This window comes from Diadema antillarum, unplaced genomic scaffold, assembly GCF_040938485.1.
Source record: "Diadema antillarum isolate AM-2024a unplaced genomic scaffold, OU_Dant_1.0 seq00000783_RagTag, whole genome shotgun sequence".
Classification (NCBI taxonomy): Eukaryota; Metazoa; Echinodermata; class Echinoidea; order Diadematoida; family Diadematidae; genus Diadema; species Diadema antillarum.
In genome coordinates this window covers 308934-381022 of record NW_027271671.1, presented here as the reverse complement: position 1 = coordinate 381022, position 72089 = coordinate 308934, and the positions used below count along the sequence as shown (strand labels likewise).

At 39.9% G+C, this 72089-nt stretch overlaps 1 protein-coding gene across 1 annotated transcript; it reads left to right on the top strand.

Annotated features, from left to right (window-relative positions):
* The first annotated feature begins 26875 nt into the window (after window positions 1–26875).
* Window positions 26876–41419, top strand: LOC139739109 (bifunctional peptidase and arginyl-hydroxylase JMJD5-like). Its single transcript, XM_071649727.1, has 7 exons — window positions 26876–26978; window positions 28111–28241; window positions 29544–29675; window positions 30358–30436; window positions 31809–32031; window positions 34139–34250; window positions 35581–41419. The coding sequence occupies exons 1-7, from the start codon at window positions 26900–26902 to the stop codon at window positions 35857–35859; spliced, it is 1035 nt and encodes a 344-aa protein (XP_071505828.1). The 5' UTR covers window positions 26876–26899; the 3' UTR covers window positions 35860–41419.
* Window positions 41420–72089: the final 30670 nt, after the last annotated feature.

The window sequence follows — 72089 nt, the reverse complement described above, 5'->3', positions numbered from 1 at the left end:
ACCTTGTGGTGACCTTCAACACCTCAAGGGACATTTACCATCCAAGTTGGTCACAAACGGACAAAGGGATCAAAAGTAATGAGCCATAATCGAAACGCGCCATAAAAACTTAACATTGGGCCCTAAAAATGTGTTGACCCCTTTCTGTGACCTTTGACCTTGTGATGACCTTTAACTCCCCAAGGGACATCTACCGTCCAAGTTTGGTCACAAACGGACATAAGGGCTTTTTACACTTGTAAATTTTTGCTTAGCCCCGGACCAACGGTGGGGCTAAGGGGGGGGGGGGGGGGGGGGGGGGGGTGCCTTAGCCCCACCGTTGGTACGGGACTATCCTTAGCCGACTTTCTGTTTACACTCGTTTTTGCCAAAGTGGGCTAGCCCCACCGATAGTACGGTACTATCTGGCCCTGCAAAATAGCAGGGATGCTATAGCACCGCAATTGCGGTGCCAAGCAAGTGAGTGTAAACAGAACGAACAAATAATCCTGGGCTAAGCGACGGAGACGAAGTCCGACCCTCACTGACCAATCAGAAACGAGGTAATCAAGTGCTGCCGGTGCGTGCATGTACACAGCGTAATTATGAATATTCATGTGGTTTGGAAAGTCCGGGGCTAAGAAATACGAGTGTAAAAAGGTCAGTTTTCTCCTTAGCCCCGGACAAGAGATAGTACGGGACTAATTGGCGAGTGTAAAAAGTTGAAAAAAATTGGTACGGGACTAACGATAGTCCTGGGTCAGAGAAAGTCCGGGGTTAAGAAACAGTGTAAAAAGCCCTATAGGGATCAAAAGTTATGAGCCACAATCAAAGCGCGCCCTAAAAACATAACATCGGGCCCTAAAATTTTGTTGACCCCTGTCTGTGACCTTTGACCTTGTGACAACCTTCACCTCCTCAAGGGACATCTTTCATCTAAGTTTGGTCACAAACGGACAAAGGGATCAAACGTTATGAGCCATAAACGAAATGCGCCCTAAAAACTTAACATTGGGCCCTAAAAGTTCGTCGACCCCTGTCTGTGACCTTTGACCTAGTGGTTACTTTCGACTTCCCAAGAGACATCTACCATCACCCAAGTTTGATTGCCATTGAAGCAACATGTGCTGAGTTACGTGTGATAAGAGAGTCTTGCAAGTAAACTTTAACGTATGACCTCAAATGACCTTTGACTTTATCATGTGACCTCTTACGGCACCATAACATGAAGGTACCCCCAGTGCATCCATCACCCAAGTTTGATTGCCATTGTAGCAACATGTGTTGAGTTACGTGTGATACTCAAGAGTCTTACAAGTAAACTTTAACGTATGACCTCAAATGACCTTTGACCTTATCCTGTGACATCCAACGGCACCATAACATGAAGGTACCCCCAGTGCATCTATGACCCAAGTTAGGTTGTAATCCAAGCAACTTATGTGAAATTATTTGTCAAAAGAGAGTCTTGCAGGTAAACTTTAACATAGAAAAGAGTCTTCCACATACTCTTTAATATATATGACCTCAAATGACCTTTGACATCATCACATGACCTCCGACAACACCATAACATGAAGATACCCCTAGTGCTTCTATCACCCAAGTGTGGCTGCCATTGCTGGAACAGTTGCAAAGTTATGCATCATGAGAGAGTCTTGCAGGTAAACATTAACATTTTGTGACGGACGACGGACGACGGACGACGGACGATGGACGGACGATGGACGGACGACGGACGGATGACGGACGGACGCCATTTAGATCCCTTAGTCTCGCCTTCACCTCAGGTCGACGAGACAATAGTAATGAAATAAATGAAATGAATGAATGAATGAATATTCAAATTACTTCCAACTAAATTGTACACTCATCAGCTATTACTCACACCAATGACAGTGTTATCTGATATAGTGTTCGAACTATAAAGGATCAAAAGTGGGAAATGTTTTTTTGTAACACCTAGTTGTAAGGCGAAACACGCTGTCCCTCGGATAGGACATAAAATGGAGATCCCGTGTGTGAGAGAGTCACAACTCATGCACGTAAAAGATCCCGCTTCTATCGCAAAACACCTGTAATAATAAGAGTAACAATAATGATTATCTTTGAATGCGCCTTGTCTGTCACACAACATGGTATACCTCGCGCAGCAAAGTGGATGGGTCCTCTATTTGACATTGCTTCATTTGGAAAGAGCCATAACTGAAAGAAAACGCAAGACTTATACTGGACCAAAAATGCTCTGAGTTGTTTCTTGAAAAGAGGGGTTGAGGTCTCCATTCTCAGTTTCACAGGCAATGAGTTCCAGCTAGAAGGACCGGACTGGACTTGGAGAAAGCTCTGCTGCTTCATGAAAAATGTGTGCAAGGAACTCGAAGGGTATTCAGAGTGGATGAGGGAAGAAATCTTCTTGTTTAGGGGGTTCCTGAAGGCAGATTGGTGTTTTGCTGTGTGAAGAACTGACAGAAAAAACCCAGGATCAAGATCTTGCAGAGAATTCGCCTGTGAACAGGCGGCCAGTGTTTTTTTTATGAAGGGCTTGAAAGAAGAGTGAGGTTAATTTTTTCGTGACAGTTACTAATCTTGAGAGTTACTAATCTAGCTGCGGATTTCTTGACCAGCTGATGGAGACGGTGTATTTGGTTATCTGGTGATACTTGTGGATGTGCAATTCATTAGTATATACGCAACTGAAATCTCACTCCTGTGCTTAAATCAAGGAAAATGCATGTGCAGTTGTGGTATGTATCAGTGGGCGACGGCACAGATATCTTCATTGGCTAAATGTAGATACTTCTGGAGAAATAGCTTACTATTTAACTACTTGAATATGATTTGTAATCTCATTTTCCATCGTTTCCGCACAGTTTTCCATTAAGTAAAAAGAGACAGCAAGGGAAGTGGACGTGTATGTCTCACTATTAGGCAAGGTCGTATGAGCGATAGCGAGCGAGTCTGTAATTTCTAAGCAAAATACACGAAATAAGTCATGTTCAGACGTTTGCTGCTTCTCATCATTGACGTTTATTCGAAGACTTTTCCGCCTGAAAAGGTGCATCAGCCAAATAAGACCGGAATAAGGGAAACAGTTCCTTTGTCATTGACGATGCATGCATGATTATGCAATCATCATTTGTTTTTTTCGGCACCTGTATAATGTACTCATAAGGCGTTTTTACATCAGCCCGATATTTCGAAATAGCGCGCTATTTTCTGACTTGGGAAATTAACCCCATCACGAAGGAGCGCGCTATTTGATAATGTGAACACTAAGGGGACGCTGTGGCACAGTGGATAAGACTCCCGACTCCCGATCGGAGGACCCGAGTTCAAATCCCGCCCAGTGCTTACGTCCTTGGACAAGATGTTTTAATATACAAATGATGCACAGAATAGAGCGTGTTAGTGAAGGTGCGGCGCGCTCGAGAGTATTGACAATGGTGCGACATGCACGAGGCGCAGCCGAGTGCATGTTTGCAACCGTTGTCAATACTCGAGACTTCACTAACGCCACGAAATAATCCTGTGCATCATTTGTTTTATAAAATGGGTCGAAAACTAACAGCATTATTCACGTACCTTTGTGGGTCAATACCAGTCAGCTACATGTAGCACTCGCTCAAAAGTCAAGGTTCGTCCCAAACATTTACGCACGTCGCACTCGGAAATCCCGCACATAAGTACTGTACGTACGTATAAGAGTATACGTACGCCACGTGTTATGCACAAGAAAGGCCGCCGGCTGTTGTGGCAGCCCGAACTAGAAGTTGTTTACAGGATTGATAGCGCGTATAGTAGCGTGTGACGCACTTGTAACAACTGATTGAGTGCGCACTGCTAGTGTAAACATTGTGACGTACGTCAGGCCGTGCATTTACTAAGAAATTAATGCACGCACACGTGACTCATTTCAGCGCTTCCAATTGGCTACATTCTTGAACCCATTTTATAACCCACTATGTCCCTCTCGACCCAGGTGTATAAATGGGTACCTGGCAATGCTAGGGTAATAATAATAGCAGGGCCCTCTGGTAGAGCAGTGGCAACACTGAAGAGGCTACCCTGGGTAAATCAGACTTTATTATTATTGCTATTATTATCAATTAGCGCGCTAATTGTATCGCTCTGATCGAGAAATTTCTCGAGTCCTACTCGGGAAATTTCTGAAATAGCGGGATAACATAGCGAACTAGCGCGCTATTTGATAATGTGAAATCGCCTCAAGAAATTAGCGCGATGCATCCCTTCATGCCTAGCGTGTGTCACCCGAAAGCGTGCGCTCTACTAGTATACCCAACACTGTTTGCGCATGCTCAGCTGTCGAATTAGCTCGAAAGAAATTTTGGGCTAATTCTCTTCGGGCTGATGTGAATAGGAAATGAAATAGTGCGCTAATTTGCGATCGCGAAAATATCTCGAGCTTGGATTTTTATCGGGCTGATGTGAAAACGCCTAAAGTGGTTGGATTCGTTGAAAGTCCGTACGTTAGTAAGTCCATGGTAACACATACCACGGCATCATGTGACAACATTGATCAAATTCCTATTTTGTTGATTGCAACGGAATTCATTCATAATACAGCGTGAGGTTTATTGCAATTATAGATATTCTAAATCTTTCCCCCTCTTATTACTTTTCTCATATCGTCATTATAATATAATCTAGAACTATCATTTCTTTTTATTCCTGGGCCAAGTTACAAGTGCCTCTCATTAAAACAAATAATGAGTCTATGCAGGTTCGTCTATCCCCTTGCACGTGTGAGTACGTGATTAGTACAGTATCTTATGAAATTGATTTAGTAAATTTGTAATTTGTTTGTGTGTGTTTTTTTTTATAGAAACCAAAGAACAATAGGGCCTAGAACGAAAGCAGCTATACTATCTATAGTTTAAAATATCCGTGAAAGTTTGAGGAAAATCGGACAATCGATTTAAAAGTTATGAATTTTTAAGTTTCGATGCCGTCTTTGTTGGACAAGGAGACTATACTACACTTCGTGACATCAGTATGGACAACAATGTATAAGATATAACGCAAATTCGATATATTTTCCCTTTACTAGCATCATGAAAGAGCACTTGACTTACCTCTTATACGGAAAGCAGGAAGAATCAGCAACGATTCGATGGAATGTGTACTTTTCATGAAAATTAAATTTTGTGGAATTCTTATTACATTTTCCTTATGATATTGTTGTCTATAATGACGTAATGAAAATCCACAGTCCCCTTATCCAGCAATGGCGCCACCAAAACTTTCAATATTTGAACGGATTGTCTGATTTTTCTCAAACTTTCACTGATGTGTTCTACTAATATTGCTGCATTTGCTCAATCCACATGTATATTTGGGCTTTGGTTCCTTTCGAGGCGGAGGGGGGGGGGGGGGGGACTGCGTGTGTTTATCAGAGACACTGTGCATTGCTCATCCTCAAGAGCTCTGCAAACTAAACCTCAGTATTTTGTACAAACAAACACAACAAACAATTTCTAATCGTTATTTCAGGCATCAAATTAGATGTCTGCCAGGAGTGTATAGCTTCATCATTATAGGTCAAATGCCCTCTGTTCATACCACTTATAAGTGGTATGAACAGAGGGCATTTGACCTATAATGATGAAGCTACACTCCATATAGTCTATTATTTTGGTGGATAACAACAATGATGACAGATGCAGTAATGTATCATAATTATTGTCCTAACTTGAATTTATACCTTATAACTACCGTATAATTCTTGATAGCTTCCCTGTAATTTTACAATGTGTAAGTTGGTGGCCGACCGGAGAAAATGACTCCTGTCGCATTCACTCTCCTATACCCGTGACAGATTCTTCATACTCAGAAATATAAAAGAAATATCACAGATCTATAATATCAGAAATAGGCGTTGCAATCCAGGTTTCATTTTGCAGTGCTCACTGTGTAGGATATGTTAGCGCTTACCGTTACATCCATATACTCTGTGCCGGATTGTATAATAATCTTACCTTCGTGATGTACCGGGCCAATGCATGAAACCGCTCAATGACAAAAATTGGTTATCTTGCTGGTATAATTATATTCGCGTTTCTCGTCTTTGTACCATAGCATTGTACGTTGCAGATGAGAGAAAAAAAGTGATTCATCACTTCACGAGAGACTAATCACACGGCATCCTTTTCGAACACATTCATGTTCTCACACTGAATGCTGTACTGCACGTTTGTTGAGTACACCTGTTTGTTGCGCTCTCCCTTTATTCCCGCAACCCGCTTTCCCTCTGCGCAATATAGTATGCGGAATCAATGGTTATGCCACGCTCCACACGAGAGCACACGCACATAACGAACTTCTCTAAGCTGCATCATTGACAATCCAATCTCAAAGAATGTAAAACCATTTTCTGTATCAGGAAATTCGGACAACGTGTTCACATTTCTGTGCGAATCTGCACTCAAAAACACACCAAAAGGTTAAAGAGAAAGTAGAATGCTTGGTTGATACCTAAGCAGGCCTATACACCTTCGTACATAATGTTAGATAAACAAGCCTTGATTAAGTTTAAGAAATAGATTTTCTCGCAGTATCAGATTAAAATTTGCTAAGCTTGTTGAAGGATTTCGACACCATGGCAATGATGAAATCAAGAAATTTATTAATATTAGGCAAATTACATATTCCATCGCGTGGTACAATGATGATGTGTTTCACATTATCCATGATTGAATTTTGTTTTAAAGCCATGTATCACACTTTATTGAGCTGTGTTGTTCAGAAACGCAGATCTCAATCAAAGCGAAGTGAAAGTCCAAATATTGAAATATTGAAGAGGTCCACGGCAAAACAGTGCCAGTGACAAGGTTTGACTGTTACTGAAACATATTCTCATATAAAGCTATATTATATATATATATATATATATATATATATATATATATGAATATCATGTTGATATCGTTCTCAAACTTCATTGACTTCATTCGTATGGAACACACAGCAAAATATTACCTTGGCTATGATTTATTTATTCATTTTTTTAAAAAGATAATGATGGAGCAGCTGTCTCCTTCCGTCACCACACAAATTAAAAGACTGTAATCATTAACACGCACATTGTTTCTTTTTCACCTTCGTACTTTGGACCGTCCTTTTGTTCTATATAATTAGCAGAGTGTATAATGTCTTCGTATTTGTCATAATGAATTATGATCATAAGTTAGTGTTCCATGAAGCCTGTTAACCCTTTCTCTTCCAATGACTCACAATGTGCAAAAGTTTCACACACAGACCGATGAGCAGGTATATATGCGGCACGCAGAGGGTATTAACAGCAAGAACAACAACAACATCAAACATATAAACAAACAAATAAACAAACACATTAACAAAAAATTATCGCACAATAAAATTCTCACTTTGTTTAAAGTACAACGTAATGACTTTTGACATAACTATACGGCTTAAACAATTTGTTAAACGTTAAACCTTTTTGTCGTTTGTCACCATGTACCTTCTTCTCGGAATTGATTGGTGATAGAATGGTATGGAATGGTTCATTGATCAAACTTCGCAGCCGAACGGCTGAATTGTGTCTGATTTACATCGATAAAAATACAGTGAGACAAAATAACTTATATACATTTGTATACAACACAGGAACAAAATACAACCATTATGACAACAACAAAACAAATCATCGGTACATCAGTAGTGGAAGTACCTTCAGTATATAAATTACATGTATATTGGAACAAAAACAGAGTTGAGTGAAAAAAAAAACCCGTTTTACATACATGTATCTTATATCCTCCATTAGTGACGTATCACAACCCTTTAAGCTAATAAAAAGGGTATAGAAGGATAAGGGAGGAGGCGTGGAATGAGGAATGTTGAGAGATAGAAGATGCTACATGTAGTGTGAGGCTGAGACAGGAACAGAGTGAAGGGGAGACAGGAGAACAAAGAAAACAAAGGCTAGGGGAGAAGAAAAGGGAGGCACAAAGAGAGAGCAGGAGGAATGTAAGGATAAATGAGAAGGTCCACTAGGAATGGTATGGGCTTTTCTTGTACCTATTCGTTCTGCATCTGACACCAGTGAATGGGACGGCTCTCCTCAGGGAGCTAGTGTATGGGTTTTGTCTAGGAGCGGGCAGCCATTCTCGAAAATGGGGTGATTTTAACAATGATTTTGCGAACTGACTGCATAAATCCGTTCTTCTTTCATAGAGGGGTTGGAGATTGGTTATTTGCAGGGCATTATCATATGCATAGGCGTACCCAGGATTTTTTAAAGGGGGGTGCTCAGTGGCGTACCGTGGGTCAAAACATTGGGGGGGGGGGGCACCTCATGGAAGCAACATCAGAATTGCATAACTGTACAATTAAATGCGAGCGAGCGGAGCGAGCGAGCTTGAAAATGTTGACATTTTACAGTCCCCAAACTGCCGTTTGTAGCTATATATGATAATATATATATATATATATATATATGTATATATATATATATATATATATTTGCTTTGGAAATTAAGGGGGTTGCACCGGGTGCAACTGCTGGCAGTTGCTGGCAGTAACATCAGGAGAGTTGCATAACGATTAAATGCGAGCGAGCGAAGCGAGCGAGCTTGATAATTTTGACATTTTACAGTCCCCAAACTGCCGTTTATAGCTATATTTTTTCGCTTTGGAAATTAAGGGGAGGGGGCGCACCGGGCGCAACTGCTGGCAATTACTGACAGCAACATCAGGAGAATTGCATAACGATTAAATGCGAGCGAGCGAAGCGAGCGAGCTTGAAAATTTTGACATTTTACAGTCCCCAAACTGCCGTTTGTAGCTATATTTTTTCGCTTTGGAAATTAAGGGGAGGGGCGCACCGGGCGCAACTGCTGGCAATTATTGACAGCAACATCAGCAGAATTGCATAACGATTAAATGCGAGCGAGCGAAGCGAGCGAGCTGAAAATTTTGACATTTTACAGTCCCAAAACTGCCGTTTGTAGCTATATTTTTTCGCTTTGGAAATTAAGCGGAGGGGGCGCACCGGGCGCAACTGCTGGCAATTATTGACAGCAACATCAGGAGAATTGCATAACGATTAAATGCGAGCGAGCGAAGCGAGCGAGCTTGATAGTTTTGACATTTTACAGTCCCAAAACTGCCGTTTGTAGCTATATTTTTTCGCTTTGGAAATTAAGGGGAGGGGGCGCACCGGGCACAACTGCTGGTAATTACTGACAGCAACATCAGGAGAATTGCATAACGATTAAATGCGAGCGAGCGAAGCGAGCGAGCTTGAAAATTTTGACATTTTACAGTCCCCAAACTGCCGTTTGTAGCTATATTTTTTCGCTTTGGAAATTAAGGGGAGGGGGTGCACCGGGCGCAACTGCTGGCAATTATTGACAGGAAACATCAGAAGAATTGCATTACGATTAAATGCGAGCGAGCGAAGCGAGCGAGCTTGATAATTTTGACATTTTACAGTCCCCAAACTGCCGTTTGTAGCTATATTTTTTCGCTTTGGAAATTAAGGGGAGGGGGCGCACCGGGCGTAATTACTGCTGGCAATTACTGACAGCAACATCAGGAGAATTGCATAACGATTAAATGCGAGCGAGCGAAGCGAGCGAGCTTGAAAATTTTGACATTTTACAGTCCCCAAACTGCCGTTTGTAGCTATATTTTTTCGCTTTGGAAATTCGGGGGGGGGGGGGCGCACCGGGCGCAACTGCTGGCAATCACTGGCTGTAACATCAGGAGAATGGCATATAACGGTTAAATGCGAGCGAGCGAGGCGAGCGAGCTTAAAAATTTTGACATTTTACCGTCCAAAAACTGTCGTTTGTAGCTACATGTATATTTTTTTCGCATTGGAGGGAGGGGGCGCCCGGTGCGCCCCCTGGATCCGCCACTAGTAGTCAAGGGTGTCGGTTTATGTTCATGATTGGGGGAGGTATGACCAGCGAGGGGGCGTCGAAGTGACCAAGCGGGAGAAAGATGTCCAAAATCTGTACTTTATACGGTATAGAGCATCCCCTAATTTGTTTGTGTTTGTGAGTGTGTGTGTTTCATATAGATGGAAAAGTTGGGAAATAGCCAAGGTCAAGTCTTATTATTGGCAATGCAAGGCATTTTAATAGAGACTAGTATGTATAGCAACACTGCATAATCAATGATCAAGCTTTGATAGCAAATGTGTACAACCTATCAAACATCACATTGCGCAACATTGCAGCGACTCTTTTTGCCATTCCGATATTCTGAGTCACTGCGCACATCCTGCTTGTATTCAAAATGCCAACCAGGAATCACGCTGAATCACAATCTTTTGTCGACTCCGGGCTTTTTGAACAATGTTATACCTCTTTATTATGGTTAAAAGAAATCTTAGAAAAATATCTTTTTTTCTTGATCATTCTTTCATGTCGATTTCAAAAGCAGTTTACTAACCCTTGAATTATCATTTTCGTAGGTTTTTCCTTTTTATCCCTTGTTTTTTCTTTTTTTTCTTTTTTTTCTTTTTTTTTTTAACCAGCGGATTGGGGGGGGGGGGGGGGCACGTGCCCCCCATGCCCCCCGTAGTTACGCCACTGTTCCTAGACCTAGATATCTAGTGAATTTTAGGCGCAATAAAGTCATCCAACCACAATTTGTAGACTCACACTCAGTTATCTTTCAGTTTTAACTTTCAGTCATTGAAAAATTCATATCTACTATTACTAAAGATTACCAAGTCCATGTGCTATTACTAATTACCTTGAGTAGCAAGTAACTTGCTACTCCCAGAGCTTCCAGAGCTTGCTGCTTCCAGTAGGCTACTATACTGACTGTACTTGGTAGTCAGTGGCGTATCTAGGGAAAACGGCGCCCGGGGCAAGCGCGAAAATTGCTCCCCTAATTTCTGAAAAAGTGTTCAACCCCATCCCCATCCCGGTAGGGACTTAAAAAAAAGTATTCATGATATGCTTTTTGAAGCACTTAAGAGGGGTCTTTTGAGGGTGATTTAAATGTAATAGGCAACCCTAAATTTTGATATATTTTGGCGAGCGAGCGCAGCAAGCTAGCCGAAAATTTTTATATTTCAGCTTTATACATAACATGGAATTCTTGTCATTTTTGGTTATTAAATCTTCGAATTACAATTCTAACTATAGTGACGGCCTTATAGATAACGATTTATACCAACAGTGTCCAACCCCATCCCGGTAGGGACTTAACAAAAGTCCACATGATATGCTTTTTCAAGCACTTAGAAGGGGTCTTTTGAGGGTGATTTAAATGTAATAGATATCGAAGAATTTTGGCGAGCGAGTGCAGCGAGCGAGTGCAGCGAGCGAGCTGACAATTTTTGTATTTCAGCTTACAAAACATGGACTTCTTGTCATTTTTGGTTATTAAATCTTCGAATGACAATTCTAATCAAGATGTAGTGACGGTCTTATAGATAACGATTTATACCAGCAGTGTTCAACCCCAATACCATCCCGGTAGGGACTTTAAAAAAGTCCACTTGATATGCTTTTCGAGCACTTAAAAGGGTTTTTTGAGGGTGATATAAAATCTGATAAATTTTGATAAATTTTGGCGAGCGAGCGCAGCGAGCGAGCCGACAATTTTTGTATTTCACCTTGCAAAACATGGAATTCTTGTCATTTTCTGGTTATTAAATCTTACAATTCTAATCAAGATATAGTGACGGCTTCATAGATAACGATTTATGCCAACAAACTAAGGACTTAGAAAAATACTCTAAATTACTACGAGTGAGTGAGCCGAAATTTTTATATTTCCACGTCATCATTACGTTTTGTTCTTCTTATTTTTTTTTTTTGATAAATTTTGGCGAGCGGGCGCAGCGAGCGAGCCGAAAATTTTTATATTTCAGCGTTACAAAACATGGAATTAATGTCTTGTTTTCATCTTGTTTGATTTGGTTTTCTGCCCCCCCCCCCCCCCCCCCCAATTCTCCTTCCCCCCGTCCGGGCGAGGGTTTTTTTTTTTTTTTCTTCTTCTTCTTCTTCTTCTTTTTCTTCGTCGTTTTTTTTTTTCTTCTTCTTTTTCTCGGTTTTTTTTTCACGTGCCCCCCTTGCCCCCCCCCCCCCCCACTAGATACGCCACCATGGCCACTGTTGGTAGTTGATGCTACTATGTAAACTTAGCATGCAATGTACCTATAATAGGCTGCAGCGCAGCATGCATTGTACACACATAATATTATGCATCATATACAATTTACGGTACCGCGTACGGTATAATACCGGTAAACGCTGAACATTATGCGCAATGTACGTGTATCTCCGCGATTCGGTCAGAAAGCAAAGCAGGGATCGGGAATGTCTACTGTTTGCGCGTCAGCTTCGCGCGCGGTGCGGTAACGTAGTATTAACACGTACTGTACACGAGTTCTTTAGCGCGTATATTATGTAACTCCATAATGTGTCATCGTCCACACAAACATTAAGATAAAACAAGGAAGAGAGAGAGAAAAAAAAAATGAACGCAAAAGAAAGGAAAGGCGGAATTCAAAACGGAAATAAAAGCGGTAAAGACAGCTTTTGTTTCATTTGTCAACATCTAAACATTGCTGAAGAGGGGTGTTGAACAGCTCAAACACCTCCCTTTTGCCCAAGGGAGGTGTTTGAACACCTCAAACACCCCCTTTTGGCAAAGGGGGGTGTTTGAACACCCAAAACACCCCCCCTCGGTACGCCCTTGATCATATGTCTCATATAAATGTCCAAGCACGACTCTGAGGGCTCTTTTTTGAATCCTTTCTAGCTGGTTTCGTTGTTTGGTAGTGAGGCCGGGATGCCAAACTGGACAGGCATACTCAACCACTGGTCTAACGTACCCCTTGTAAACTGTGAGGAGGTCTTTCCATCTAAGTTTGAATTGTTTGAGTGACCTGAGCATGTACAATCTTCTGTTGGCCTGGGCAAGCATATTATTCACCTGGTCATCCCATTTTAGATCTGACCGCAATAGTATACCAAGAACCTTCACTGCTTGAACCTCACGAAGAGTTTCTACGCCTAGTTGTATCGTACACAAAGGCAGCTGAGTTCGGCCAAAATCAATCCTCATCACGTTGCATTTACTTACATTTAACTTCATATTGTTAGCCATACACCATATTTGGAGATCGTCTAGTGAACCTTGGATTGTGCATTGTGCACCTCTTAAAGTTGTTTCTGCTATACTCATATCATCTACATACTTCCAGTGTTGCAGATCGGAAGAAGTCAGGGCATCATTTATCAAGACCAAAAACAGAACGGGACCCAACCGTGTTCCCTGCGGCACACCTGCTGTAACAGGTTGCCACTCAGAGCAGACACCCTGATAACGAACACACTGTGAACGGTCTGTCAAGAAGCTAGCAATCCAGGGTACAAAGGACCGATTTGAAATGAGATTGATCAGTTTGGTAATGACAACCCCATGGTCCACTCGATCGAATGCTTTGGAAAAGTCCGTTGTCACCAAGGTTGAAGTTGTTCCTAGTTTGTCAGCGCCCTTAGCAAGAAAATTTACCATGTCAACAAGGCAATGTGTGGTGGACCTTCCGGACCTACAACCAAATTGTTTAGGGTCTAATTTCGTTGATATATCTGACATCAGCCATTTGGTGATGAATAACTCGGCTACCTTAACAAAGTGGTCTGTGAGGGCAATCGGCCTTAATTTGTCTATTCTCGCTGGCTTTTCCTTAGGGATAGGGACCACTATTGCCTTTTTCCACCTTTCAGGTACTTCACCACTTTCAAAGGAACTGTTAAGGATGGTTGTTAATGGGTATGCTAACTCATATGAAAACATCTTTGACCCGCTCCAACTGACGCATCACCTCCCATGGTTGGACTGATGGGGGAGGTCCTCGTGCTGGTAGGTAGGCAGGAAGGTTGTTGCGATTTAGTGGTGGTATGTCACTAGCAACCTGCACAAATTGCTTATTGATAGCTTGAGCTATGTTAAGCGTCTCTGATTGGTCGATATTGGGGACATCGATATTGGGACTTTGCCGAGATCCAGTGGTCATGATTCGAATATTCCTGTACCAAGACTTTGGGTCTTCATGCTTAAGATTATGAACACGGTCATGATAGAAACGCTGCTTCTCCCTAGCAATGGTTCTGATCACTTTGTTGCTGCAGGCTTTCCACTGATATTTGGATCCACTCTTGAACAGGCTTTGTCGTTGTTTTATCAGTGCTTTGAGGACAGGTGTCACCCAGGGCTTATCATTTTGATGAGTTTTCACTTGTTTCGTTGGGAAAAATCGATCGATGGCTGAATGCAGAGCTGCGTAGAAAGCATCACATTTTCCTGCTGTCTCACTGGCGTCGCTGACCTCACTCCAGGTTTGGCTTGATATCCATTGACCAAATGCTCGGATGTCGGAGTCTCGCATGGGCCGAACTACTCGTGTGTGAACAACATTCCTATGTAGAAGGGAGCTCAGTTGTGGGTACCACAAGACAACATTGTGATCACTGAGTCCAAGAGGGGATGTAATCTCTGCATTTCTGTAAAATCGCATCAGGTTTGTCATTATCTTGTCCAAGAGCGCATTGTTACGTGTAGGGGCCTTGATAATTTGCTGGAGTGATATATTTTGGCAGATGATATCAGTGTCCAGTTGGTTGAAGTCCCCCAGCATTACGAAGCCAGCATCGGGGTGTTGCGTGCGGATTGTGTCGACACTGGTAATGAGATGGTCAGTCAAGTCTGGCTCGATACCACAGTTGGGTGGACAGTACACCGAGGCAATGTAGATACTGGATACCTCACGTGGAAGGCGCTTAGGTCGGATATGACACCAGACCACCTCTATGTCTCTCGGGACTGAAATTTCAGGTACATGCTTAGGGGATAGGTTGTCTCTCACATAGATTGATACACCTCCTCCTCTCCTCTCTGCGCGATATTTGTTAAAATGGGTGAAGCCATTTATGTCGAAGAAGTCTACTGATTCACTGGTCATCCATGTTTCACTGAGGACACATATATCTATCTCATTATTCATCATGACTACATGAAGTTCATCAGCTTTGTTTTTAAGAGATCTCACATTGCTCATAAGGAAACGAGGAAAGTTGTACCTTGGTGACTTTTTCTTTACAGCAGTCGCGGCTGTCATGTGGACCAGGTTAGAAGGATTGACTGATCGAATCATGTTATTGGTTCTTATCCTGTGCAAATATCCTGTAATCAATACACTTATTGGGTGCTGAGTGTGATCTGTACTGCAAGGGGGCTCACCGTTAGTTGCAGGTGGTATGGCATCGTTCATGTCCGCAGACTCTGGATGCAGATTTGGCGGTTGATCAGCAACTACTCGTTTGGCTCCACCTCTGGTCCCACGCCGTGTTTTGCGTTTCCTTCCTATGCCGAGGGATGAGATTGTGCGCCAAAGCTGGTGGGGAAGCCTTTGCAGTGTGTCATCTGATGTGAGGGGGTTCAATTTATACAGCAAATTTGTATCATACCTGGTCACTGATTGATGGGAAGGACCTGTCGGGAAATCACTGATTCTTGAAGAGTTATTTTCTGGTCCAGGATTTGGGTTAATATCTCCAGCCTGTAGTAGTAGGCCTAGTAGTTGGAAAGTAGCCACGGTGTTGCTGTAATATGGTATTGGTTTCCTGCTATAATGCACAGGGTGCCTGACATGTACATTGGCAACAGTTGAATACATGCATTGTCCTAGTCCACGGTCAGGGCAGAGCAGCACAATGATCACAAAGAGTGTCCACTGGAGTGTTCCCATTGTTGTCCCTGGTCTTCAGACTCCGCTATGAAAAGCAGGATTAGGGCAGTGAAGTCTGTACAGGCAAAGGTAAGTATAGTAGAGTGCCTGGCTATGATGGCTGCACATTACTGGAAATGAAGACAGGCTGTAAAAAAGTAATTTGCTGATACTCATCACCAATAACACCAAATGTCCAGATCACAAGTCCGACGTAATCCACGGGTTATATGATTTGCCCTGTTGCCAAAGTAGAAAGTCAGATTTCACTAAGACACTCAAAATCACAGATTTTGACGCACAGGTGACAGAGGAGCTGCTAAAGCGCTTCACTCACTTCACTTCACGTCAAGTGAATGGCTTAGCGCTCATTATTAAATTTTGATCACTATTTACTTCTCGATTCTTTAAAAACACAAAAGTGATTAAGAAAATAATCTTTCAGTAATTAATTATCAATTAAGATAGCATAAGATTTAAGTGAAACAATTTGCGCAAAACTATACAGCGAGAAGAAAAAAATTATAGATTATCATGAACATTATAAGATAGCTCGTCTGGATGTGGATACTGTGCCGTATATTCCCATCTGAACAGCAGTAACCACGTACCTTTGACAACAAGGACGTAGTCATCTTAGATCGCGAGACACGGTGGTTCGAGGGAGGAGCCATACCTAAACCGAGGAGGGGGCCTGAGACACAACCTAGCCGGAGCCTACAACCCGGCGGTTCGGAAGATTCCTCGGCGCTTCCAGAAATTCCCCTACCCTGTTACGGGCCAACAACCAATTGCCGCCAAAGTTGAATAGGTTTACCGATATTGTTCATGTGATACTTTACCTGGATAACTGAGAACATTCACAGACATATTATAAGAATGCTTACAAAGTACGAGTGATACAGCGAGAAAATTGAAATTTTTGGAGAAAAAAATATTATGCCTCCCTCCCTCGTTCCCCTCCGCCAGAAGAAATTATATTTCTTTTATTTCCCAACGCTCTCTCCTCCTCTCAAATCCCATTTTCATATCATACCTGCCACCTGTTCGCCTCTCCCATGAAGACAGATATAGGCCTAATACGTTATGATAAACAATGTATTATAGAATGGTTGTACACCTATGGATGGTCTACATTCAATCTCGATCAAAGTCAACACCAATCTCGAAGAGGGTGAAACAAAGTCCATGAATTAGATAATCAATCGCTCAATCCCGGATCTTCTTTCACCACAAGCAAAAAGAATTGAAAATAGAAATCCCATTAATTATCTTAATGAATACTGAGTAGAGTATTTCTCATTGAAGCCATAAGATATTTATGTTAAGGACACACAATCTCGTCACAGCACACCCCCTGTGTCTGGCACATACCCTATATCAAGGATGGTTTTGCCCCCCCCCCCCCCCCCCAAAAAAAAAAAGTCTCACCACACCTCCGTGGGTCTGGCACACTAGCTCTCGAACCCATATCAAAAGATGTATTGTTATTGCCCACACCCCACCCTCCCCCCCCCAAAAAAAAAAAAAAAAAAAAATTCACGCCACATCCCCTGGGTTAACTGGCACACTCATGTCACACCGCGCCCTAGTGGCTCTGGCACCCCCCCCCCCCCCAATAAAAAAAAAGAAAAAAAAAAGAAAAAAAGTTCACACCACACCCATTGGGTCTGGTAACCCCCCCTCCCCCATATTAACAATAACAATAATTATTCTTACCCCACCGCCACCCCCGAAAAAAAAAAGGTTCACATCACACCCCCTGGGTCTGGCACGCTCTTGTCACACCACACCCCCTATAGGCTGGCACACTCCCACAAACTTGAAGCATGTTTGCAAGACCTGAAAAATCTGGCTTACATCCAATGACCTTAAACTGATGATTAATCTGAGTTTTTGTTAGGTTCAAAGTATATGTATATATATATATATATATATATATATTTTTTTTTTTTTTTTAATAGATTTTTAGACTTTAATGTAAAGTGACGAGAAAGCAAGCGCGGAAATTTCATTACAGTCGGGTATTCATTGAAATATGAGAAAGTTGTAGAATTGAATACATTCTGACATGCTTCCATGAAGTACTAATATTGGTAACAAGTACGGAAAGTGAATGAGATAAAAATGTCACCACGTCACAACTTTCTTTAAGATTTATTTGAAAAAAAAAACCCATGATATCCAAAATCATCATTTTGTTTGTAGGCTACATAAGCCATTACAATCTTCTTTTGTTTCAAACAATATCTTATTTCGGTTCCATCATCCATCGTTGATTACAATTCAACATTTAGTTGTGTTGCTTGCTGCGTGACATTTCAAACATATATCAAAATATTACAAAATAATTCTCAGGACTGTCATTGTGTCAATTTCTGATTATTCTACTACACAATACACAGTAACTGCTTCACAAATATAATCATCCCCACAATAATTATAAGATCAATTTTTGATAATGGGTCAGCAAAATCAATATGTATGTACAATGCATAATACAAAATATACCCATTAACTGCATCCGTATACTCGTCACAGCAGTAATTATTAGATAATGAAATCAAATATTGTTAAGGGGTCAACAAAAAGCCTACATACCTATGTATCAGGGGTCAACAAAGCCTACATGCCTATGTACACACATACATACAAAAGCTTTACAAATCTACATGATCAATGTCTGTACATAATCCATACCTATAAAACATTACCCCTTCATCGCTCACCCGTATAACCCAAGGTGGTATAACCTCATCAACACTTCCCCTCTAGGCATACTCCAGGGGGGGGGGGGGGGGGCATTTCATGAAGGAACTTGGCGGATAAAAATATCCGACAAGTCAATTATATCCGACAAGTTCAGAGAAATCAGCCAATCAGACTAAATAATTTCTCAAAACTTGTCGGATATAATTGACTTGTCAGAAATTTTATCCGACAAGTTCCTTCATGAAATGCCCCCAGGTATACCTCACTCCAGCACAGATACACACGCATATTTGCACACACACACACACACACACGCGCGTGCGCGCACACACACACAAACACCGAACCTATTCACCAAACAAAATAAAAGCCCACAAAGGTAGCAATAGATGTGGAGTAAAAATCACCGTGTCATTAATTGATTCCATTTCCTGCTGTGCAAGGCCAGCGTACCTCATTTCATTGCTAATTTCCTTTCTTCTCGACTTTCTAACATTCTTCTTTAATTTCTCTTATCAATGGGGACCTGTTCTTTTCCTTCGAAAATACAAATATCATCCATTTTATCAATAATATCAAATGGTTTATGAGTTGCCCTATTCCAATATCCTGCGTTTAAATACCTACATGAACAGATTGCTAATCTAACTTTTGCATCTGGGGTAAAACAAAAACTTCACTACACAATTCCCAAATCTGATTTACTTTCCTACAAAAAAAAACACAAACAAAACAAATGTTCATAAGTCTCAACCTCAGTGTAACAAAATGTACATTGGTTATCTCCTGCAAAACCAAAAGAAAATAACTTAGCTTTGGTATATATTAAACCATACAACATTTTATATTGAAATTCACGCAACTTACAATCAAGAGTAGACTTCAGAGGCCTTAGAAAAATCGATCTAATATCTATTTCCTCGAAATTATATAAACCAACTAAATTGTTATATGCTGATGATGTTTCAATTCCATCCCTTATCAATGCTTTATAAATAAGCTTTGATGTTATATCCTGTATATGATATATTTTATTCTGAAAATAAAATTCAATTTTCAATTGAGTATCCTCCATATTCATTTCTCGTTTTAATGTACCCTTCCATCATGTCCATGATGACGGTAAAGCTAAAAATATTTCAGACATTTTTCCAATCATTTCTTCACTAAATCCTAATCTTAAAAACTCCCTTCTCCCTTTAAATTGCCCATTTACATCTACCAAATGATGAACTTTATTTACATTCCTAAGAAAAAAACTCTTTATCAAATATTGTATATCCATCAATCAAAATGAATTTATTACTAAAAATTACATCATTCCTTTTTGAATCCTCTTTCAGAATCAAACTTCTACATCCCATCCAAACCTGCAACATATCATTATAAAATTCTGGTAAAATTACCTCAACAACCCTAAAATCGCCTTACTATAAAAAAAAATACCTCCCACCGATTTAGTGAAAAACTTAAAATATAACTTCCACTTCATACTATGATCCCCTAAAATCAAACGCTTAATCCACATAATTCTTTGTGATTTAACAAACACTCGAAAATTAATGAACTTTAGTCCTCTCCTATCATAATCTAAATACAAAATATTCCTTTTTATCTTATCTCTTCCCCTCCAAATAAAATCAAACACCACCTTATCTAACTCCGCGAATACCCAATCAGGTGTTAACCATGAGTGAAGAGATATAAATCAGCTTTGGTAATACAAAAAGCTTTACTAATTGAACTTTGCCCATCAGCGTTAAATCCTTTTGTTTCCACCATGATAATAATCTCTTTATCTTACTCAAAATCTCCTTATAATTCATAACTTCTTTAACATCAGGGTTCAAAGAAAAGTATATTCCTAATATTTTTACCACGTGTTCTACTCTACCAAAAGGCAACACACATTTATCCTTCGGAATACCTAATAACAACACATACGTTTTCTCATTATTAACTTTTAAACCAGAAATTTGATAAAATACATCAAATAATCTTTTAACCTCCTCATCAGAATATCGATCCTTAAGAAATAAAGTAACATCATCAGCATAAAAAATTTGTTTAATTTCAACATTATCAACCATTAACCCGTGAACATTAGAATTCTTCCTTATTGCCTGTGCCAAAATTTCAATACACATAATAAATACGGGGATAAAGGATCTCCTTGCCTTACCCCCTACTGTATTGACAATGATTGAGAAATTATGAGTAGACTCCTTACCATTTATAACACAACTACAGCTATTCAAATACAGTATTTCAAAGTCAACCCAATTACGTAACATTGGTCCAAAACCAAATATATTTAAAACCTTCTGCAAAAATGTATGGCGGATCGAATCGAAAGCTTTCCTCAAAATCGATTGCAAACATATAACCAGGTAAACCACAGCTCGATGTATAAAAAATCACATCATCAATCAATCGAATTTCTTCTTTCTATATATCCAATTTGATCAACATTAATTATTTCACACAAAACATATGCTTAATACGCTTTGACAAAACTTTCGCAAGTATCTTATAATCTACATTCAATAATGAAATAGGTCTGTAATTCTTTATATACAAGGGTCTTTTCCTTCCTTATGAATCAAAGTAATTACACCTTGTTTTTGAGAAGCAGACAATTTTCTTCTGTTATATGCCTCATTAAAACTGTCCAACACCACATCCCCTACCACTGACCAAAATGTAATATAAAATTCTACACGTAATCCACCATTTCCTGGAGATTTATTTAACTTCATCTGATTCAAAATAATTTCACATTCTCTTTTAGAAATATACCCCTCACAGGATTGAATAGAATCCCTACTTAATGTTGGCAAATCTTGAAAAAAAAATCTATCACCAGATATATGAAAATCAAAATTCTCAGAATAAAGGTTACTATAAAACCTTTTTATTTCTCTAATTATTTCCTTAGAATCACAAACTACCTCATCATCAACCCATTTACTTTTAACAATCATTTTCCTCTTATTCAATTCCATTAACTGTTTAAAATAAGATGAGTCACCTTCTCCACCTTCATACCACGAAGCCCTTGAACGACTTTTTATCCCTTCATTCACATAATCATAACATTTTTGTCTTTCAACTACCTAATTCTATCACTATCTAATCTAAAAAATACATCATTTTCTAAAATCTCAATTTTTTCCTCAATTCTCTGAATTTTTCCCTTACGTTGTTTAGCCAGATTTATAGAATATTTCCTTGTAAAATTACACATTTTCATTTTCAAAAAAATCCCACAAAACCCTTTTATCTTCTATTTCATTCCGAAATTATCCCAATATTTTAATTATTTCATCTTGCATTTCACTAACATATTCATTATCTTTACACAAACTATTATTAAAATTCCAATATGACGCCTTAAAACACCTATTGTTTCCCTTATCATCATAAGGTTTATTCAAAAGTTGCAAAAAAAATAGCTGAATGATCTGGCGCAATAGAAGTTAATATCTTGCATTCCCTTATGACAACATCATGCAACTCACTCGAAATAAACCAATAATCAAGTCTACTCTGCATAAACGGAAATACCTGTCGATAGGTATATTGTCTATCTAGATTATGGGTGACCCTCCATATATCTATCAAATTACATTCCTCAAGAAAATTATCAAAACACTGATCAAAATTTGTATATTTCTTTACCATTGCTCTCCCATTATAATCTAATTCAAAATTTCGTATCAAATTAAAATCTCCACCATAATGATCAAATTTCCTTTATCAACAAAAGGATGCAAAATCTTTTCAACTTCAGACAGAAAGTCTCTCCTCTCTGTTTCTTTACCCCTCACTGGAAAATATACATTTACAATGACAATTTCCATACCTTGTAAAACACATTTCATCAAAATATATCTACCTCCTTGATCTATATCCACATATGAAACATTCAATGTTAAATTAGCATTTACCAACAACCAAACACCTTTACTATGTGGTGTACCATGACTGAAATAGGATACTCCATCCCACTCTTCTCTCCACTTTTTTTTTCAACTTCCGGAGAGCTGTACGTCTCTTGTAATAACCAGGGAGGTGGGGGGGGGGGGGGAGTTCATCGACTAAAATCTTAACAGTCACGATGGAGATGGAACTCCCCAGGGAGGTGAGAGGAAATCTGCTTTTTTTATACATACACCAATCAATAATGTTCTTTCTTTTCCCTGCATACCTAATACCTTTTACATTCAAAGAAAGGAAATTACAGCGAATATCTAAATCGTCACAAGCCATAATTACAGACGAGTACTGCCCGAACAAGCACAGTTATATGTTAAGTAAAATCGATTATCAATCATGTCATGTCAACATCGATACCATTATAGCACTTATATTATACTCCGTCAAAAACTGCAGTATTTTAGGTGTTATATCTGATCAGGGAATGTCATTTCGAAGTCATATTACTCAAATTCAGCGGAATGTTAGATATCACTTGCGTAATTTTCATAAGGATATATTTGTCTATACAAATCTGCCGCTGAAATACTTATTCATGCTTGATTTATTCTTGGACTACTCGGTTGGATTTTTTTTTTTGAAATCGTTGTTGTGTAATCTTCCCCCCCCCCCCCCCAAAAAAAAAAAAAAAAAAAATATGTCACAAAACTTCAACGGTTGCAAAATTCTGGTGCCCGGTTGTTAACTTTTACTAATACTTTTGATTCCATATAACCTTCCTTTCTTTGGCTACATGTAGAAATTATTTTCAAGATTCTGCTATTAGTACATCATTCAGTTCATTCTTCCTCTCCCCGTATACCTACGTAACTCTGTTCAAAAATACAATCCGACACGAAGTCTACGTTCATCATAGATGCATTGTTCCCCCAAACATCAAGAGTAAAACATGGATGGGGTGATCGTTATGGGACCAAAATTGTGGAATCAATTAGCAATATTCAGTTAAGGCAACTATCATCTACACAAAAATTTAAATCCAAGCTTAAAACGTATCTGTTCCTCTCACACTGATCGGACTATAAATTGCTGTCTATATAATGTTCGCAACAGTTGTATTTTTTATTTGGTGTGTGTTTGTTTGTTGTTTGCCATTTTCTTCTCTGTTGTCATGTTTGAACATGTATATAGGAACTACATACATGTCTATATTTCCATTTTAGGCACTGCAAGAATCAATGCACCTTATTAGAAATTAACTAAACAAACGGAATAATGAAATTAATTTTAATGAAATTAATGATCACAATTAATGAAATCAATGAAATTAATGATCGCAATTTACCATTGTCTTCTTTCGGATACTAGTATCTCTTTTTAACATTACATCCCATGCCCCTCAACATGGCCACCATTTTCTTTCCACACAAAGATTAGCTCTTTTCTCCATCTCACGCGCAGCCCTGGGAATCATTGGGGCTTGGTGGCGTAGAGCTTCAAACTCATCAGTGATTCTTTGTCTCAGAGTTGCAATGTCAAGTGGAGGGGTAATGAACACTCAGCTCTTGAGATAACCCAAAAGAAAAAGGTCACAAGGCAGATCCGGAGATCATGGTGGCCACTCCACATCATGATACAAGGCAATCACCCGATTTCCAAATACCTCAGCCAATCTGTTTCTTACTGCAACTAGTCGATCGGCTGGTGCGCCATCCTGTGCCCACCATAGGCATCTGAACATACTCCTTTGTTGCACAGGAAAATTTTCCATTAAATCAGGAATCACATTTCATTTAAAATTTGTAAGAATCCATTTCCGTTCATGTTGTTTTCAAAGAAGAAGGGCCCTAGGAGCAAACCGTTTCCACAAAGTCCAGAACAGACATTCAGTTTTTCTCTACGAAAATCGACGTCATAGTTAAATGCAGAAACTGAAACTTGGTCCCAAGTCCAATTGACCCATTGTCCAAAAAGAATGATTACTCAGCCATCCATGACCGAGTAAGAATAAATAAGATATCATTGGAAAGAGGAGATATGTGGCTTTAAGATGTTGCTACTCGCTTTGTTGTAAAGTTAACACAATCTTCACAAATTCGAAATTAAATCTTGTTGCGTTTTTTTTATACGCATTGTAAAGATAATACTGTGCTTTATTAGTAAGTACAGTAATGTATGATGTAGGTTCAAGTTTATACTATGGCAGATGAAGGGATGCCCAAAAAGGGGAGGGGGTAGGAAGGAGGCTTGATTTTCACATTTTCGTCTTTTTCTTGAAAACTCAAAACGCATCCCTTGGGTAATGAAATTCCATTTCAGCTTTAAAAAAAAACCTTCTATACAAAAGTGATGGAGCTAATAGAGTGTTATAGTAAGTTAATTCATGAATTAATTTTAAGGGCGGGGGAGGCGGATTTTTCACATATTCAGCTTCTTCTTGAAACCCTTATATAATAGATATTCGCCAAGCTTGGCACGTAGCGTATTTATCTGGTGATATGACCTCAATTTGTTTAAATGAGCACTGCCCCAACCCCTAAGGTGGGAGGAGATGGAGCTCCCCCCCCCCCCCCATCTCTGCCCCTTGAGAGGGGCCAAGACGAGGGAGTGGGGTCGTTCGGGTGGAATTCAGAATTTTTTGAAAACCCTACATGGAAAAAGGAATACATATTTGAAGAAATTTTCTGTACAACCAAGAATAATAGAACACAATCTTATCACATTTTTAGAAGGTAGACCTATACTTTGACGTGGGGGCTACCCTGGTCTTATCCCCCGTTTTGGGGAAGGAGAACAAAATTGGACTTGTTGCCCCTTCCAACAAAGTGGGATTCTATTACCCTAGAGATGCTACCTCCCACGTTTAGTGAAAATCCGTCAAAGATTTCTCAAGAAGATGCAGAATATGTGAAAATCACCCCTCCTCCCCCCCTCGCACACCCCCTCCCCCCACCCCCATAAGGACACCCCTCGATCCGTCACAATCAAACGTGAAATAAAAATTCAGGCATTATGTCTTCATAGCACTAACTATAAGCTCTATCTTTTCCGGTTTGACAGAAGAAGATAAAAATTCCAGAGTTTAGGGACTCTGAGGCTTCAACTCCCCCCCCCCCCTTCAGCGGTGTGTGTGTGTGTGTATGGGAGGGGGCTCATTTTAACAAATTAAGAGCATATCACCATAAAGATGCAATCTGCCAAGTTTGGTGAAAACCTGTCCTAGATTTTTCTAGAAGATGCTGAAAATGTGGAAAATTCCTCTCCTTGCTCTCATCCCCTCGATCTGGAGACCCTTGATCCGCCATAACCAAACATAAAATTCATTCATTAACGCTGTGTCTTCATAGCACTAACTTAGCTCTATCTTTTCGGTTTTAACAGAAGAAGATTAAAGAAATTCCAGAGTTTTAGGGACGCTGAAGCTTCCATGGGGGGGGGGGGGGGGAGGGGGCTCATTTGAACAAGTTAAGATCATATTACCATACTAAACATGCTATTTGTCAAGTTTGGTGAAAATCCCTCGTAGATATTTCAAAAAGATGCTGAAAATGTGGAATATCTACCTCCACCCCTCGACCACCAACCCCCCCCCCCCCCCGCACCCCTTGATCAGCCATAATCAAACATGAAATTTTAGTCAACATAGCACTAACTTAGCTCTATCTTTTTCGGGTTCGACAGATGAAGAAAAAACATCAAGCGTTTAGGGGACTCTCGGAGGCTTCAACTCCTCCCCCCCCCCTTCGTTAGGAGTGGTGGAGGGGGGGGGGGGACTCATTTTTAACAAATTACGATCATATCACCATTAAGATGTTATCTGCCAAATCTGGTGAAAATTCATTGTGGGGTTTACAAGAAAATTCTGAAAATGTAAAAAGAAAAAAAAAAAGACAGATGGTCGCTAAGACAGGTGGTAAAGATGATAATGGTTCATTCGCAGCTTTGATTGAGAGTTTCTCTTTCATCTATACATAATACAGGTGAAATGAATGGTTTGCACATTTCCCGGTGGCTTTTGCACATTTCCAGGCAAAATTGAACATTTGCACATTTCCCGGCGTCACGTTTGCACATTTCCCGTTGATGAAATTTTGAGATTTGCACATTTCCCGGCAAGACGTTTGCACATTTCCCGGCGTTTGCACATTTCCCGGCGAGACGTTTGCACATTTCCCGGCGTTTGCACATTGTATTTTCCCGGCTCCACTGATCTTCCTTTCTAGCTAAACAAAGGTGAAATCATGGAGTGTACGATCTTTGGTGAAATAACCAACGTTTGGCAGGTTAGTGAATAGACAGAAAGATGCGTCTGTCCGGAGGAGTCTTTTATTTTATTTTATTTTTATTCTATTTTTTTACGTTATCACTCTGACCTGCTCTCCTCCAGAGACAGGGGATCCGTGACCAAGTAACGTCTCCGCTGAACATCGCCGACGACCACCAGATACTAGTACATACAAGACATTTTTCGGTCAAGTTAGTGAAGATCTTACGTGTATAAAGCGGAGGGAAGGCCCGAAGGGGTGAAGCATGGAGCTACCGAGAATCCAAATACCCAGAGTTTCCTCCCTTACAGACGATGTTTTCAGAGATCTTCATCTCAGAAAAGGTTTGTAGACTAGGTCAGATATTTTAGGCCATTCTGTCGAAATCTAATACATACATGTAGATCTAATTTACATAAATTTACACTCTACTCTGTCGGAGAATGCAAAGACGATGAGGTTGTGATTCAGTCCCACATATTGCTATTTTTGTTGGTCATCTGAATAATTCCATTGTGCGCTTATATTTTGTGTGTGTCAGGTTGTATGGTAAGTCACCACAAACCATATGACTGAATGAACAGGATTAAGTTTATTATAATTCTGTTTCCAGTGGTCATTGGAAAAAAAAGAGCAAATGATACTGTGATACACACAGTTTTCATACAGTAAACTTTATGCAGTAAAAGTAAACTGATCTTGATATCAGTGTAAACTATCACTCCCAGTATCAGAATCAACATGATCAAAGCCACTTTTCTTGGCAGCGTAACATAGTTGTCATAAATAACATTAATTTAGTCCACAAGCGCAGGTACTCTTGTCCATATTTTGGGAACCTGGTATACCAGGTTCCTGTAAAAAACTTGTTAAAGCAGTAGGGCCTACTGAAACCTAGTAACTATAATGAAACATATTTCATTCCCCTTTGGTTTTGAATGTTGAAATTGTTTGGTAGGCAAATTTTTCCTTTCTAGTTTGATTTTTGAAGAAGATTTAGCACAGGGCCCCCTCTCTACTCTAGATAGTCAACTGGGATATCATATGGCCTAGTTCTATGTGTTAATATGCATTGATGCGAGACTGATAATATGAGACATGACACACAAATTTATAAGCTCTACATGCCAGTAAATTTAGTTATATTTGTACATGCCCATACATACATTATAGTTATACAAACTATGGTATGCATCATTCAAGCATATTAGATAGTGATCCAAATACATGACGAAGAAACATTGCTGTGTGTTTGGGGGATCTGCCATGATTAAAAGAGTAATCCTTTTCAGCTACAATAGTATAGGCCACCATTGTGCTAAATGGCTGTGGTACTGCATATGGCCTACTGTATTTTCAAAATGAATCATTGACATTGAGTGTTCTCCAAAGTCATGTTATTGGCATGTAACCTTGTAGAATAAGTTTTCACATCAAAGTAAGTAATAATTTCCTTTGCTGTTGTTGTCATTATAGGAGTACCTGTAATCATTACTGATGTAGCAGACAAGTGGCCAGCAGCTGACTGGACGCTAGATGAACTGACAAGGAAAGCTGGTCACAACAAAGCCTTCATTCGACAGCAAACTGACCAGGAGAGCTACAAAGTCAGTATTCTTTACCTGGCTCGACTGTAAGGCCAGGTGTCCCCTTTGTGCTTCTTTACAGTTGAAGACAAGGACTAGAATGATATTTGAATGATCAATTACTGTAAATGTTAATATTATCACAAACATGTGAGTAATTTTTGGGCTTTGGCTTGGTAAGATGAATTGTGCATGTTTTTGCCTTTGCAAAATCAGGACATTGATTTACTGGAACACATGGCATTGAAAAATATACATGTGCATGCTTTTATTTTCGCGCTAGCTGCTAGTTGCCTGAAATGTGTGAAAATTTCCACACCGTTAAAATTTCAACTAATACAGTACTTGATGACCTACATTGTACTCACTTATTCTAAAAAAAAAAAAAAAAATGTCTCCATGTAACCATTTGAATGCACTATTAAGTGTTGCCTATACGTGTAGATGCACACACTTATTGCACCCTGCATGTAAAGTCCTGTGGAGGAGCATGAAAAAGCAGATGTGGACAGACTAATGAATGAAGTGAACAAAATAGATAAAGAAGAAGGATAGTGGCTTTTTGGTCAGTGTTAAAGTTGATAAAGAAGAAGGATAGTGGCTTCTTGGTCAGTGTTAAAGTTAAGGTATAGCAGCATTTAAAAGGGAGGGCTAGTAACTGATCAGTGGGAATCATTGGGAATGCTGGGGGATGATTGTTCCAATCCTTGTGGGATTCATTTAAGAGTACATTATATCTATTGTTGTGTGAAAATTATTTGCTTCAGAATGGTCTCATATTCAAGTATTGTGCAGTTTAATGTTTCCAGGTTAGCATGCCTGTATGTAGCAGTGATTGGGCATTAAACTGCACATTACTTGAATGTGAGTCGCTGAATGTGAGACCGTTCTGAAGCAAACAATTTTCACACAACAATAGATAATGTACTCTTAAATGAATCCCACAAGAATTGGAACAATCATCCCCCAGCATTCCCACTGATTCCCACTGATCAGTTACTAGCCATCCCCTTTAAATGTTTTACTCTCAGTTATTTGAATGTGAGCATTTTGGTAGATAAGAATATTGAATGATGATTCTCTGTTAAGACAGATCTGATATCTTTTACAGGGGTTCTTGTATTCAAGGTCATTTGTGCATGTATCATGTGTGTGTTGGGGGGAAATGGAATTAGACTTTTTTTCTTCTGATTACCACTACCTTTTGGTGTTTTGTACACTAGAAATTAGTTTCTCCCAGCATTGATTTTCCTTCATCAAATATTTACTATGAGATTGTGGAATGGGAGAGATGTGAGCATGGTTTGTTCCTTCTTCATTTAGGTTGGCAGGTCATACAGCATCAGGGAGAGTCCTCTCAGTGACTACATCAGTGACATCCGAGCCGAGAACAGCCGGGCCAAGAGCTCCTACCTGGCTGTGCAGAACATCCGCAGTACTTTCCCGGAGTTGGAGGTAAGAGGCACATCAGTTTTGAATGTTTCGCTGGCTTAGCTGCCTTGCCTTCAACTTTAGAATAAGTTGCATATTTTTAAACTCAAAAAGGTTAGAATTTGTCCGCTCTCTATTATGGATCGCTGCATACATGTATGCTGTAGTGTAGTGTGGCCTGAGGGAAATAGAATGTGAATTTTGATGGATTAGATTTTATTTTGTGTTCTGCATTGAATCACAGGGAATTTTCATATAATTTTCCGCTGGAACGATACAGAAAAGTTAAACATGTACAGGAAATCCTGTCTATGATATATATTTATATTCCTGGGGTCATGCATTCGTGTGTGTAAATATCTATTCATTGTTTTCTATATTTGTCATTATTATCTACACCAGGGTAGAATTTATATGTGGGTTTGCGTGCAGATATGTCACGAAAGCAATTGTCGTATGAGCAAATATCCATTATATCAAGCTCATTTGCACATTAAATTTGTAAGAGTGAACCACCACTCTCTTTCAAAGTTCATGAGTTTTCCCTGTTTGCTTTTTTTAGTTGTTGCAAGTGGGATATAGATATCATGAAATGAAAAGAAGAATGTATTAATCCCCTGCCTTTCTTGTCTGTTGATAAGAATGTAATATCTGTCTGTTGTGTTTAATACCAGTTAATATTTGTTTGTTGATATTTTGGTAATAGGCTGATGTCCCTGTTCCAGGATATGTTGGAAAGCTCCATGGAGGACCATACCTCTGGATAGCAATGAAAGGACATTATGGTGAGCGTACACTGGGGGAGGAGTACTTTATACACTTATATTTTCGCGTACAGATATTTTTGCGAATGACGAGGTCACGGACATTTTCGCGAGATGTTGCTTTCGCAAATTGACACAGAGGTCTTCATAAGCGAACTACTACCTTAGAGTATGGTGACATTTTCGCGTGTTGTTAGATTCACGGTCTGACTGTGATTCGCGAAATTCGCGAAAAACTCTCATGAAAATAACAGCTTATCCATACAGTATATGCAGAGCTTGACACTCACTTTTCCTCTAGTGCCCATGTGGGTCACTGAAATTTTCATCGCCCGAAAAAGACTGGCCTGAAATTAGGGGAAACATTCAACACATTTTGAATCTCAATTGTCCAAACGGGCCAACAAAAGATAACCCTTTTGAAAAATTGGTGGCCCAACATGAATTTTTAGTGACCCTGGACCACCAGGCCACTGCTGATGTTGAGCCTTGGTGTATAGTATAGCTTTATACACTGATGTGACACTCTGTGATAATACAATGCCCCTACCTGAAGAATACAGATTTGCAGACGTAGCACATGAGCTTTAGATACTGTCATACACGATATATTTTGAGAGTATAAAGGATTTCACAAATTAGAACTTGAAAAAATGACTTCAAACTAAGTTGATAAACTTGATATCGAGAACCACAGTGATGCAATGTGAAACAAGTATACCCTTAATAAAGAGAAAATTTATTGATATACCACCTTTGAACTGATGAAGAATGTATTTGTGTTATGGGTGGCAGTATTTTTGCAAATATGAGGTAGCAGCAAATGTAAAAGAAAACACTTTTCTACACTAATCAGTAAAATGTTTTTGTTTCCTTTTAACCCTGTCGTGATGCACATGATTAAACATTCAAATTTATGAAGTTCTTCCGTCGAGATGTTTTCATTGCAACTGATTGACAAATTGCCCTACATCGACGTAAATAAGCACTGAATTGATCAATTCAGTGCTTATTTACGTCGATGTAGGGCAATTTGTCAATCAGTTGCAATGATTAAACATCTTGAAAATATCATGCAAAGTGTATTATCATTTTTTGTGTGTGTCAACTACTATACTGTAAAAGTGAAAATTTTTGCGGTGTTGACATTTTTGCGTATTTTGTGCAACCAGAAACTAGCTCGAAAATAAAGGCACACAAATGTTTGCTTGCCATATGATTCTGTAGTTGATGTCTTGCTTCCGCGGAATTAATATCATGCAGAACTCATCTTACCCGACTGAGCGTGAAAAATATGCACTTTTACAGTACTGTGTATTCCTCAAAATATTGGTACGTTTAGTATTGGCCAACCACTTTTAGTCAGACATGTCTCCGTGTTGTTCCCTCTCAGAATTCTGTCACTTTGACCCAGATGACGGTCTGCTTGTAATCCTGCAAGGCTCCAAAAAGGTCAGACTGTATGGGTGTGACCTTCGACCTCTCTACCCTAATCCTCTGGGGTCAAGGGGCAGGACCATCCAAGCACAGGTCAACTGTGACAACCCTGACACAAGTGCTTTCCCAGAGTTTACTCACGTCCAGTGCCACGAATGCGTGCTGAATGCAGGTGAAATGTAAGTTCAGGACATTATGAAATGGTTATGACACTTGATTGCAATATTCCCTCTCTCTCTCTCATATATGCTTCTATAATTTTAGTTTAGTATTTTTTTTTTGGGGGGGGGGGGGAGGGGGAAGAAGGGGTGGAATTTCATGATACACCAAAGCCAGATGCATCTACAAACACATGGTTCAAATATAGCGTTGTGTTCAGATATATGATAGTCAACAACATAAACTTGAATTGAACAAAAGCTAAAACCCTTAAAGCCCAAACAAAGTTCTGGTTCGCCTGCAAAAGTTGTCAAATTTCGCTCCCAAATGTGAACGTATGCTTAGGAAATGTGCAGGAAAACGATGTTATAACAAGATATTAGATGGGTAACGACGAAAATGCGAAATATTAACCAAAAAGGTTCAGTCTCAGTACTTACCCGAACGGGGTCAGGCTAAACTCGGACTCGGGGATAACTCGGCTTCGCTTTGACGGCGGGATGAGTTGTAATGGTTGTCCCTCTGATTGTACAGTGTTGTCCTATGGGAGCAGCCTGTATAAACTATAGCGCTTCGTGTTCTGGCTACTCGCAGTAATGGTCCGAGTTGTTACAACGCGCGCATCAAAAACCTCTTTTGCGCGCATGCAAAATTAGTGTGCGCCTATCAAGCACCTCTAAAACAATCAAAGGCGCTTGATAAACAACAACAAAAACTCCAAAGACCGCGCGTCTCAGCAACTGAGGACTGCGCGCTGTCATTTTTGTTTTGTTTTGTACAGGATTACGTTAGCACGCACTTTCCTGTCCATTCAGTTAGGCCTCATTTGGTATCATGCAGTGGCCAGTAGAATGTGGCGATCACGAACTGCGTGTGAATTGTCTGAAGTAGGGTCGAATTTTTCCCGAGACCGAGTTAGTCTGGAGCCTTGTGGAATAAAAGTCGGTTTTCCTACTATTATTATTTTTCTCAAAATACTCCAAACCGACTCATCATTCCGGCAAACCGCGTCAGCCAGGTAAGTTTCTTGGTGGACTCTTTTGATATATTGCAAGAAAAAATGAATGGTGCTAGACGGGTTCTCAAGCACTTACCGAAACTTAGTTTTCACTTTAACCCTAAAAAGGCCGGGGGGGGGTTGAATCAACCCCCCCTTGACATTTTTCGCGACTACTCCGCCGCGCGAAATTTTTTGACCGCACCGTTCGCTGACTTTTTACTTTCAAGTCTCGCGCATCTTTTGACACCATTTTCGCGAAAATCGCGCATACCGTTACGATGCTGCATGACGTTTAATACATGCCTGTCAGACCGAAAATGGCTCAAAAACGTGATTTTGTGTATAAAGTCTATGCAAATGGAGTTTTCTCTTCTTATTCATAAAGATATGATTATTTTCACTTTCATAGGCTGAAACTAATTAATTTTAGCATAATTATGCTTGAAATAGGTTCTGTCATACATTTTGCGGGAAAAAAATGACAAAACAAAAGGTCGAAAAAACAAAGAAATACGTAAGAAATTCATAAAACAATAAAATACATAAGAAATTGATTTTGATACCAAATTTTTTTTTCAAGTACATTGTTAGGAATGCTACAAAGAATGTTTTCACCAAAAATTAGGATTCTAGGAGCTTTGATTTCTGATTTAGAGCAAAATGTATGATTTTATGCATATATTAGCATAATTAATTATTATCATGAAAATTTTCATTTCTTTTTGTAAAGCTTGGTATAATACGCCACAGGTAATGCATGTGCCAAATTTCATGGCGATTGTGCGATCGATGGCTGAGATCTCGGGGGGGTTGAATCAACCCCTCCCCAGCCACAGATCACCCAAAAAAGTCCGGCCTGGTTAGGGTTAAAAACCCTGTGCAAATATCAGACAGAAATATATGAAGTTGTAAGGCCAAGCTCTTGAATGCATCTCTGATGTCATAGTATTCCAGGAGGTTGGTCTGTTGCAATCTCAGACGTTGAGTGAAATTCTCGCACAGGAGACAAATGTAGAAGTCATATCCCAATACACACCGTACATGGGCAATCCATAAACAAGAAGGGAAAAGGGGGATGAAAAACTGACAGTGTTTTTATTTTTTTCCAATGTGATCTTGAATTGTAGGTTGTTTATTCCAGCCTTCTGGTGGCATCAAGTCACATCACTTGAGATGACAATCTCTGTCAACTTCTTCTTTGGTGACGGCGGAGAGAATGAATACCTGGCAAAGATCATGGTTAGTCTCAAGATACCTTTTGTTCTTTGCTCTCAGAGGCAGAATATGCATTTTCTAGATCCTGCATTCTTCTGTGATCTCTTTCTAACTTTTTGATAGTTACGTTTTTGGTTTTGAGTTTTATTACCAAACAAATCAGGGAGAACAATTCTATAAGACCAAAGACCACTGTGGAAGAGAATGTTTGACAAAAGTTCATATTACGTTTTCATGATTGCTTCATTAGTGTATCCCCCGAACAGAGTTCGGAGGATACTATTGCATTTGGCCTTATTGCGCTGCCACCGCGTCCGCTGCAGTTCTTCTTAGGTCATCTTCAAATTTGGCATGAAGTTGTATTATGGTAAATACGAAGATGCCTATAGTTTTTGGTGATGGCGCCCTCACTTAATCTGTCTTTATACATGAAAAGGTAAATTTGACAGAGTCTGCATGTGTGTGCGACGCTGGCCTTGTTTCTTGACCGATTTTTTTCAAATTTGGTATGTGAATGTATCATAGTCAAGTCTATACACCTGTACCTATTGATAATGCTGCCCTCAATGTTCCACCTTTTACAGGGTCAAAGGTCACCCTGATCATGTGAAAATTTGCAAACTTGATTGTTATTCAACGGATTTTATTCAGACTTGCTAAGGAGGTGTATGGGTGGTCATTCTAGATGAAGGACACAACAGTTTATGGTGACAACGCCCTCAGTGTTCCGACTTGGATGCCATGTCACATTTCTGGTGTGGACTCTATCAGCCTAATTTCTTATCAGATTTTCTTCACATTTGGCAGAAAGGTGCATGATAGTGAAATGAAGATGCCTGTTGTTTTTGGTGGTGGTGCCCTTGCTTGTTCTGTCTTTATACACAAAGCGGTAAATATTTCAGGGTCTGCTTGTTTGTATGATCCTGTCTGTGTTTCTTATTGGTTCCCAGTTGCCATATTATTCAACAGTTTAGCCTAAAATGGGGTATGGGGGGGGGGGGGGGGGGGGGGGAGTTCGGGGAAAACGTGCTCAATCGGGTCCCCCGGTTGAGTGCTCTAATTAACAGTTAATGACAAGATGCATCTCTTTCTGTACTAGATCAATTTGAGGCAGTAAGTGGCATGAAGACTTTTGTGATGCTGATCTGATTGAGAAGGAATGCATACATTATGCCATATCATCTTCTTATAACCTTGCTATAGTGTGACATTGTTGTGGAATGGGGTTGTAGTACTGTGTGGCTACATTGCCCACCCGAAACAGAATTGTGTATGTTATTTTGTGTGAAAACTGATGTGTTGACAGTTAAGAAACATTATTACCTCATCACATTACCTCCTTGCCATCTCCCAGGAGCCTATGAGGTGGCAAGCTTTCTCCCACTGGCTGCTGAACATTGTGGAGCAGAACCGACCCTTTGCCTCCTTTCAGCGAGTTCTGCAGGATCTGCCTGAGAGCCTGACCAGCTTCCTCCTCAAGACGTGGCACGAGAGACCCTCCCCGGAGCAGCTGGACCGCCTTGTGCGACTGGTCCTGGAACACATGGACTTGGAAGCACTTCCTAAGGGGGAGCCCAGGACCTCCAAGCACCCGCCTGTCATGAAGATCCGGGGTTTACTCTGGAGAAAGTGAAACCTCCGGGTCACTGAAGAGCATGCGCATATTCACTATGATGCAGAAAACATGTGAAGCAACATCTGATATTGTCTTGCATGAAGTGTTGTCATGGAAACAGCACCGGATGTGAAATGTTAGGCAGGAATACAGAAATACTGACAAAGGAGCTGAATGCCACTGTATGTTGATGAATACATTGATCCCTGAGGCAAAACAGCAGCAACAACAAATGCCTGGGAATTAGAAAGCAGGAATCCTGATGATGTGAGGTCACCCACTAGTGCGCCCTGACAGTGTTCCACATCATACTTACATGCCGCGGTATGTTCCCTGCTGGTATTATATTGTCTTTGATCCTGTCAAGCGCATAGTAAAAGAAGATGTGGCTACATGCATAGTGTTTGCTGTAATGCCTCGAAGCCCACAACATTTATTATTGCCATAAGTTGCAGTTCCCTACTTTTGTTCATGATTCGATCATTCAGTCTTAATGCAACCTATAGCTAGTGATTAATAGTTGACACTTTGGTTGTGCATGAGGTCTACAGATCCCCAATGCAAATAGTGGTCAAATTTATTCAGTTGATGCCATGCAGTGTGAGGGAATGAAATTTTGAAGGAAAAAAAATTGCCTAAGGTCAAATAGCAACAAATTTGCCTGAAAACATTGATGTCTTTCTTGTAGTTCATCTGACTCTCTGTCTCTGCAAACATGATTCGTACCATAACAATATTTATTTCCAGTACAATGTACATTGTGTATGTGTAATGATTATTAAACTTTCACTACACACCCCCTCGGCCAACAAGATCGATACCCATATCTTTTTCTTCTTTTTTTTTTCCTACTATCTCGTTACTGCCTACTAAACCATTACTTTTTGTCAAAATTCTCAAAATTCATTTAACGCGTTGTCCAATTTGTTCTCTAAATACATGTAACACATTCATTATAAAAAGAACACCCTGCTGATATAAGCAATTTAGTATCTCCTTTTGTGTCAACCCCCCCCCCCCGTAACTACCTCATTATCGATACATGCCAGTAGCACACAAAATGACAATTTAGAATTTAACATCAGTAATAAAACATAACAATACTTGTCATTCACTCATAGCCTTATCCATCATTTGACAGATTTATTCCTTTGAACAATATACAAACTTAGCACGCCATGACATAAATCGAATGTGCAACATAATACCTTAAAAATTAAGTTGTTGCCAGGATTATAGTCCTGAACTGTATTTGCCCGAAACCCGGGCAAAACCCCCAAATTCTGACATTAGTGACTTCCGCTAATGTAGTTCCTAACTCTGACAAGATTCTAGATTCAATATAGATGATGAAGATTAACGTTCTCCATATCTGTCCTTAGTCATCTAGGGTGGCGTCCACAGGACCGACTGTGAAGTGGCTTTCACTTGGAAATGTATTATCAGGACAATCCGGCTCAGTTCGTTGAGCAGACTTCTCAGTCTGAAACAGACCTAGTCCTCTCAAATACATGAAAGGGCTTCCGGCTGAGCCCAAACGAAGCCCTCGACCCAGAGACCCTTGGGAGATATATTCTGAAATGTATAAATGTTAGCCTTAGCCTCCAACTGACTACAGAAATATCCACCTCCAGAAAAATATGAACATAAAATACAAAATACTCATAATCATTTTCTTGAGGGTGACTTTCCTTAATTTCACTAAACATATCCTATGTACAGTGCTCTATATACAAGGGTGGCTTTCCCTATGAATTGTGGAATGCCGGGGCTATTAGTACCCATATAGTTGTAAGTCACAGGTTCAGGTGCTGGGACAAGCCTTAGGGATAGGCCCCTGCCCTGACCTACAGTGGGAGCTGTGGTCATTCTGAGGAAGGCCTCGAGTCCGCGAGCTTGGCCTCTACCCCGGGCCATCCTGGCCCACGCCCAATCCACGGCTTGGGAGGGCTGGGAGCCGGGGCTTGGGGCCCAGGAAGCATCTTTTAAACGCTGAAGACGAAAAATCCCTTCGATGTGACCTGATGAAAAACAGTCTGCACCCAGCCTGATCGAAATTGCTTGTGTGCTTCCATGCTGCGGTAGTTTTTTCATCATAGCACAGGAGAAGAAACAACACAAAAATAGAAATAAGTGTAAATGTTTACTTTGATCAATGCTGTTAACAGAGTTGAACATTTTCTTCCCAAAGTTTTTAAGAAGTGTATCTCTGCAAGACCTGAAAGACTGAAGCTTACACACTTGAAGGGCTTCATCGTACCCAGTGTAGTTTCTTCCCAAGGTGATCCGAAGTGCTCTCTTCTGTACAAATTATATTTTCTCAGCTTGTGTTTCTGTTAGCAAAGTGTGCCAAACTGGGCATGCATACCCTACTCAAGAGCTGGTCTGATAAAGCAACAGAATACTGTCACCATGTCCTAAATGGGGGTTTTACACTTCTTCAGCATGCATGGAGTGTATAATTTGTCGAGGTCTTCTGCGAGGTGGCAGCCTCTGGTTTCCTCCTGACAGACCAAACCAATCCAGAGCTCAGTCTCGGTAGTCTGTAGAAATCAAGTTCAGGACACTTGGTATTCAGCCTCGGAGTTTTGGCTGTAACCCCTCATCATAGACAGTCTCCTCCAGCCGTCCCTTCAGAGTTAATGTCTTGCTGCCCTTGTGGGAGCTGTCCAGGAAACAGATCCTGTCATAGAGGGTCACCAGCTGGAGTGAACATTCTTGCAATCCCTCTGCTGGAGCCTGCTGGTAGCTAAAAAACTTCTGGAGCGGAACCGGAAATGAGACCCCACTCCTAAAGACCTTCTCCAGAGTAGAGAAGATCTCCTTCACGTCATCGGTTACCGTGACCCAGAATCTCTCAGTGGGCGTTCCCACCTAAGTGGTTATGGACGAAAGCAGCCTGCTCTTTGTTAATTACCCGGTAAGCTTGCTCTTCATGTCTGTGATTCAGTCTTGAATGGTCAGATCTCCAGGTGTAACTGGCTTTACTTGTAACAAGAAGATTGGCTGGATGCTGGTAGCTGTGCTCGCTGAGGCATGAACCTTAAGCCTCTCTTACATCCCGTCGTGCGTCTTTAGAGATCGTGCGGACTTCCTGTCAGGCGTGGAGTTGTTGCAGGGTGAAAATTAAATTCCAGGGGAGTGTCTTGCTCAAAAAGTGAGGCCCGCAAGTGGTCTGTACACCTTTTTGGAAGTAGGAAGAAGTAAGGAGCACGTAAGATCTCTACTTCTGTCGCACACAATGAGTGGGATATTTGTACGTGAATTGCAGGTGAAGCGTACTTTTTCAGAAATCGTACTTACAAAGTAAGAGAAATGTAAGAGAAATGTATGGAGCACGGAAGTGTTAAGCAAGACAATCGTGCGTCAAATTGGAAGAACGCACGGATAATCACAATGATATAAAAGGATGCACTGAGTCTCTTCCATCATTCACTGTTTCAGCATCCAATATGGCACTACCAAGAAGGATGCGCCATCGTCTTTTACAGCTGTTGTTGCAAGAGGAAGCTGCCACTTCTTCCGGACTGTTAGAACCTCTTGCCCTGAGCCAGACTTCTTCTTGTGGGGGCTCATCATCTTTCCAACTTGTGTGCACTGGTTCTTGAACCAACCTTGAATTTTAGATGCTGAAACATAATATGAAAACACCCCTAAATAAAGGTCTGGGAATTACACAGTATAATGTTTTTACTACTGCAACATGGCTGAAACTATTTCTTATACTTCCTTCTTTTCCCAATACATTGTACATGCTATTTTAGTAGAAATGTTGGGGAATATTTATACATATTTGTTAGCCAAAAATTTCACTCACCATGACAGTTCAGTTGGGTGGCCATTTGGTCCAGAACCTTCCTCTTGTACTGAGTGTTGCTGTACTTGGAGTTGCCCTTGGTGTAGAACTCGTCATGCTGCTCAAAAAACTCCACAAGTCTGGCCTCCTCCTCACTGTTGAAGTCATAGCGAGACAAGTTCTGCTTGCCTGTGGCACTTGTGGTGCTCTCTGCATCGGACGCCACACCTGAGACTTCTTCTCCTTCAGCCCTTTCCCCTTCTCTCTCCTCTGCAGCTACTTTTCTTTCCCTCTCTTTCCTTCTCCTAATTTCTTCTGATTCCTCTTCCCTGCTCTTCTTCCCCTTCCTGCTACCTGATTTCCCCTTGGGAGCCATTGTTCACAAAATGTGGACTCACTGCAGAAAATGTTGACGCGGAACTGAAAGCATACTGTCCATATCAGCTTTTATATAGGAGCATGATGCACCTGAGCATGTCTCAACATGTACTTCTGACGCACTTTTTATCGTGCTGATCACATTCGTCGTCTGAGTGTGACGTACTTCACAAGTACGGTAGTAGTACTCACCATGCAATTTGGAAGTAGATAATACGCACGGAGGAAGTGCGCTCACCCCCCCTTTTGTTAACACGTACATTGAAAGCAAGTGGAAAGTAAGAGCCTCTTGCTTGGTAAGTACACCTTCGTGGGAAAATACCCGGAATTGTTGCATGTTTTGCCTGTGTTACACGCACGCCTATCGAACTTATTCAGGACTTTTGTCTTGCATACTCCGAGCGTGCCCCACGCGTGCTAATTGTCGCAGCCAGGTTGTAGCGAAAAACTGGCCGGCAAGTTTTCAGGCTGCGTGCTATGCGTTGTGTTTTCGACCACCAAAAAAAGTACTTTCCACTTGCGTGCATCTCACTACTTGGCCCATTTTTGGCACGCAAACCACTCGTAGTACCACGCATGACCGGATGTAAGAGAGCCTTGAGTGTCGTCCTTTCCTTCCGCAAACTTGGCTTCCAGCTCCACCACCTTCTCCCTCAGTGCCATAATCTCCAATTTCTCCATTTTTCTCCAGCAGGGGGCAGGTAGGTGAACAGTGAACTGCAAATCCTGTCCGTGATGCCAATTTTTGTAACGGGTAACAAATGGAGCTTGGACTTGCAGTAGTGGTCACCAAGATTCTTTTTATTTGCATGTTCTGATCATCAATTGGAATGGTCTTGTGCCAAACCGAACCAAACCCCCTGCCAGAGACAAAGATAGTTGATTCTCAAACAACTTCCTCTGCTTCCGCAATATCTCGTTGGTTCCAGTTGTCAAAGCTGTCAATATGAAGTGAGGAGAGGAAAACTTCTTTTTTCATTAGGTTTAGTTCCCTTCCTAAAAACACATTTTAACTTAAATTCCAATCCACCAATGCACAGTTCTACGTCCCTTTTACTGCCACTTTGCTTGGATGGAGGGCTATGAGGTCATATCTTGACTCAAGAAGGACTGAGGGTGGACATTATGCCCAAATTTGGCAAGTAAAAGTGGAGATTGTGACTGGAAGGATTGGGCTTTCAGAAATGATGCAGAATTACTCATTCTCTCGGAAAATTTTTTGCTTTGTTACTTTTTGTTTGAATTTGATTCTAAGAAATTGTTTTCTTTTGTTCTTCCAAAACCGGATTGCTACATACATATCACTGATATGTATATGATAAGTTGCTAACAGTGGTCATCATCATCTAGGTATTGCTAAAATAAAACAAGGCTGTGCAAGGTCCTTGAAGATGGTCTGTCTTCCTCTTGTCACAATTCGTTGCTGGACCTCTTGCGGCACATTCTTGGACACTTGTAGTGCAGTTCTTTTTAATAATAATAATAATTAGCATTTTTACCACGCTTAATACATGGTTTCTAAGCGCCTTACACATATCATAATCATATCGAAACATAATCTTGCATATCATTCAACATAACTACAAACTCTACAATAATTTACATTACTTAATATAATATCTGTACACACAAAAATAGAAAAAAAAGGGTAACATAGAGAAACATGAGATCACTGGAAATTCAAATTATATTGTCTTCATTAATGTGTCTTCAGGAGGGTCTTAAACGTATCTAGCGAGGGTGAAGATCTGATGTGCAGGGGGAGCTTGTTCCATAGTTGGGGCGCAGCGACAGCGAAAGCACGACTTCCATAGCGGGTATGTGGTATGGGTCCAGGGCTAAGTTGAAGATGGATTGAGCGGGAGGATCGCAGGACACGGGATGAATTCTTGGGAAGTAATAGTTCAGAGATGTATCCAGGGGCTAAACCGTGCTTGGCTTTGTAGGTAAGGGTAAGTATTTTGAATTGTATTCTTTGAACCATGGGCAGCCAGTGAAGGGAGCGAAGGATGGGAGTGATATGGTCGGATTTCTTGGTGCGAGAGACGAGACGAGCTGCTGTGTTCTGGATTCTTTGCAGGGGGGCAATATGGGCATAGGGAAGGTTGACATACAGAGAATTACAATAGTCGAGGTGTGTGGTGACAAAGGCATGGACAAGACGCTCCGTGTTGGCTTGATCCAGGAAGCGTCTAAGTTTCCCAATTTTGCATATGCTGAACGCGGCTGAGCCGCACGTGTTGTTTATATGCCTCTGTAGATTGAGCTTGTGGTCTACGACGACACCGAGATCTCGAACTGATGCCGATGGGGAGATAGCATCTCCAAAACAGTTGTTCGGAAAGGGCGTTGATTGGCGAAACTGAGATGAGACGTGAAGGATTTCAGTCTTTGTCTCGTTGAGTTTGAGTTGGTTCCGACTTGACCACAATTTGACCGCGGTAACACACTCAGACAATCTCTCCAGACTTTCCTTATGTTTACTATGCTGAAGAACTACGTACAGCTGCGTGTCGTCCGCATACATGACGTGGTTAATCCCTTGATGGAATCTGATGACCTCAGCAAGAGGACCAGTGTACAGGATAAATTCCAACGGTCCCATGACCGAGCCCTGGGGTACACCGGCCTGTACAGAGAACGGGGGAGAAAAGGAACCATTCACTTTTACAATTTGCGTCCATCCTACGAGGTACGTCTTCAACATCTGCAGGGCCAGCTCATTGATGCCGAATGTCCGTTGAAGTCTCTTGAGGGCAACCTTGTGATCGATCGTGTCGAACGCCGACGAAAAATCTAAGAGTACGACGACAGCTTCATCCCCTTTGTCCAAGGCCAGGAGGAGGTCATTGTAGACTTTAACAAGTGCGGTCTCGGTGGAATGAAACTTGCGATAAGCTGACTGCATCTCAGGAAATAGACGGTGCTTCTCGAGGTAAGCGCAGAGCTGTTCCGACATTATCTTCTCAAGAACCTTACCAAGAAAAGTGATGTTGGCAATCGGCCTGCAGTTTGAGAGTACATTTCGATCCAGGTGAGGTTTCTTCAATACAGGAACCACATGGGCTACCTTGAATGATTCCGGAAATGTGCCAGTAGATAGTGCCAGATTGACAATATTAGTGATCGAAGGAAGAAGCTCATCTAGACAAGACTTAAGGAGCCACGTTGGAATTGGATCGAGGCTACTCGTCTTAGTTGCACGTCCCAGTATAACACTGCGAACGTCATTCTGGGACACTGGTTCAAAGAACGAAAACTCGCTAACACATGTATCTCCCTCGTCTTGCAGGTTTGCAACTGGATCACAATGGTTGAGACCAGCAATGATTTTCGTTGTCTTTCCTTGGAAAAAGTGTCCAAAATCTGCAGCCAGCTGTTCGTCAGAGTCGTGATCAGGAAGTGACGCACTGCTCCTTGGAGTGGAAAGCTCTTGGACAAGCTTGAAAAGTTGCTTGTTATCACTTTTTGCGATCTCTGCTGTTAGGTAAGCTGTCTTTGCCATGTTAAGTGCCTGTTGATACTCTCTGCAGCATACTGTGTAGATTTGTTGGTGAATCTCAAGATCAGACTTCATCATACGACGCTCAGAACGCCTTCTCAATCTCTTAGATTCTTTCACACTGTCCATGTACCAAGGGGCGTGTGGGCGCAGTGAGATATCAGCAGTTTTCAGAGGGGCGTGTGTGTCTAGAAGATGCGACATTGTGGAGTTGTAGCACTTTTTGCAGCTAATTGTTTCTCTGTATTGCAAAATATGTGTAAGAGAACATGAGTATATGCTTGTGAATGTGTGTATTTATAAAGCAAAGATTCTATAAATCGCTTTTCTTAGCTAGCAAGCACACGAAACCATGCAGATATATGGCCTGTCTTTAATTGGTCGATGTCAAAGGGTTTCAGGAGAATGACCGCAATAAAGGACTCAACACAGTGGATTACGGTGTGAAATCATATTAATTTGTGTCATATGACCCCTTTAAGTCGATGAAACGTTGGATTTTCTGCTCTAGGGTCTTACAATCACACTGAAAGCCTTCTTTTTGGTGAAACCCTCCCCCCCCCCCCAAGAAAATACATATACATTTGTAGAAGCAGACTATATGCTTCACAAGTTTCTATACCCTACCAAATATATCCCTAAACTGTGCATTTCAACTGAGTGAATCCCCCAGTGTACAAATCCCTACATACATGCAGGTGTCTGCAGTGTCTGCCTGTCTATATGACTGGGCCTCCCTCTGAAACTGGATGTCTGGGACTGTATCTGACTCTGGATAGATCTCAGATACTGGCTGTCTGGATTGAATCCAACTCTGGATTAAGGAGCTTCACGGTCACATTTACTTTTATGAGGTCAGGCAAGCGGTGTCCATGGGATTGGCACCAAGCATTGCAGCTGAATATCTTTGGGATGGTCAGGCTCCTGCTCTTAGTGCTTCAACCCATCCTTGACAACCTCTCACTGGCACTGCGTGAATGCAACTGCTCCCTCTCATTTTTATGCTTATGTACAATTGTGCCCTCACCTTACATTCCTGCATAGTATTCAAATTATTCAAATTTTCCTCCTAAACATTGATGACGACCCCATTATGGAATGGCTAATATGACTACATTTTGGCACTGGAAACAAGAGAAAAATGTTGGTTTCTGTTGAAGCCATTTCTACTCGGCCTCCTGAAATCCCTGATATTTGTTGGACTGGAAGGCCTCTCTGATCTTGGTGACAGCGCACGACGGAAGTGGTACATGGATCGATCGTCCCAGGAAGTGCCACCACCATCTCACTGGCTGTCGATGAGCGATGTGCCTGTTCCTCCTGAATGAAAGAGGGGGAAAAAGAAAGGGGGGGGGGGGTAATAATACACTTTTGTAACATGTGCGGCTAGGAAACAAAAACAAAATTATATTGCCGAATGAAATTTAATATTGCCTGATAAACAAAACTAAGTTCTTGATTCTATTTCCCAGTCATTGCTTTTGGTCATGTGACTCTCTGAAAGAACAGAGGTTGTCTGAATAAAAGACCGACTCACTCATGTTGTGAGGCATGAACCTTCTCCTCTCCTCCATATTGTGCGGAGTACTGATAATATGCAGTCTGTAGTACATATGGATTCAGGCAAACAGCTTCGAAGCCCGGATTATGAGTTGTGCAGTGTACGAGTCTTCCCGTTTTTCACCAAAAAATAGATTTCTCACCTAATAACATTGTCCCCATCTTGCCTTGAGTACTTTTCAAACTCTTTTGACCCAATAGTCATTGACGAGCACCCTCAAGGTTGTCCCGTTGATCTTGTCCCAGCACATGATAATTCATTCCATTAGTTGCTGTTTGGTTTTGCATAACATACTCTCGCAAAGCCCACAGTGTTGGTTAGAGTTGAGGTTTGATTAATTACCTGGCCACTCTGGTTTCTTCCAAAATATTGGAAAGTTCTTCCTACACTAGTCTTGGGTCAGTATTGTGGTATGGGTTGGGATTCCATCCTGCATGAGGCTGGTGGTCTGTTGACGAGGACACATGAAATTGTCTTGCAGGCGTGGTTTGTAAACTCTCCAAAATTTCTTTCCTGTAATATTCATGATAGTTTGATTATGAGGAGCAATATGGATTGTTGAGAGACCATAAGCCATCATAGCCCCTGCCACAAGAATTTTTGGGGCATTCTCTACTGTCCTTTTGACAGGAACATTTAGGACATGTTCGGGTCATGACGCTCCCCATTCTGATAGCTTGGCTCCGGAAAGAGTTCTGTCCATGACCTGTGTGTCCAAATGATAGACTCTCTCTTTTCTCTGGAATGTTGTGTTTCCTCAACAAACTTATATCTTTTCTATTTTGTATGACCTTTTCCCCCCAAGATGTTTACCTAACAATGGTAGCATACCGCACTACCATTCTAGGGCTAGTCATGTATCAAAAAGAAAACATGCACAGAAGCTCTAAACTTTCAGCCATTAATGATTACAGTGCACTCTTGTTATAACGAACACGGTTATAACGAAATTCCAGTTACAATGAAGTAAAAATTGAGGCCGCAAAATTATCCACCCTATTTTTTTATTGTTTATTTGTTCGGTTATAACGAAATTTTGATACAATGCACTCCCGTTATAACGAAATGCTCGGGACCGGCAGTTTTCTTTCGTTATAACGAAATTTCGTTATAACCGAACAAATACAATATATAACGAAAACATGGAAACCACGTATATATATATCATATTCTGTTTGCTGAATACTCATCATACACTGGAAAGCTATGTGAAATGTGATGGGATAACTGTATTACAATAATAAACGCAAGTTCCCCTCAGAAACTGTGCGTGACACAAAGAGCGAACACACAGTGGTGTGAAGCCTTCACCCATGCAGAGACGCTATATATGCTTGTTTCTTTACGTATTTTCGAAAGCAATTTGCATTTCGTTATAACGGAGCACATTTCTTTTGTTTTTCTTTGTCAGTGGCGCTCGGAAAAGACTTCGTTATAACGGAAATTTCGCTATAACCGTGTTCGTTATAAGCAAATTTTGTACCATAGACTTTAATGGTGATAATTTTGGGACCAGAAGATTTACTTCGTTATAACGAAATTTTGTTATAACCGTGTTCGTTGTAACGGGAGTGCACTGTATAATGAAAGAAAACTGCCGGTCCCAAGGACTTCATTATAACGGGAGTCCACTGTCTTTAACAAAATATGGACTAAACCTGAAGTCCCCACATTGATGTAAATTAATTTATAGTCAGCATCTATCAATGCCAGCATGATGACTTGGGAGCCACCCTGGAGTTGCCTTGTTGAGAGGGCAAGCTTTTATTTTGTCTGTCACGTTGCGCGAGTCACGGTCACATCTCCTCAGGTGAGATAGGCCCCTTGTGTGTATAATTCTGTGAAATATGTTTTCTGTATTATACCAATGCTTTGTTAATTCATTCTGGATATTCTCCATCCATATTTTCTTCCTCAGCAAACTTCTTACCATCCAAAAATTCAATAATAGATTCTTTTTGCCCATTCCACCTCTGTAAAGCATTTAGCATTGTAGATATTAGGTTTCCCCGAGTTTCATGAAGAGCGTCCTTTGAATTAATCCGTTCCGTACTGAATTCTGGGATGCCCATAGACATAATATGCAGGCCAACAGGTTCCTGTAGGCAACGGGTTCATGATTCAGTTTAGTTTAACAGCAGCTGTCCAATATAGGTTAGAAGCTGTCATCAGGTTAGGAGATGAGCAGAGGCCATCATCTCTCGACTGGTCGGTATTGTTAACCATAATGGCATAGACATCAACCCAGCTGGTCAGCAGGTCAGTATTGATAAAGAATTTCAAGAATCTTTGAGTCATCGGGCCAGAAACCATTATTCTATGAATAAAAACACCCTGAACTAGATGTATTTATTCAATTTGTAAATACAGAAAAAAGGAGATAAAGAAATTACCATAAGTCTCTATGTCTTATATGTACCCAAACTGTACGAATGTTAAGTGAATTTCCTAATAAATTTACCTATAACATGAATACAGTGTATTTGATTGTGTCCATTTTTTTCTCTCTGTTCTCTTATATTATCATCCGTCTTAAATGTAAATCAAAACCATGTGTTAAGGAGTTTTAATTTCCTTGCATTAATTTGAGCTTTCAGCACACATATTTTGTGCTACAATCACAAGTAGAAAAGTGTAGTAGAGACCCACTCGCATCAACCCACTTTTCACATTCCCTATAGTTGAGGAATAATCCTCTAGCACATTGATTTCACTGCTTTAATGAGTGTAACAAAATTTGAGACTCTGTTGATCATTAGTTATTACATGCAGATGCACAACAGTCTTTGCGAGAAAAATTCAAAACAGACATTCTTGCATTTCTGTGCAACATAAACTGAAACTGTTTAGTGACAGTTTCCAAGCATTTGTTTCTCAAAATCTCATTTCCACCATAGACGCGTATGCGTGTGCTTACAATCCAGCTTCTGGCAAGTATGACAACTCATTTTATTATCTAAAACAAATTGTACCAGATGACAATTTGATTACATACATTCTTGATAAAATGCCTTTTGACATGTATCTAGCCTTCGAATTAGTTCATTGTTCCAAATAATTTTCCATGTAGCTTCATAACCATTCACAGTTTCTTGTTTTTGACAGCTTCTTGTTAAAATCTAGGCACAGGTTATGGATAATGCATTTTTTATACGTGTACGTGTACGTAGACTAAAACTTTGTGTAAATGTGCTTCAAAAGTGAGAAATTACAAAGAGACATGTGTGATTATGCCTGAACCCAAACATCTTACTGCTCTCAATCACTGGCACTGATATGGTGGCGGTATGCTGTATGGATATGAATGCACTGTGTGATAGGGTTGGTATATTTCATGCTGAAAGTGCATATGAGAGAGATTCCTTGTAAGAAGCATCGGTACATCCATTGGGCTGTTGTATAACCCCACGACGACCTTTTAAGAATACCGCACGCCCAGTGACCCTTACTGAAACAGTTGCAAATTCAAATACATCAGTTATGCTGAAGTACATCACTCAAAACAAATCACCCATCACAAAAATCAGAGTGGTAAATCATTTGCAAAAATACCCATTATATAGACCATTAGATAAGATATCTACTATCAGGCACCTACCCTTTACTTTGTGTTTGGCATTGTAGAATCGACATACACCTGTACTTTTCAGCTGGAGATGAACTTTTTGCTAACACCCTTTATTTCAAAGACTAATTGGGCAAAGAGGTGAGGCGTCTCACCTCCCTGGTTTTAATCTGCATGTTTTCTTCCACCCACGGGCAATGAACTCACCGGCTTTCAATATCAATATTTAAACTATGCACACACATTCATTGATCACGGGGGCATTACATGAAGCATTTTGTCTGATTTTGTTTTTTTCTGACAAATTTGCTCTCAGCCAATTGCATACAAGGATTTCAGTAGCTTATAACAGTTTGTCAGAAAAAAATGTTACAAAACGCTTTATGAAATGCCCCCCCCCCCAATACCATTCTTTGTGAGCTCTGCATCACCCATTCACCACACACAATCTCTAGCTCATGAGCGTGTTCTGGTGGTTTGTCCACATCATAAACCTTCTTGTGAAAGTATCTTTATAGGCCACGATTTGATGAGATGATCATACCACAATATTGAGAGAAATGTTGGTTCCAATTGATATCACGATCAAAATTACTTACCATGGTTAAAGTTGCTAGTTTTCAATGACGCATTTTAGCCTTCGACCTGAATGTCGCACACCAAGGGGTGTTTCGTAAAACTGTTCGTAAAGTTACGAACAGCTTAAGTACGACTGGTGATCAGTTCTGATGTGCTATACTTATCTGAATCTGAATTTCAATAATTCAGTACAAGAATTGATCACCAGTCGTTCTTTAAGTCGTTCGTAACTTTAAGAACAGCTTTATGAAGGCAAGCACCCCAGAATTTTCTTCATTAGACGCACGTGTTATACACGAGAAAGTGTTTTTCGTGTTAATACTGTATCTATAATAGATCAACCTATTTCACTTCAGTCTTATAATTTGGCTCGGAGGCCCTTCAAAATTTATTACAGAGACTCCAACTCTCCCGCTTTCGACGGGAGATCTCCCGCCTAAAGGCCATTTTTGCAGAATCTCCCGTTCTCCCGCTTGAGATTTAATTTCTCCCGCTTGAAATGATTTCTTACTTAATTTCATTGTATTTTGATAAATAATCCTAAGATAGCGCGAGAGAGCATCTAGAACCCTAGACCGCAAGGAACTTTGCGCTCGTGATGTGCGCTTCGCGCACATCAAGTTGGAATCTCCCGTTTGCTATAGTAGAGCAGATAAGCCGAAAAATTGTGCAAAATTTGACTAAAGCATGAAACTTTCACCAGTGTTAGTACATGTTATAAGATTCATTTTAAGATCGGGAGGTAAGTCTAAATTGACCTCTGATGACCTCCAAAGGTCAATGACCTCAAAATTTGATAGTAATAGATATTTTGCGTCATTGATGAATGTTAAAATGGTAGGTCCTAATGATGTACTAAAAACTCATTTTTTTGTTACAGTGGAATTGTCTTCATGTTTCATAGAACCCTGACAGGTTTCAACTTTTGTCCTCTGATGACCTCCAGAGGTCAATGACCTCATAATATCAGAATATTGATATTTTGTCATTGATTAATGATAAACACGGCAATGATGTACTAAAACCATGTTTGTTTGTTTGTTTGTTGTTTTTTTTTTACAGTGAAATTGCCTCAATGTTCCACCGATCCTTGACAGGTTTCTACCTTTGACCTCTGATGACCTCCAGAGGTCAATGACCTCAAATTATCAGAATTTTGATATTTGGTGCAATTGGTTGATGATAAACATGATAACGATGTCTTAAAAATTTTGTGTTACAACTGAATCGCTTTCCTATTCCTCAGTTCAAGGGAAATTATTTACATGTCTCTGCCTTTGACCTCCGAGGACTGTGACAGGTCAATGACCTCAAAATATCAGAATATTGATATTTGACGTATATTCAATGGTTAACTGTATACCTGGTGTGCAATCACGCATTATGCTATAGTATTAGCATTTATGCTACAATAGAAGTGTCTTCTCATTCCACAGAACATTGGTCATTACCCTGTGTATATCCAACTTTGACATCTAAGGACAATGTGAGGTCAGACTTTTAGAACATCAAAATTTGTGTAGGATTACAAGTATTTATGTTTGGCTTCATTGGTTTAATCCTAAAAGTTTAATCATTTACAAATCACGCCTTGACGTTATAATCAAAGCATGTATGCATATTCCACAGAGCACTGGTTCATAGTAAAAGGTTTCAGGAATGTGAGCGGTCAATTACTTCAGAAATGAAGCCCGTGGCTTACGTGTCTTCAGTGATGGCAGTGACCTCAAATACCGTATGTCCCCCCCCCCCCCAAAAAAAAATAAATAAATAAATAAAAATTACAACGGGACCCTCCGCAATGATATCTTTAAAAATATCGAATCAATCTAAATACAAATTCAGGGTATGAAACTGTACCTCATTGCCCACATCTTACAGGAAATCCCATTCGATTTGCTTCAGTGGTCAAAGAGAAATGAGGAATTTTATAGAAGATGTCAGGAATTTCTTCCCTCCAAGTTCTGTCTATTGTATTCAAACAAAAGATCATCGAAGTACTAAACTTGGAAGAATCAAACTCATGACATGCTTTAAAACAATCCACATTTCTCTGTGACCGCTTAACCAAATCGAATGGGGTTTACTGCAAAATAGAGCTAAAATTTTATATTTTAAGATCCTGGAGTAGCATTTAGACAATTCAATCATATTGTGTGTTATCAATGCGAAAATCTGATTGTATTTTTTTTTTTTTTTTTTGGGGGGGGGGGGGACATACTGTATAATATTTATGTTTGGCATGTTTGGGTTAGTTATGTAGCCTAGCTTGCATGAAATTATGTGCAACATTATCAAATTTGCACTGGACAAAATTTGTACGCTTAAACATGGAAAGTGGGGAGAGGAGTACCATATTTTGGGTTGATGCTTAATAGTATATGAACAGGCATATGACTATTATGGCAAAGTCCCTTGAACTGGAGGAAAGGGTGAAATATACTAACCAGAAAACAACAGGCCCACCTCATCAGGTGTACGTCACAAGTCAAACAACTCAAGATCAGAGTCGTACAGCCCATGAGTTACGCAGCTCATTGCACGAGTCATGTACATCCTGTGACCTAAACTCTAGATGAACAAGGTCCATGAGCTCGACATCAAATATAATAGGCCCACAAGCTGTGCGGTCCGCGAGCACGACACTCGAGGAAAACTTGGCACACGGTACGAGATTAATATATGTACCGGTATTTCAAATACTGTAGCTTAATCTATTCAGTGAATTATAGGTCTTGTGGACCTCCCTTCCCCCCCCCCCCCCCCCCCCCCCCCCCATGTGTCGGACTCTTCAATGGGCCTGGTTTGCCTAAACTTATAGTGTCAAGCTCATGGGCAATGCTACCTAGTTTCGAGCTCGTGGCTGTATGGTTGCGATGAATGACTCAATGGTCCTGAAGTATACAGTGACGTCATGGACCATCTGGAAAACGACATAGTGTGAGGCCTAAGGCTGCGTTCACATAGAAGTATACTATTCGGGTATTCGGGCTCGTTTTTCGAGGGCACGCGAATAGCTTGAATCGAACGATAGGATTTCCTCACACCGGTTCACATAAGATGGCACTATTCGAAAGTACCGAATACCTGCGAAAAGTATAGCAAAGTGGGAATCGAGCTTGTTCGATTTTCTTGCAACGTATACCGTCTCTCGTTTATGAAATAATGACAATTTTGGTCTGGATTTGCCCGTTAGCAAAAATAAGCATGTAGACTGACATTCTGATGCAGTTTAGAAATTGTTGATAAGATTTGCTGCGATGTAGGAGGAAGAAATCCTCACTACATGGGATGGTGAGTTGACGGTGCGGGTGGCGGTGTATTCGGTGCTCGAATAGCGAATAGCGAATAGCGAATAGCGAATACCGAATACTTCTTTGGGAACGCAGCCTAACATGCACTCCACATGAAGTAATCCTGTGTCTTGCTATTGTCATCCACTTAAGTTAGGTCATTAAGTCAGGCAACTTGGGACATTTTTTTAAATGACATCTTAGGTACCGTACCTCACTTCCAAATAGGAGTGGAACTACTATTTGCTCTTATTGTCTTCTTTATACTCGATACTCCTTAACAATTGGGCCTGGCCAAGAGTTGTGCCCCCCCCCCCCATATGCCCAAATATTGCTTGTTTCCAATATGGCCGCCATCCGGTTTGCATCCAATGTGTGAATGAGGGTAGTAAGGCAGCGGGTAACTGATCATCCGGTTAAAACTCTCTACCAGCAAGTGATGATTCCGTGTAACCTCGAACTGCTGAAATTGGTCTAGATGTATACCCTCGATTTCTTTCAAGACAGGGCAGCATCTGCGTCTTCAGTGAAGCACGCGATTGAGCTTATACATTGCACGGATCGGCACAGATCTCCACCACTTATTAGACATCCTGAGGTCAGACCAGCGTTCTTCCAGGTGCACAGCCACTGTATGCGATCATCAGAGTCTTCCTTTGGCAATATCTAAACAATTTGGGTGAAGGCAAGCTTGTCTCTATGATGGGTGCATTGCGCATAGAGTACAGGATGCACGAGATGATAAGAAAGCTTCTTTTTGACTCGCGGGATAGGCTACAATCCTGTCTAAGGCAAAGGTTCTGAATTATCGGATCGTGCTCAGTCTGCACACAGTGAGCTGAACACCATCAAGTATACGTGTGCAATGATTGTGCGTAATGATATGGGAAAATGCATGGAGAAATCAAAATACATACATGTTTATGTATTTTACGTGGAATCAGTTCCCGTCTGTTGTCTTCATCAATCTTGCAGTGTTATACATGTACAAATGATGCACAGGATAGAGTGCGTTAGTGGAGGCGTATAGCGCACTCGAGGGTATTTACAATGTAGTGCAACATGCACTCGGCTTCGCCTCGTGCATGTTTCACAATTGTAAATACCCTCGAGTGCGCTGCACCTCCACTAACGCCACGAAATAATCCTGTGCATCATTTGTTTTATAAAATGGGTCGAAAATTCGAAAACTAACAGTATTTTTCAGCGTTTTTCACGTACCTTTGTGGGTCAAGACGTCCGAAGATGTTCGTCCCAAACATTTACGCACGTCGCACTCGGAAATCCCGCACATACAGTATAAGTATGATGGGGGGTTGGGTTTCCGGACACTTAAGTTCCCGCATGAAATCTTACTTATTTTACATAGAATATGCACCCTTTACCTTAAAGACTTGATATAGACTCCTCATATAGGCCTACTAGACAACATACTCTGAAAATGGCGTGAGAAATAACCTGCTAAATCGTTGGATTTGCCCTTCAAAGTGACTCCATGTACGCGTCCGGTCCCACAACGCTTAGTCTACTGTACTGTACGTATAAGAGTATACGTACGCCACATATGTTATGCACAAGGGAAGAAAGGCCGGCCGGCCGGCTTGTGATTGGCAGCCCGAACCTAGAAGTTGTTTACAGGATTGACAGCGCGTATGCATGCAATTCAAAGGAGCCGCCGCGCGCACAGACGATCGGCAAAAGGATTTAACACGCAGTGCGATGGGACTAGAATAACCAAAAGCACACGTGACTCATTTCAGCGCTTCCTATTGGCTACATTCTTGAACCCATTTTATAATGTTGATTATTATTTTCCCTCTCCATCACAAGTATAATATGGAACGTGTTGATTATTTCACGTGAAATTGTGATGTCGGAAAATGCGAGGCTGGGATTGCAGGAGGCCTATTACAGGTGGCCTTCAATTTGTTTTTTCACATTATATTGACATAAGTTTAACAGACTGTAACTCACCAAGATGCCTCTTTAATGTTTTGATAAACTTCTGCTTGATTTCACACGAGCGGATGATTATCAGTTGTCTTTCTGCTATCATCGTGTGTGAAACAAAGTACAGTATTGTTCCTCTTCAAAATTAATCTGCAATTACTGTTGGTGCTTTATACTGTATAAGACATTCCAACCCACCTCCAGCCTAGACATCCGTAGGCGTTGTGGTGTAGAGCGGGATCTGAACATCTCTCATGAAACGAGACTTCTCTTTTCTTTTCTTTTCTTTTCGCCACTAACAATGTGAAACAATTACGTATTGTTTCTCTTCCAAAGATAGCGTGCCAATTAATCTGTACTTAGGTTGATGCTCTAAACAAGACATTCCAACCCACCTCCAGCTTACGTAGGCATTGTGGTGTAGACATGGTTGAGCGAGCGACTTTTCTTTTCTTTTCCCCAATAACAACTTATAGGCCTGCGGATTGAGGCTGAATTTGGGGGTCAAACTGGCAACTATCGTATAACAAACAAATTTTGTAATTTTTTGAAAGTATATGTCTTAACGAACTTACCAGTAAAAATTTACCCGAAATTTCTGCGTCGGAACATGCTCAAATGACGTCATCAATACGGCCACCCCAAAACCCAAAAAAGTCAATAAGAATTTTAGGATATCTCAAGTGTTTCATTATACAACTGACATTATAATTATTAGATAAGTTGCCAGTGTATGTATTTCTTATTTCCTGCCTTTCTTCAAACAAAATTGGGCCCATTTGTGACCTCTTTTCCAAAAATCTGAGCCCAAATTAGGTCATTTCTATGGCAACTTTATGCTGAAAACATTTTTTTTTCTCAAACAAAAAATGCAATATGCTGAAATTTTTTTTTTTCTCAAACAAAAAATGCAACACCCTCTCAACCATAAACACCATTCTAAAGTTATATAAGTATGTAAATTTAATAGACTAGAGTTGAGACCTAACCTGTGAGAGACCATAGCTACCATGGTTACACCCAAATTTTGCCTGTAGCCATTATAACACAGCTGTCCAGATATCACAATTTTCATTATTAGTGGTGTATTATGTATATTCCATCTCAGTAGCTGGATTTTTTTTTTCGTTTTGTATTTGGCACAATCATAAGACAATCTGACATTTTGTTCAAGCCAATTAGGCATAGAACATATAGATTAAGTCAATTTCTCATACTAGATGAGACCCTCCTCCACCTCAGCCCCCTTGTTAGTTCATGGCTGTTCCTTTCTTACAGTCACGTAGGGTGTTTCACCAAACTTCTCATTGGTTTCAGTTTCACTTCACTGGTTTCAGTCTCGCTATCTCACTTTTCTGATTGGTATGTTTCAGTCACGAGGACTTGCTAAGTGAAACTGAAAACACTAATTGACACTGATCTCAAATCAAATCTGAATCTGAAATCAATGTCGGTGAAACGGGTCTCTGCATGGATTTCTGTACGATATCACAGCAAGCTCATTATACTCGATGGACTACTACAACAAATACTGTACTTCTGAAAGAAATGAAGCACTGTTAACAGAAACTGAATACACATTTTGTCATAGATCACATTAGTCCAGTCAAAATAAGGTTTCACCCACTATACTAATTGCAGTAGGAAATTCCACTGCAGTGCTACTTGTTATGGGCTCCTAAACACCTTACTTAAGGTCCCAAGAAATCCAGTGGGGCATAGTGGCTAAATTTCCATAATATGCAAATTAGCACCCATTATGATAAAAATACAGTGTTTCCATGAAAACTATACTTCTAGGTTTTAGATTGGAACACCGAAAGTGTTGAAACCTATGTTTATAATGTCAGTTAGTGCGATGCAAACATTCGCCATGACATGTACATAGTCTGGGCCTCATTTGCATAATATGCAAATTAGCTCCCATAGGCCTAATGATAAAAATACAGTGTTTCCATGAAAACAATGCTTCTAGGATTGAGACTGGAACACCGAAAGTGTTGAAATCTATGTTTACGATGTCAGTTAGTGCGATGCAACTATTTCCATGTACATAGTCTGGGCCTCATTTGCATAGTATGCAAATTAGCTCCCATAATGATAAAAATACAGTGTTTCCATGAAAACAATGCTTCTAGGTTTCAGATTGGAACACCGAAAATGTTGAAACCTATGTTTGCAATGTGAGTTAGTGCGATGCAAACATTTCCACGTATATAATCTCGGCCTCTTGCATAATATGCAAAGGGTTCCGAGCCAACGGAATATTCTAATGCATCAAAGTGCCCGATATGAGCATATCAAGAGTGTTCAAATATAATATTTCAGTTTCTCTTCACCAAAAACAAACTTTACAGCCTTAGTAAACTAGCATGAATAATATGATAAAATTAGAGTTTGTTATCCAACAGATAATGACAGCTTAAAAGTACGAAATTAAACAAGTGTCAACATCTATAATTTGTCTAATTTTGTAATGAATGAATTCTATATATTTGGAGGGTGGTTTGCTCGAATCTTGATGATTCATCTCTTGCATCCTTGCGGGTTTTGAGATATTGAAGATGGCACAGTCAAAGGAAACCCTGTAGGTAGTGCCCAAAGTCACCCCAGTCGATCATATTATCCCCACGACCATTTGCACAACATGCATCAACCAACGCGATTTCCGTTGTTTTAAGCGCACGAGATTTTATTTTCAAGTCGTTTGGCCGTCTAGCAAAGACTCTTTTATTTCCATGAAATAGAATTGCCATTGACAGAGACATTTTCTTACAATGTGTATAATTATCTTTTAAAAGTGGTGCACAGTCAAAGCGACTCGTAAGGAGGTACCCGAAGTCATCCCTATACCCTCACGGCTCGGTACAAAACATAATTATACACACGTGAATACAGCTGTTTGAAGCGAAAAACTCTGTGCATAACGTCCTTTTAGTTTCATTTCCATTAAATTCAGTGGAAGTTATAGAAGAATTTTTGTTCTACAAGATCTATAGGGTAAAAGTGGTTCACATACGAAGGCAACCACGTGGAGGGCGCCCAAAATTACCCCACCCAAAGGCAGTCTAAGACATGCAATAATCATGTACCAACGCAAATACATAATTATGTTCTATGGGTACATGCCTTTACACAGTCCTTTTGGTCCTCTAGCAACGAAACTTTTATTTAATGAAATTCAACGGAGTCAACAGACGATATATTGCTCTGCAATTTTGACTTACACTGACATAGTTCAAAAGTGGTTATCATTCGAAGGGAGCGTACTATATGGGAAGTACCCACATTAATCGCCTCTATACATGGCCCTTTGTAACGCAAATATCAACGCAATTACAGTCGTTCCAAAAGTGCATGTCTCAAAAAAAAAAAGTCGTTCCTTGAGTTTTATGACTGTCACTTGAGTTTTATGTGTAATTATTGTATGGTGCTATAATCATTGTAAATTCTTTTCATTCGACATAGTTTTACGCACCTCATTTTCTTTTACAAAGAAAGTGATGTCTCGATCTGTTCTTGTTGAAAATGAAATAAAAATTAAATTGAATTGTATTGTATTGAATTGGATTCCTGCCATATCAAGACACTTTTTTTTAATAAAAGTTGCCGGGGTAGAGATAAAATAACAACATTGATCTACAATATCTATGCAGTCCAAAGGGTTCACTTGCAGAGACCACCATAGGAGAGGTGCTCAAAGTAACTCCATGCATCCTATAAAGGCGATGAAAAATATGCAGTATACAACCGAGAAAAATGTTCCATGGTTACATACCTCTGAAAAGCTCTTCCGCCTGTGTAGCACATACGCTTTTATGTTCGTAAAAGGCAATTAAGGTGAAATAGGACACATTGCTTTACAATATATATTTTGTCAAGCCCTTGGGAAGTGCCAAGATTACCCCTACCCTGACCGTCGTGGTCCTGAAACAGATTAACAAAACATGCATTTATGCCAAAGCAACTCACTTGTACATGCATGTAAAGTCGTTTTGCCGAGTGGTAAGTAAAGACACTTTACTTTTCATGATTTTTAAATCGTAGAGACACTGCTTTGCAATCATCATACAGTCAAAGGGGTGCACATTCAACGGCAACCAAGTGGGATGTGTTCAAAATCATCTAACCCACGGCAATATAGAAACATGGACTAGCATATAGCACAAATAGATTATGTTTCAATTTTCCATGCCTTCACATTTTCCTGATCGTTACGGTTGTAGAGCAATTGCCCTTTTGTTTGTAAGAAATGCAATATAATTACAAAAAGAAAAATGTTCTACATTAACTACATTGTCAAAAGGGTGAACATTCAAAAGCAATCCCTTGGGTTATCTCCAGAATTACACCGCCGCTCAAGACCCGTATAATTACATCACACGGATGCTATACTATGAACGCAAATACCGACGTTCTTTCATGCATGCATGATTTTAGAAGTAGTTGCAGCAATACAGCTACACACTTTTATATCGATGAATGTCGTGGAAATGATAGGAAAAACATTGCTTCAAAATATCTATTTAGTGGGAGATGCACATTAAATGCCAATCCTGTGGGATGTGCCCCCAAAGTGCACCACCCTCATGGCAATATAGAAAACATTGAATATCATTAACGCGAATACACTATATGTTCCAAACATACATATTTTCAAACTTCGATCGTGCCGTAAATCAAGGGCACTTTTGTTTTCAAAAATACGTTGTAGTTAATAGAGGAGACATTGCTCTACAATATCCATATCGTCAAGAGGGTGAACATTAAAAGACAACCCCATGGGAATTTTCCAAAGTACACCTACGCTCAAGCCCCCTTAAGACAAAATATAGATATTAGCAACACAAACATCGTTGTTCTATAGCGTGGATGGTTTTAAAAGCACTTCCGGCAATATAGCAAATACACTTTTAACAATGAAAAGTCACGGAAATGATAGAAGAGGTTTAACTTTACAAGATCTATGCAGTGAAGAGGGTGCACATTAAATGGCAACCCTGTGGTATGTGCCAAAAAATGTTCCACCCTCACGGCAATATATAAGACATATAAAATCATATAATGCGAATATATTATATATGTTCCAAACGTGTATGTCTTCAAAATGCCATTGTGCCGTACAGCAAAGGCACTTTTGTGTCCAAGAAATACAACTTATTAATAGAGGAGACATTGCTCTACAATAAATGTAGTGTCAAAAGGGTGAACATTTAAAATTAATCCCTTGGGAAGTGTCTAAATTCACACCTAAGCTTACGCCCTCTTGTTACAGAACACATATATTACCAACGCAAATACCGTTGTTCTAGCGTAAATGGTTGTAAAAGTAGTCCCGGCAATATAGCAAATACACTTTTCATCGACGGGAAGCAATGGAAATGATAGAAGAGACTTAACTTTACAAGATCTATACAGTGAAGAGGGTGGGCATTAAACGACAACCCTGTGGGATGTGCCAAAAATACTCCACCCTCACCGCAATATAGAAAACATTGTAATATCACATAACGCAAATATATGTATGTTCCAAACGTACATGTTTTCGAAATTCCATCGTGCCGTATAGCAAAGGCACTTTTGTATCCAAAACTACAACCAATTACTAGAGGAAGCATTGCTCTACAATAACTACATTGTCAAAAAGGTGAACATTTAAAGGTAAGCTTTGGGGAGGTGTCTAAATTTGCACCTACGCTAACGGCCTTTATTACAAAATACGGATAATAGCAACGCAAATACAGTTGTTCTAACGTGAATGGTTTTAAAAGTAGGTCCGGCAATGCAGCAAATATATACTCTTACTCAATGAAAAGTCATCGAAATGAGAGAAGAAGATTTACCTTACAAGATCTACATGACAAAGAGGGTGCTTATTGAAGGGCGACCCGGTGCCGTGTGCCCCCAAATGCCCTTTATCCTCTTGGCAATATAGAAAACATATATTATCCTATAACGCGATTTATGTTTCAAACGTACATGCTGTCGTGCCTTATAGCAAGAGCACGATTGTTTCCAAGAAATGCAATGTAATTAATACAGATTGTCACATAATTCTTTACCTCAAATGTGACATCCATATCAATATATTTTGATAAACAGAATACACAAGCAAAATGACACTTGACAGATATGTTGAAATTGCACTCTCATTCCATTGCGTAAACCTGTTTCCGAAGCTCTTTCTCGTTGCCATGGAAACAATTTTGGTGACCATGGTTAGCCTTACAATGAGTTGAGTCATCTAGTGACTGGATACGTTTACTGGGCACCTACTTATTTGAAAGTTATTAAGCTTAATTTATAACTATTTGCGTTGAAAGAATTACACTTTATCATTTAGGGGTTTTTTTTCATGAAAGCGTTACCATGGCAATGACTATATTTCCCTCATATCAACACATGATTAAGATGGAAATTGGTTCCACACTTCGCTGAAACCAACAAGACACATAAAAAACATATATTTAGGCATTCTTATTATATTTCAACAAATTAAATGAAAATTATGACAATTATTATGATTGTTTTTGTTTATTTCTACTACGTCAGGGTAAGGTTGCTATAGAAACGCTATTGGTATGCGTACAACTCACCAGCTCAACTGAAAATGAGCATAATTGATGGCTGATGACCTGAGGTACATGAGAAATAGCATTACTGTAGCTAGAATTACTTCCTTTCCGAAATATTCCATTTTTATTATTAGAGATGTCGAAGTGACAATTACTCTGGCAAAATTGCAGTTCTTAAGAGGCCATTTTGATGACGTCATTTGAGCATGTTCCGATTAGATTTTTTTGGGTAAATTTCAGGTGGGATATTGTCAGGATGTATACTTTTTAAAAAAGTTAAAATTTGCTTGTTATACGATAGTTGCCAGTTGAGCCTTTTTTAAGCCACTTTTTGCCCATCGTCTGCAGGCCTATTAGTTTAGCAGGAAACATAGAAGCATTCGCACGTACTGTTTACATTTCCCATCACATGCTTTGAACATCGGAATTTTCACGTACACATATTCCCTGGAATTTTGCCAAGAACTTTTCAACACAATACATGTTCAAAAGAAACCCTTTGGTCCATACATAATTTGATTAAAGGGGCCTACTTATCACCGTCCACGTACTCGAACAGTTTTCGCTAAAGATACAAGTATGTTTACAAGACTGCAAACAGTAGAATGATTTGCCCCTTAACAAATAAGACTACATCTCTTGAAATGTCTTCAAACGTAAATTGAAGTCATTCCTCTTGAACGATTTCTCTCTTATAATTATACACACATATTGAAGAGTTTGTTCGCAAAAACCGATAAGTAACATCGATAACAAACTTCCTTCCCCTAAAGCATTTCATTGGCTCAATCTTATATTAAGGTGCTGGTGTTCAGTAAAAATGAATTCTTTATTGGTGGGGCTCAAAGGCGTAGCCAGGATTTGATCTTGGGGGGGGGGGGGGGGTTGTCCCCCCTCCCGCGGTAAGAACTTTTTGCATTTTGATGTAAAAGTTGTAAATGCTGCAGTTTGATGCATGTTTTTGCGCGTTTTATCGAATTGAAACAATCCCACTTGTTTAAGGTATCAGTAGCAATCTATTTTCATGTCGATTATCATTGAACAATTTGGCTATAAAATATGGTATCATTTAGATAATGTCTTGTATATCAATTTTTACACTGAATATCATGAACGCGACTGAACCCGAGCGAGCGGAGCGAGCGAGGGAGGGGGGGGGGGAAGGTGTTGGAGGGGGGTGTCCCCCTCCCACGGTGAGAACTTTTTTGCTGTTTTGATGCATGTTTTTGCGCGCTTTATCGACGTGAAACAGTCCCACTTGTTTAAGGTAGCAGTATATTTTGATGTAGACTATTATTGAACAATTTTCCTATAAAATGGTATGATTTAAATACACTTCTTGTATTAATTCTTTTCACTGAATATCATGAACGCGACTGAGCCCGAGCGAGCGGGGGGAGGGGGTGTCCCCCCTCCCACGGTGAGATCATTTTGCATTTTGATGTTGCAAATGGTGCAATTTGATGCATGTTTTTGCGTGTTTTAACGAGTTGAAACAGTCCCACTTGTTTAAGGTTGCAGTATATTCTAGTGTAGATTATTATTGCACAATATGCCTATGATATATATAAAATGGTATCATTCCAATAAACTTTTTGTATTAATTCTTACTCTGAACATCAGAGCGAGCGAGGGGTACGGGGAGGGTGGTGTCCCCCCTCCCACGGTGAGAACTTTTTGCATTTTGATGTTGCAATTGGTGCAATTTGATGCATGTTTTTGCTTGTTTTTGCGTGTTTTATCGACTTGAAACAGTCCCACTTGTTTGAGGTAGCAATACAATATTTTCATGTCGATTATTATTGAACATTGTGGCTATAAAATGGTATTAGTTAAAAAAATAGCTGGAAGGAAGATAAACTGTTTTATAAACTCCGAGAAGGGGAAAATACTGAGCATATTGACGTCACAGGGTGACTAGGAAAACAGTGTTCTGTTTTCTTTTACTCTCTATCATATTCTATTCTATTCTATTCTATTCTTTATTTTATGTGCTAGTAGCTATCTGGGCTACGTTGTAAAACAGATATGCTACTTTGTGTTGTACATCCTCACCAGAGGTCAAAGGTAGAGCCCTGTCTGTGCTCTTTGGAATATGAAGACAATTTCATTGTAAAACAGATATGCGTGTTTTGCACATCTTAACCATGTTTATCATTAACTAATAACATCACAGGTCAATATTATGGTATTTTGAGGTCATTGACCTCTAAAGGTCGTCAGAGGTCAAAGGTAGAAACCTGTCAATGCCCTGTGGAAACGGAAGATTTGTAGTACAAATGCATTATTTAGTGCAGCGTAACCAAGATCTGGGCTTGTCATTCACAATGCCTCCAAACATCAATATTCTGATATTTAAAGTTCATTGACCTCTGGAGGTCATCAGAGGTCAAATCAGACTTACCTGCCGATCTTAAGATGAATCTTATGGTATGTACTAACACTGGAGGAAGTTTCATGCTTTAGTCAAATTTTGCACAATTCTCATGATTTTGAGGGCTTAACTGCTCTACTACTAGGGGTTTCAGGCGGGAAAATCTCCAGATCAGAAGGTGCTTGGGGTTGGAGTCTGTGCAAAAAGACTATAGTATCACCGCTAAATAAAGAATAAAAAAAAATCCACTTGAGTTCGAAACAATCCCCTGAATTAAAATACTGCAAGTGTCAAAGAGCAAAGAGAGAGAGAGAGAGAGACACACACACACACACACAAGGAGGAAACCAACGAAAGCTAAAGCTCGTAGAAGTGGCATGTTTCAAAAGAAATAACGTGGTCTTAGCATTGTCAAATGATTTGAAACTGACCAAAACCAAATATTTACATAAAAACATAACAAGACATAACAAAAATCTTCCTTTGGCAAGGCACAACCACTGAGGTAGAAGTAGGACAGTGGTGAGCTAACTCGCTGTTGATACAGTGATTGCATGTATGGTACGTATAGTTCAGTGAACGCAAGTACTTGGAATCTGAGTGACTGTCACTATTGTCATTATTTGATGTCTTTGCTGATACACCAGAGTAATCATTCAGTAAATATGATTTAGATTTACGTTTGAAAGCAAAGAGCTGTACAATGAATTTTATCAAGGGGCAAATCACTCCACTGTGTCGGTCCCGTAAACAAAACTGTTATAGCAAAAACTGTTCCAGAACGTGGAAGATGATTTTTTTTTCTCTCTCTCTGCCGAGTGGGATATGTATACACAAAAATAGTTTCAAAAATCTATTATGTAAAAAAAAGAATGTCGGTAATTCATTCATGGGTAAAAAAGTACACAAAAAATATTACTATTCCAACCCCATAAACATATAGATGGAGAAACTGTTTCCTGCGAGATATCTATTGTAGCAAACTGAAATGTCGTCATGAAGCTAACCCGGTCTGTATTGCAAAGTTCATCGTTTGCTTAATTGATGGTGAGGACTGCATGAAAAAAAAAATATCCAAGTCTGAATGAATGAACGTGAACAAAACACACTTCACACGCACTTGCCCTATTTCGTGTTTCGTTAGTGAGGTGGCCAAACGGCAAGGAGAGGTATAGTTATTTGAACTATACGGTATTCTGGAATTCAAAGGCAGCAGCTTGAAAAAAGTCATTCAGTCTCCAGCAATACGAGACATTCGATATGTTGTTGCTGTTTTCTGTCTTGTTATCGTCCATACCTCCGTAGTTTTCTTTTGTAATGATTGCATTGGTTTGACTTGTTCTGTTTTGTCAACTTAACTTACATTTTTTTTCTTAATCTGTCAAAGGTATGTATGTTACAGTAAAATGGGTCAGCTACTCACAAGGGCTTTTCCTTTCTTGCTGCTTCCCCCACCAATGGCATTGTCTCTGTATGTAGTCATACCGCCACATTATTTCTACTTTTATGTCGTATGTCCTATGAATTTTTCTCTTTTGTATCTCATTTTGAACACTCATGTTTTATTGTATGCTCTGTGTATTTTTAATGCTTGGTGCAAAATAAACGAAACTGAATATTTAAATAGAGATGTTTGTGTGCTCCAGTGCGGAACAAGATTAGTAGGCTTCTTATTCCAAGATGAACGTGTGCCTTTCTGTTTGTTTATGTTCCCTAGGTGAAATCACTTTGTCACTATAAAGCTTTTTTTTCTGTACCCGAAATTAATGATCTTTGAAAATAGTATATATCTATACCCCCGCCACACGTAGTGTGAAGGGGGTATATAGGAATCACCGTGATGTTGGTCGGGCGATCGGTCGGGCGGTCGGTCAGTCTGTTGCAAAATCTTGCGTCGCGAACTCCTTCTACAGTTTTGAAGCAATTGAAATGAAACTTAGGGTAAATGATGATATTAAGCAAATAATCAACGTTGGTGAAGGTGATGGGACAAACTATCACTTCCGAGGCGATCTGGATGTAGCTATCTTTCCGAAGCGTAGCTGAGGAAAGATAGCGTACACATTCAGATCGCCGAGGAAGTGATAGTTTGTCTCATTGCCTGAAACTAAAAGTTGATTATTTGCTTTATATTCCACATCAAGGGTCCTAGAAATTCCCATTTTATTCCACGTCTGAAACAGTTTTAGCTGTCTTTAGGTATCCTTAGGGCTTAGGCTACGTGTGCGCGTAGATGACAAAACAATGAATTTGCTACGCGCACCGCTCGGCACTGAAGTGAAAGTGCGTTGCACTGTGTACTATCAAGTGACCTAGTTAAATGATAGTCCACAGTGCAACGCACTTTTATTTCGCGCGTACTCATCTCGCGTTAAGACTGTATGGACTGCCAGAGATCAGCAAAACAAACAGCTGTCTTTATAGATGACAAAACAATGAATTTGCTGCGCGCATCGCGCGACACTGAAGGGAAAGTGCGTTGCACTGTGTACTATCAAGTGACCTAGTTCTTCTCAGGTGATGTGATGGGCAAAACTACGCTTTATCACGTGATCAGCTCTTGACCAATCCTATAGCAAGATTCTTAGTATGTGGAATATAATGAGGTTTATATTCCACATACTAAGAATCTTGCTATAGGATTGGTCAAGAACTGATCACGTGATAAAGCGTAGTTTTGCCCATCACATCACCTGAGAAGAACTAGGTCACTTGATAGTACACAGTGCATTGCACTTTCCCTTCAGCGTCGCGCGGTGCGCGCAGCAAATTCATTGTTTTGTCATCTATAAAGACAGCTGTTTGTTTTGCTGATCTCTGGCAGCCCATGCAGTCTTAACGCGAGATGAGTACGCGCGAAATAAAAGTGCGTTGCACTGTGGACTATCATTTAACTAGGTCGCTTGATAGTACACAGTGCAACGCACTTTCACTTCATTGCCGTCCACGGTGCGCGCAGCAAATTCATTGTTTTGTCATCTACGCGCACACGTATCCTAAACCCTAAGCTTACCTAAAGACAGCTAAAACGGTTTCAGATGTGGAATAAAATGGGAATTTCTAGGACCGTAGATGTGGAATATAAAGCAAATAATCAACTTTTAGTTTCAGGCAATGAGACATACTATCACTTCCTCGGCGATCTGAACGTGTACGCAGTGGGGTATCTAGGGAAAACGGCGCCCGGGGCAAGCGCGAAAATTGCGCCCCTAATTTTTTGAAAAAGTGTTCAACCCCAACCCCATCCCGGTAGGGACTTTAAACAAAGTCCACATGATATGCTGTTTCAAGCACTTAAAAGGGTTCTTTTGAGGGTGATTTAAATGTAATGAATTTTGATAAATTTTGGCGAGCGAGCGCAGCGAGCGAGCCGAAAATTTTGTTATTTCAGCTTAGAAAACAATGAATTCTTGTCATTTTTTGCTAATCAAATCTTACAATTCCAATCAAGATATAGTGACGGCCTTATAGATAACGATTTATACCAACAAACTGCATTCACGAGGAATTTAAAAAGTACTCTAAATTAGTACGCCCGATTTAGCCGAAATTTGTATATTTCCACGTCATCATCACGTTTTGTTCTTATCTCTTTTTTCTTTTTCTTTTTTTGGGATAAATTTTGGCGAGCGAGTGCAGCGAGCGAGCCGAAAATTTTTGTATTTCAGCTTACAAAACATGGAATTCTTGTCAGTTTTTGCTTATTAAATCTTGCAATTCTAATCAAGATATAGTGACGACCTTATAGATAACGATTTATACCAACAGACTGAGGACTTATAAAACTAGTACTCTAAATCAGTACGAGCGAGTGAGCCGAAATTTGTATATTTCCGCGTCATCATTACGTTTTGTTCTTATCTTTTTTGATTTGGTTTTTTTTTTTTTTGCCCCCCCCCCCTCCCATGTTCGAAACCGTTGGCGTCCTCTCTTGATCCAATCGGCGATCGCTTCAGACACGAATGAAATTGCAGCCGCTGCTCCGTGTAACATTTTTCCTGCTTAATATAAAATGACATGTGTGAACACAATAGACATTGTCATTTTGTGCGCGTCATCGTCACGTTTTGTTCTTATCTTCTTCTCTTTTTTTGATAAATTTTGGCGAGCGAGCGCAGCGAGCGAGCCGAAAATTTTTGTATTTCAGCTTACAAAACATTGAATTCTTGTCATTTTTTGCTTATTTAATCTTACAATCCTAATCAAGATATAGTGACGGCCTTATAGATAACGATTTATACCAACAAACCGAGGACTTGAAAAAAAAAAATACTCTAAATCTACGAGCGAGTGAGCCGAAATTTGCATATTTCCGCGTCATCATTACGTTTTGTTGTTATCTTGCTTGATTTTTTTTTTTGCGCCCCCCCCCCGTATGTTCGAAACCGTTGGCGCCTTCTTTTGATCCAATTGACGATCGCTTCAGAAGGAAAGAAATTGCAGCCGCTGCTCCGTGAAACATTTTGCCTGCTAAATATAAAAATGACATGTGTGAACACAATAGACATTGTCATTTTGTCCGCGTCATCATCACGTTTTGTTCTTACCTTCTTTATTTATATAGATTTTTGGCGAGCGAACGCAGCGAGCGAGCCGAAAATTTTTGTATTTCAGCTGACAGAACATGGAATTCTTGTGTGAACACAATAAACATTGTCATTTTGTCCGCGTCATCATCATATTTTGTTTTTATCTTGTTTGATTTGTTTTTCTGCCCCCCCCCCCCCCTTTCCGGGTGATTTTTTTTTCTTCTTCTTCTGTTCTTTCTCCTTCTTCTTCTTCTTCGTTTTTTTTTCTTTTTCTTTTTTTTTCGTTTTTTTTCTTCGTTTTTTTGCGCCCCCAAGGAGTGGCGCCCGGGGCACGTGCCCCCCTTGCCCCCCCCCCCCCCCTAGATACGCCACTGCGTGTACGCTATCTTTCCTCAGCTGCGCTTCGGAAAGATAGCTACATCCAGATCGCCTCGGAAGTGATAGTTTGTCCCATCACCTTCACCAACATTGATTATTTGCTTAATAGATGTGCAAGACATGTTTTTTGTGTTTGTCGGACAATGCGTTGCCATGGTAACCATAATTTTACCAAAACCTTGTGGATTGAATAACTTCCATAGTATCTAAGCAATCAATTTCAAAATTGGTATCTATGATGATCTACAGTTGTAGTTACAATCTGTATGCAAGACACACTTTGTGTTTGTACTTGACAAAGTGTTGCCATGGTAACCGCATGTTTTCTTCGAAATCTTGTGGAGTGAACAACTTCCACAGTTTTGAAGCAATTAAAATCAAATTTGGTAGGCATTATGGCCTTGAGGCATAGATGTGGAACACATAATTTTTGTGTTTGTCGGACAAAGCGTTGCCATGGTAACCATAATTTTACCAAAACCTTGTGGATTAAATAACTTCCACATCATTCAAGCAATTAAGGTCAAATTTAGTATGTATGATGATCGGGAGGTGTAGTTATGCAAGACACCAATGTGTTACTATAAGAAAAATGTGTTGACATGGTAACCACTCATTTTTGTATCAAATTGAACCATTTAATCTATGAAGGTGAAATTTGGTGTATATGATGCTCTTTCAGTGTAGTTTTGCAAAATGTCCTTTGTATTTGTATCGGACAATGCATTGGCATGGTAACCGCATGTTTTGTTTTGTTTTTTCAAATCCTGTGGAGTGAACTTCTTCCACAGTTTCAAGCAATTGAAACCAAATTTGGTAGGCATTATGGCCCTGAGGTATAGATGTGGACCACATAATTTTTGTGTTTGTCACACGAACCGTTGCCATGGTAACCACAATTTTTCCAAAACCTTGCAGATCGAATAACTTTTCCATCATTCAAGCAATTAAAGTCAAATTTACTAGTGAAAGTGTGTATCATGATCTAGAAGTGTAGTTTTGCAAGACACCAATGTGTTAGTTTAAGGAAAATGTGTTGCCATGGTAACCACTCATTTTTTTATCAAAATAAACCATTCAAGCTATGAAGGTCAAATTTGGTGTGTATGATGGTCTTTAAGCGTAGTTATGCAAAATGTCCCTTGTGTTTGTATCAGACAATGCATTGCCATGGTAACCACACTTTTTACCCAAACCTTATGGAACTCAGTGTCAACTCTGTGATTGTACAGTAAACTAAAATTATTCTGTTTCCAATTCAACATGTGCATAAACTTGGTATTAACGTCATTGCCCTCATGACATCACATACTATAAGCAACACTAGGGGCGGGGGTATTAATCACCTTCAGTGATAATTCTAGTTTCCCCTGACGTCGTAAAACAGAGTTACAGAATCATCATGACACTATTATACTTCAACGAAGGGGCACGTTTTATTACTCAATGGAACATTTGACCCCATGTTTGATCCCCTCACCTCGGCTTTTCCCATTTTGTATTTCTCTGTTTACCCCCACTTGAGTGTGCTAAAGCCACATTTGAAAACAAGAATATCCCTCAAGCGACATATATTGTCTCTCCTGAATCTTATTCGGGGAGGTCCAGATACTGGTTGTATACAGTTCCAATAATATTTATACAGGAGTGGATGTGGTAAAAGTCAGACTGTCATTTTGGAAAATGAAGATTTATGGAGCTCTCTCGCATACAGTATGCTCCTTTTGTCGTAAGATAGCCACGGTGTATGCAAGAATTTTCCACCGCCTTTTGATTGAATTGTAAGAGTTCTTTTCGCAATAAAAGTAAAAATAAGAATAAAAAGTAAAAATAAAATCCTGATAACGCATTTCAACGAAGACGTTGTCACATGTATATTATTTAGGTATGAATTGTACATTATTTTGGGGTGTATGTCCATGTAGTGTACGTGTGTGTTGGCTTCAATCCGATTCATTTTCCATGTCAGATTTTGCATAGGGATGACTGCAAACAAGTCACGATTTTTGTTAACCAACTTGAACATTGATAAACCCTACCTTTAAATCATGATTAAAGTTACACTCTTTGTGGTTTTCTTTTCAGATGGATCTTAAAAATTGAAAGTATTTTAGACAATTGTGGAATGTCAAACCTGTGGGATGAAGGCATTCCTTTAAGTTGAATTGGGTTAAGTCATCAGTGGACCGCAGATTACATGAAATAGATTATCAAAACTGGAATGAGGAAGTTAATAGAAATCGTTTATGTTTCAATAACAGAATTTTTAAACAGGAAGCTGGTTTAGAAAAATATCTGTTAGATTTGGAGGTAGGAGATAGGATAGCTTTATGCAAATTTCGATGTGGTAACCATAATCTGCCAGTTTCCAAATGTCGTTATTCATCTGATCTACCACCTCTTGAAATATGTTCGTTGTGTTGCCATGAAGTACAGGGTGATGAATTTCATTATGTTTTGGTGTGTCCGTTTTTCATTGATGAGCGCAGGAAGTATGTTAAGAGTTACTATTACCGCAGGCCTAATGTTCTTAAGTTAAGTCATTTAATGTTAAGTCTATTAAGCAAGTGAAGAATCTTTCAAAATTTTGTAAAATCATAATGTCAAAGTTCAAGTATTTTTTTTAGTAAACTAGTGTACATACACGGTAGTTAAAACTTTTTAAAAAGAATATGTTACGTTATTAGTTCGTATATTTCATTTTAATCAATTCTTGCCTTTACTTGCTTGCTGTTGGAGCTTATATTTATATTTTTTCGTTCTTTTTAATGTATATTTATATTTGTTGTAAAGTAAAGTTTGTTGATACTCAAATGTATTTCTCCCATGCCCCTGAAGGGGCCGTTCAAGAAATAAAAATCACTGTATCACTGTAGTTTAGTAATTAATCTCTTTCACTCGTATCATTCACTGCCACGCAGTGGTTATACTAGGACAAGCTATATTGTGAACAGGACCTCAGGGTAAATTTTACTTTTAAAGATGTGGGTAAAAATATGCCCTACTTTCAAAAAAAAAAAATCCCGAAATCTGTTCATTAAACAATATGAATGAAAGTTTCTACTTGACCGCGATTTCCATCCATCCGTCTACAGGCCACTTATAGGTCTCACACCTAATGATAACAATGGTAAGGGTGAATCCCTCTACAAAATACAGCTGTATATCTCATCCGGAGGCTGGATACGTTTTCCTTCCAATTGGTATCCTTGCAGTCAGCAAAACATGCAACCTTGGTGTCGTCATTAAAGGACAAGTTCACCTTCATAGACATGTGGGTTGAGTGAATGCAGCAATATTAGTAGAACACATCAATGAGAGTTTGAGGAAAATCGGACAATCCGTTCAAATGTTATGAATTTTTGAAGTTTCTGCTCAGTCACGGCTGGATGAGAAGACTACTATAGCTTGTGATGTCATATGAGTACAACTATATAAAGAAAGTACACTGTATAAAGAAAATTCAAGATATTCTCACTTTTCTCACATAATAAAAGAACACTCGACTTCTCTCTTTCAGAAGTCAGGGGAAATAATATTACCCCTAACCCCTAAGTCAGTAACATGTCGAAGAAATCTGCACTTTATTCAAAAAATCAAGTTTTGTGAAATTCTCTTTTTATTTTCCTCATATTGTTGTACGTATGTGACATCATACACTGTAGTAGTCTTCTCCTCCAGCAGTGATTGCACAGATACTTTAAAATTTCATAACTTTTGAACGGATTGTCGGATTTTCCCAAAACTTTCACTGATGTGTTCTAGTAA

Excerpts from the sequence above, each read along its gene's own strand:
- LOC139739109 (XM_071649727.1), top strand. The coding sequence starts at position 26,900 with ATGGAGCTACCGAGAATCCAAATACCCAGAGTTTCCTCCCTTACAGAC. Across the intron at positions 26,979-28,110 it reads AGATCTTCATCTCAGAAAAG|GAGTACCTGTAATCATTACT; the intron begins GTTTGTAGACTA and ends TTGTCATTATAG. Across the intron at positions 28,242-29,543 it reads CTGACCAGGAGAGCTACAAA|GTTGGCAGGTCATACAGCAT; the intron begins GTCAGTATTCTT and ends TTCTTCATTTAG.